The sequence below is a fragment of the Pinus tabuliformis genome, chromosome 2_2 (assembly GCF_031772625.1).
Source record: "Pinus tabuliformis cultivar Carrire ecotype Pingquan chromosome 2_2, CPIR1, whole genome shotgun sequence".
Classification (NCBI taxonomy): domain Eukaryota; kingdom Viridiplantae; phylum Streptophyta; class Pinopsida; order Pinales; family Pinaceae; genus Pinus; species Pinus tabuliformis.
The window spans coordinates 255,068,828-255,140,916 of NC_142300.1; the positions used below are offsets into that span (position 1 = coordinate 255,068,828).

Below are 72,089 nucleotides of genomic sequence, written 5' to 3' on the forward strand. Positions count from 1 at the left end.
TGTGTATCATATCTTTTTCTCGGGCGATAGTAGTTGATATATCTTGCTCAAGTCACTATTGGTGAATGACCCAATGATTGTGTTCCTCATAGTAATTTAATTTATTTCTCCAAAGTTCAAAAGGTAAATAACCCATTTGACCATGTATGTATAGGGAAAAATGTTAGGTCAGGTCGCAATTCTATGCAGGAATGAATTGGTGACATCGCTATATGTAGTTTCAAAAATATGCAGAAAATCCCCTGTTGTGTTTGTTTTCCCATGCCCTTGGGTTCCTCATTTTCAAAGAGCTTGTAAATGGCTTCCAAAGAAGAACTTCTAGCATCAGGGGTGCAGGTTGTATATGAGAATAACATAGGAATTTCAGTAGCCTTATTTGAAGGAGTGACTCGTTGATTTTGAGAAACAAATTTTTTCCTGGGTTTAGCTTCCCTAGACATTTCTATTGAGCTTTCCTTATCAGGACTCCAGAATAAGAGAAAGCATTCTCAACTAAAGAATCTCTTATTGTGAATAACCAATTTCATATCAAATTATGTCTTTAATTAGAAAAATAGTAGAGATATCAATTTGCAATAATGAAATCATTTAAAACTTCGAAATCATAAATTCATTACATTCGACCATTAAATGATAAGTCATTGATTCACATGGATTTCGTAAACATCAGCATATCATAGAATTATATCAAGATAATATTATGGTTGCATCAATGAAACTTGTGATATCATCAATCTTCGATATCCTTTTATAATGTAATGACTAAAACATATAAGAGACAAGAGATATCAGAAGTCCTATATCGGAGGCTTGATATCGGGGATTGGATAGAGTGGCAGCCGATTGGAAGTCTCAATATGAAAGTTGTGATTTGAGTAGGGGAAGTTTTATCAGGGATCGAAGGATTGGTAATATTGGAGATCAACGATATGAGAATATCAGAGTATCAGAGTTGTATGACTATCATGATATCGACAATATTGTATATCAGAGGCTAGGTGAAAAGGGATATTGGAGGATCGGGGGATCGGGATATCAAATATCGTCGATATGTGGTTCACATTGACAACTTCGATATTCAAAAGCTCTAATAATTCTACATGGCATTTTTTTGGGGTCATGTCTTATTATTATATTCACAAAGGAGCACTTTATCACTTTCAAACTTTAAAATATTTGAAAACTGTAATCAGGGATAGTTTTATTGTAAATTTTCTTATGGCGACATGTTAGAATATTTAAAATATTCCAATAAAGTTTTGTCCATAATAGATTTTAAACAAATGTCAATATTTGTGAATATGTCTTATGGGCCTAAGCTCCAATGTGAAGGATTCGATAAGGGAGATGTCTCATTTAGTCATGTTTTTTGGAAAAATAAAATCAATATTGACTTATTTTATTAAAACCAAAGGATTTTTATACTATTTTCAAAAGGGTCACCATTATTTAATAGTTCTACTATTAACATTAATGGGTGGTTGTTCAGCAGTACAATAGGGACCTAGGAAGCTCTTAGGTTGGTCTCAATATTATTTAATGAAGATTATCTGTTATGGATCCCATATAATGATGGTAATCCTCATTATAAGTGAGGCCTTACAAATCAATTTTGAGCCTTAATGCTTGAGTGAAAGACTCCCATGTCACCCCTCTTTCCCTTTGTAGGGTGACATTGGGAACCATGGATATGACATATTGGTATGGAGTCATTTTGGAGTCATGCCCATGGTCTAGGGGCTACATCTTGGAGTATGGATCACTCAATATCCCACATGAAACTTATTTTTGGAGTTTATAACTAACTTGGAGGATGATGTCATGGTTGGGAAGGTCTTTCTCCCACACATGCGGGAATCTATGGCATCTTTGTTATGTTTTTGTGATATGAGGTTTCCTTGTAACATCTATCTTTTATAACACTTAAAGTAAACTTATCATTAGGGATTTTTTTCTCATATTATTGTAGAAATGGTTGGGATGAGTCTTATTTAAATAGGTACTCCTGCCATTTCATTTTATCAACATCATGCATTTGACTTTTTTCCTCTGTAAGCGAATTTGAACTATTCGTTTTCATTAATATGGGCAACATGGGATCTTTATTCATGAAAAATTCTTTCGGATATGATTCCTTTTCATGTAGATATTATTCTAAGATTCAAAGGGGTGCCTTTTGTAAATAATTTTATATGTTTATTGTATTACCATTGATATTTTTCATGTTCAATAATTAAAGCAGAGTTTCTACTATTCCATGAATAAATGCTTAGTTATTGTTGAAATATTGTGTAACAAACCTCATGAAAATTCCATGTAATAAAAGTAATTAAAGGAAAAATACTAACCACAGATGATGGGACACTTATTACAAGATGAATGTTGGGTAGAATCCTAGTTATGGGGGTCACTTGTGATTGTTTATGGCTAAGGAAATTGGCAAAGGCAATGGTTAAGGCTTTGGAAACTCAAAATGGAATTTTTGGCACATTTATTTATGAAAATAATGGAAATTAGGAGAAAATGGAGGTGAAAGGTCACATGTTACATGCAAGGATGAATTGAAGGAAAAGCATGTAAAATAAAGAAACTAGATGCCTCATTCATAAAATGTCTTATGAGGATCAACTGGTAATGTTTTGTCAATTCATTTTTTGAGCTCTCTCATTATTCTTTGTCACTCTCATACTCTTGGAGATGTAGAGTTTTCTTGGAGCATGCTTCGATGTTGTGGCATAATTGTATTTTTGGAGCAATAAGGCCAAGGAAGAGCAGGAAAGCACAAGAGGACATCAAAATTAAGAACTACATCATATTTTCTTGCAGGTTCCGAGTTGCATGTATGTTTCCTTGACTAGTTTTGGAACGCATGGCATATGCATGTCGATTTTTGGTTGTGATCTGTCATTGGCATGGAGGATTGTCAGTATTGGCAGTGGATTTCCTAGTCTTTCCATTTCCTAGATAGGCATGGTGATTATGGGTTTACTTTCATTGTTTTGTTTTGGTTCTTTCTCATGTTTCCTTAGCTTGGGTTGAGTTATTAGTCTTGGAAGCCCTGGTTGGCCAAACACTCTAGAAGCCCTGAAAAATTGGGTTGAGTTACTTGTCCTAGAAACTTTGGTTGGAAAAATGCTTTGGAAGCCCTGAATAAGCTATGGCTTGAGTTACTAGTCCTAGAAGCTTGGGTTGGAGAAACGATCTAGAATCCCCTGAAGGCTTGGATGGAAACCAATCTGATGATGGTTTTGTGGTGTCCAACTGTGAGGTGGAATCACTATTGATGGGTTTAGGTGGATGGCCTCAAAAATTCTTGGATGAGTTTTGATTGATGTGTTCTATGAGATCCCACATTCATGCTTGGAATATTGCACAAGGGTGAATGGCTGAAGAGAGATTTGGCTCAAACATTCTACGGCCAGGTGGAAGATGGAAGTCCCATCTCGGGTTTGGATTTTGAATCATTAATGAAAGGTTATTTCTCCTTGTATTTCTATGAGCATTTTGATGGATTTTATGTGGTCTATATGGTTATACTTTCATGAGTATTTCTGCTGCTATTATCCCGGTTATGTATATGTTTTATGACAACAACCATGTGTCACTCTCATCATGCTTTTACTTGTAATTCAATGATCAATGTATCTATGACCTAATGGGCAGAATGTAAGTATATGTGTTGAGGCATCAATGGTTCTTAGCGATTCTCAACTAAGTATGAGACCCCTATGCTCATAACTGTTAATTACACCTGTAGATTACACATTTGCAATATGTTTGATGAAATGCCTATCATTGCTAGTGGGTGTCCAGTCAAGGTCTTAAACAAGTATTCACTTTGATACTGTTAGTTTCTAGTTATTTTATTGATTTGAAGAGTTGGTTCAATTCTTTGCAGTGACCTGGGCTCTAGGCCTGAAAACATGACTCAAATCCCAGAGTCACTCACATAGCACTAGAAACTTTGGTCTCTGGTCACTCGCAGGCAAGCTTGTGAGAGTGACTTTGCATTTCATGTCACTCCCTTGCCAATAACATTAGAACGAAAGTGGCCTTAGAGATCCAAAACATTAGTGGGACCCAGGGATAGGCTATCTGTGTGGCTGACATGTCTACTGATGGTCTTGTAGCTGATAATTAATCTCTCTATGACGTGTTTCAATCAGCTCCACTTCCTTAACATGACTTAGGAGGCTGAACCATATCATAGTGGCCTCTCATTGCATGTTCACCCCAACTAGACGGTTGCTTGGGTAGATGTGGGAGGAGGGTGTTACAAAGTGGTATCAAAGAATGGTTCACCCCTCAGACTGGATGGGTATGCGTTGGTCATGCATGCATGTCAGTTGCATGTGTGTCTACCACCCTTGCATTCCATGTGCTTGTTGCATTTATGTAATCTTGTTCATGGTTGTAGTGATGTTGTCATGTGAAGTATGAAGTGTTATTGTGGAATGCATCAATGTGAGTGTATGACTGGTTAAATGTTGATTTATGTCACTTACATGTATAGTTGTAGTATGTCTGGTTACATTCTTTCATGTTTGGTTACATTCTTCTATTCTTGGTTGCATGTATCATTCTTGAAGGTTTGATTTGAAGTATTGTTCATTCATGCTTGGCCATATGTGTTTATGCATATGTGTGGATGTTTATCCATAACTTATGCATGTTCATGGTTGCATGTGGTCATGTGCATAGCAACGTAATGATGGTGGTTGTCATGCATGAGGTCATGGTGTGTGTTGTTGTTGAGTTCATGCATTGATGACTGGCCCTAGCTAGAATGATGGCTGCATGGTCGTATGCTTATCTTTTATGTTTCTATATGATGTGATGATTATGTTATTCATGTATCAGGCTGATTTTTTAATATTGCAGAAAAGGTATCCTCCCTGAGCTATACTAAGGTACATTGGTTTATTGTGACTCGGTTTAGCTTACATGATATACCTTGCAGGAAGAAATATCAAATGCCTAGCAAGATGGTTTACTACCAAGAATCTCCCTATGAATTTGAAAAGCATTATGGTGTTCGGAACCCTTCTGATTTGGTAGTTACACTAAGAAGATTAAAGGAAGAAATAAGGAGTTGTAAGGCAGATAATGACAAAATCATATAGGCACTTGAAAAGTTAGTAGAGGTAAATGCAAACATACTTCAGAGCTTGTCTTCTTTGCAGTGACAGAGATCGCTTCGAATCAGCCATGAGCAGGAGGATAGAACTAAAGGGGCATATTGTAATAGATCACATGGTGGTCACTGATCAGATATAGATGACACAATCAGAGATGGAAGACTTTTGGACAGTCCAGATAGAAGAAGGGATAGACATAGATATGATTCTAGTTATGATTCAGATAAGTTCTATGATCATGATGGTATCATTCTTATAGGGGGAGTGATAAGGGGTATTTTCCAGAAGAGTTTAAGAAAGCAAAGCCACCTACTTTTGATTGAGAGGTAAAGAAATCACAAGATGTAGAGGCATGGTTTCTAAGCATGAATAAGTTCTTCATATCGCATGATTATTCAAAGAACATGAAAGCTGAGGTGACTACATTCAGTCTCAAAGGAAAAGCAGACATTTGGTGAGAAGATGTGAAAAATGTTAGAGGTATAAATGAGGAAGATTTGACTTGGAGTGAGTTTAAGTGGATATTAAAGAAGAAGTACTTGTCAGAAAGATACTCTGATGACAAGGAAAAATAATTCGATGATCTAAAGATGGGATCCCATGATAGATGATGAGTACACTAGCAAATTTTTGGAGTTGTTGAGGTATGTGCCTTACCTCAAGGAGGAGAAGGATAAGATTCAAAGATTCATTTATGGATTACTCGTTCCTTTTTAAATATAGGATTGAGTTTGATGAGACTAGATCATTGGCGGAGGCCATCCAAAAATTGAAGCATTGCTATGAACAATCGAAGCACTGAATTGAGACTAAGCTAGACTAGAAAGGTAATGCAGTGAACAAAGGAAAATGGGACAAGAAGAGAGTATGGCCACAAGGCATAGTTGACAAGGAGATTGTTTCACCAGCTAATAAGTTAAATACATTAGATAGAGGACAGGGATTCCAGTTAGGATAACAAAATAAGGAGACAAGTTGGAAGCCTATAGAGTGTTGGACTGGTTGCAAAAATCATCACAGGAGAGACTGGCCACAAAATCAAGGTGGTAGACCTCAGATATACAATGCACAGGAGGCACAGAGTGTTGGGGATGTTGGTTAGATTATTCCACGTATTTATGCAACATTAGATAACAAATAGGCAAATCATTAGGCATCTATCATTGAGATGGATGGTATGCTTTGTGATCAAGTTATTTCTATTTTGATTGACCTTGGATCTAATTATAGGAATGTTAGTCTTGAATTGGTGGATAACTGTGGTTTGAGTAAGGAATTCCATATAGAGTCTTGGTTAGTGCAGTTGGCTACAAGTACAAAGAAATGAGTTCATCATTGGTTAAGAGCTTGTTCATTTGACTTGAATGGTATGCCTACCGTAGCACATTTGAATGTATTATCATTGGTTTCATACAATATGTTGTTGGGCATGGACTGGTTGTATGTTCATAGAACTAAGTAGACTGTTATGACAAAGCCATTGAGTGTGTTGATGACAATGGATAACCAAGAGTCTTACAGGGTAAGAAGAAATCCACATCAGTTAGGATGGTGACAACTATGCAAGCAAAGTGTAGTCACAGGAAAGGGTCCAAGTTTTTTGCAGTGCACATTTCTAGTAATAAGGGTAAGGAGGTTGAGGCTGCAGATGTGTTGAACAGGTACCCAGTTTTAAAACAGTTCAAGGATGTATTTCTTGAGGACAATACATAGTTACCACCTCATATGGAGGTATGAATTTCTATTAAGTTAGTGGTAGGGGTAGCTCCAACATTGAAAGAAGCTTATAGGATGAGCCATCTAAGTTGATTGAGTTAATGCTACAGTTGAAGGAAATTTTGGACAAGGGATACATTAGTCCAAGTGTATCACCATGGGGTGCACAGGTATTGTTTGTAAGAAGAAATATGAAACACTCAAATTATGTATTGACTACAGGAAATTAAACAATGTGACCATTAGGAATAGGTACCCATTGTCGAGGATTGATGACTTGTTCGATCAACTGAAGGGAGTAGTAGTCTTCTCCAAGATCAACTTGAGATTCGGATACCATCAGTTACACATCAGGAGGTATACATATACAAGAATGCCTGATGGACCAAGTATGGGTATTATGAGTTCAGTGTTGTTCCATTTGTCTTGACTAATTATCCAGCTACATTTACGTGTTTCATGAATAGTGTGTTGCATCCATATTTCGATAAGTTTGTTATTGTGTTCATTGATGATATACTGCTATATTCTAAAAATGAGGAAGAACATGTCAAACATTTAACAACAATGTTCAGGTAATTGAGAGAGCATCAGTTATATGTGAAGCTCAATAAGTGTAGTTTCTTTCAGACTAAGGTACACTACTTGGGGCATGTTGTCTCCAAGGAGGGCATTGCAGTACATCCATAAAAGATAAGATCCATCATGGAGTGGGTAGCTCCTAAGAGTGTGGATGAGGTGAGATATGTCATGTGTTTGCATGCTATTTTAGGAGGTTCATCAGCAACTTCTCGCAGATTGCTTATCCTATCACGTCATTACAAAGGAACGTTAAGAAGTTTGAATGGACTGGGCAGTGTGAGGCTAGCTTTGAGAAACCTAAGCAGTTGTTGACACATGCAATAATGCTTCAAATTCCAGATCTGGACAAAGAATTTGTAATGTGAAAAGATGCTTGCAAGAGAGGACTTGGTGGATTCCTTATGAATGATTGATAAATGGTATGTTATGAGTCCTAGAAACTAAACGAGAACGAGTAGAACTATCAGACACATTATCTTGAGTTAGCAACACTCATAAAAGCATTGAAGATGTGGAGACTCTATCTTCTTGGGAGGAGGTTTTGTACTGATGAGTGATCATATTGGGTTGAGATATTTTTTTTACCAACTAAATCGGAATGCTAGGTAGGTTAAATGGTTGGACATGATCAGTTAGTTTGATTTCGATATCGGGTATATAAAAGGTAAATAAAACATGGTGGCAGATGCTCTCAGCATATGGGTATAGGTAAATCACATGGAAACAATGTGATCCTATTGGAAAGATCTACAAGATAAGATCATGAAGGAAGGTTAGCACGATGCCAAGTATATGGATATTGTGCAGAGGTTGGAGCAGGATGTTGGTACTAGTACAGGTGTAGTTATAGGTACTGGTGGTAGTACAGGTACATATACAAGTATAGGTGCACATTGTATGGATTATTGTCTTAGATCAGATGGGTTAGCTAGGTTCAAAGATAGGATATATGTACCAGATAATAGTGACCTCAAGAAGGTGATATTTAGCGAGTTTCACGTGAAACCTTATTCAGGTCACTCAGGTTATCATAGTACATTAACTGTAGTGAATAAATTCTATTATTGGTTGAATTTGAAGAGGAATGTAGCATCATTTGTGGCTAGATGTTTTGATTGTCATCGAATGAAAGAATAATTTAAACATCCAAGTGGACGACTAAAAGAGATTGTGATTGTAGAGTGGAAACAAGAAGTCATTTCCATGGACTTCAGTACAGGTTTTTCGAAGAGAGTGAGACAACATGATTCCATCGTGGTCACCGTGGACATGTTGACAAATGTTACACACTTTATTTTGGTTAAGTCTACATTCTCAGCTAGAGATGTAGCATAGATATTCATCAGAGATGTGGTCAAATTGCATGGTTTTCCAAATAATATTTTGTCATATAGGGATGTGAAGTTCACCTCCAAGTTTTTGAAGGAGTTGTTTGTAGGTTTGGGCACATAGCTGGCCTTCAGCACAACTTATCATCTGCAAATCGATGGACAGACAGAGAGGGTCAGCATGATATTGGAGGACGTGTTGAGAATGTATGTGATGCATCAACAATGGAATTGGGAAGAGTACCTTCCACTAGTTGAGTTCACTTACAACAAACACTATTAGGATTCATTGAGGATGAGTCCTTTTGAGGCATTGAATGGGAGGGGTTATAACACTCCCATCAGTTGGAATGATCCAATTAGCATGGTATTGAATGAACCAGATATGTTGGCAGACATGGAACATGAAATGCACGTGATCAAGAAGAATCTAAAGGAAACATAGGATAGGAAGAAGAGCTATACATATATGAACACATTGTTCAAGGAGTTCCAGGTTGGGGAATAGGTGTACTTGCACATCAAACCAAAGAAGAGCTCCTTTCAGATTGGATCATGTGTTAAGCTGACACCATGGTTTTGTGGATCCTTCAGTATTATTGAGAGGATTAAGATAGTAGCCTATCGACTTGCACTGCCTCCGACAGTTAATGTCCATGATGTTCTCCATGTATCCTTTCTTCAGAAGTATGTTAAGGATGTTGATCATGTGATTGACTAGTCTATATTGCAGGTGGAAGCAGATGGAGAATTCCAATTGAAGCCTCAATGTATATTGCAGAAAAAGTTTCTCATGCTCCCAAACCGATTAATCGAGAAATTTAAGGTTCAATGGAAGCACTTTGGGCCAGATGAAGCTACATGGGATATGGTGGATCAGATTCGGTCTATCTATGCTTCCTTGTTTTCCGATTAGGGCAAAGAAGTTTTGGCATATGCTCTCGTATATGTTTTGGTATATGTTTTGATGATGTTGGTTTATGTACATATGTATATGGATGCAAATTCCGCCACCAAAATTTTTATAAAACTCCACTATTCCTTATGTTGTTATGATGTCATTTATTATTTTGTTATGTTGGTTTTCCTTTAGTAGGATGATCATTATAAATATTGCATTGAGCTAAATTATAAAGATCCATCAAAAGTATATATTTTTATTACAACATTTTTGTGGTTATAGGTGTTGTTGAACACCAAGAAGGGTGTTCCCCTAAGGGGGGTGGTTCTATAACATCCCTGGTGAAAATTCCATGTAATAAAAGTAAATAAAGGAAAAATAATAACCATGAATTATGGGACACTTATTCAGAGCTAAATGTTAGGAATAATCCTAGTGATGGGGATCACTTGTGATTGTTTATGGCTAAGGAAATTTACAAAGGCAAAGGCTAAGGTTTTGGAAAGGTAAAATGGAATTTTTGGCACATTTATTTATGAAAATAATGGAAATTAGGAGAAAAGGGAGGTGAAAGGTCATAGATTGCATGCGAGGAGGAAATTGAAGAAAAATATTGGAAAATGAAGAAAATAGAGTCCTCATTCATAAAACATCTTCTGAGGATCAGTTGGTAACCTTTTCTTAGTTCAGTTTTGGACATCTCTCATTATTCTATCTCTCTCTCATACTCTAGGAGACTTAGAGTTTTCTTGGAGCACTATTGGAGGGTCTGGCATACTTGGATTTTTGGAGCAAGAAGGCAAAGGAAGAGCAGGAGAGCACAAGAGGGCATCAAGATCATCAACTACATCAGATTTTCTTGCAGGTATCGAGTTTCATGTATGTTTCCTTCACTATTTTGGCATGCATGAAATATGCATGTGGATTTTTGGTTATGATCTATCATAGGGATGGAGGATGGCCGAGATTGACAGTGGATTACCTAGCCTTGCCATTTATTGGATCACCATGGTGATTGTGGGTTTAATTTTGTTGGTTCTCATGTTTCCTTAGCTTGGGTTCATTTATTAGTCCTGGAAGCCTTGGTTGGATAAATGCTCTAGAAGTCATGTAACAACTTTGGTTGAGTCACTAGTCCTGGAAGCCTTGGTTGGACAAATGGTTTGGAATGCCTCTTTGGACAAATGCTCTGGAAGCCCTGAATAAGCTATGGGTTGAGTTACTACTCTTGGAAGCCTTGGTTGGAAAAATGCTCTAAAATCCCTTAAAGCCTTGGATGGAGACCAATTTGATGTTGGTTTTGTGATGTGCGACCATGAGGTGGAATCACTATTTGATGGGTTGAGGTGGATGGCCTCTGGAAGCCTTGGATGAGTTTTAATGGATGTGTTCTATTATATCCCACATTCATGACTGGAATATGGCATGGCGGTGAATGGCAGAAGAAAGATTTGGCTAAGCCATTCTATGGTCAGGTGGAACATGGAAGTCCCATCTGGGTTTGGATTTTTCATCATTAATGAAAGGTTATTCTTCTTGTATTTCTATGAGCATTTTGATGGATTGTATGTGGTCTATATGGCTATACTTTCATAGCTATTTCTACTTCTATTATGTTGGTTATGTATGTATTTTATGAAAACATCCATGTGTGGCTATCATCATGTTCTTACTTATAACTGAATGATTATGTATCTATGACCTAATGGATGGAATGGGAGTTGATGTGTTGAGAAATCAATGGTTCTTAGTGATTTTCAGCTAAGTATGAGACCCCTATGCTTAGAAATGTTAATTATGCCTGTAGATTACACGTTTGCAATATGTTTGATGAAATGCCTGTTATGGCTAGTAGGGGTCCAGTCAAGGTCTTAAACAAGTATTTTCTTTAATACTATCATTTCCTAGTTATTTTACTGATTTGAAGATATGGTTAAATTATGGGTAGTGACATCGGCTCTGGGCCTGATAAAGTGGCTCAAATCCTAGAGTCATTGGCATGGGACTGGAAACTTTGGTATCTGGTCACTAGTAGGCCTAAGACATCTAGGGCATTAGTGGGACCCAAGGATAGGCTATCTAAGTGGATTACATGTCTTCTAAGTGTCATGGAGCTGATAATTAATGTATTTATGGTCTTTTTCCATCGTTTCAATCTCTTAATGCGACATAGGAGGTCGAATCATATCATAGTGGCTTCTCGTTGCATGTTTACCCTGGCTGACTAGTTTAGTGGGTAGATGTGGGAAGAGGGTGTTACATATTGCTTAATTATTGCATGTGAAATTGTTCTCTCTAAGATCTATACAACAAATCGTAATGTGGAAACCCTATAGTTAATTTCTTCGCTCAAAAGAAAAATAATTATAGTTTTAAAATTGGATGTCCAAGGCATCGAATTTTACTCCATTAAGGTCATTCCCTTTAAATTTTACCCTAAAGAATCTATTAAACCCTAGTACGATAAGGCACTAATCATTATTTTGTTAATCATCCATAATTCTTTCTAATTTTCATCACCTTCTCCTTTATCTCTCATAGACATCTACGACAGTTTCTACATTCTCTAAGGATGGTTTATGTTGGGCCTCCGTTTCGTCTTATTTTTACTCAAAATCTCTCATGTTGTTGTTTGGTTAAATGATTATTGTCGCAAGTATTTGCTACTTCCCATGTTTTAACATAACTAGAACATTATTAATAAATGTTCGTATGTTGCAGGTTTAAAAATGGTGCGATCATGCTTTTATACAGGCTTTGGTCCTACATTTACCTTCTTGGAAAATGCAGCAGATCCTTGTACCATGCAATAGATTCCTATACCATGGAAAAAAATTCTTGTACCAATTGGGATTCCTCCACCAGTTACAGTGTGCTACCTGCACTCTGGAGTTTCTGGACTACACTCACGTTCCTACACTAGAGTCAAGCAAGGCGTAGACATGTTAATCATTCAAATTTGGGTGCACTGATCTTGTACAACTCTTGTTCCAGTGTTACATGAATTCTTAGTTGGGTTTCATTATCTAGGTGTTCCACGTCAATGACAGAGAAACAGAGGGAAGACTGAATGTTGTGCATACGTTTGAATCAACTACAATATGTGGAATCATCCATTTGATCTTTGGGCCAAATTGTAGAATATCAGACTTGATTTTGTGACATCACATGGGGTGCTAGAGGATCCACTAGAGATGTTGCACTGGACATATCTAACAAGATGCAAAAAATGATTTGTGTAGAGACTATGATGCATGCTAGTAGAGAAAACTGACCATGCTTTGACTACCATTAAAGAAAACAATATTCAAAATGTGTTGTCTCTTCGTGGAAATCCTCCACATGGACAAGACAAGTTTGTCGAAGTTGAGGGTGGATTCGCATGTTCTCTTGATCTGGTTAAGCACATTAGAGTGAAGTATGGTGACTATTTTGGGATTACAGTTGCTAGCTATCCATAGGCCCATCCTGATATGATAAAGAATGACATGGGTGCCACTCACTAAGATCATCAAAAGGAAATTTCCTATTTGAAATCAAAGGTAGATGCACGTGTAGATTTAATAACTACATAATTATTTCATGACACAGAGATCTACATAAAGCTTGTAAATGACTATCAGCAAATCGGTATATTGTCCCATTGGGCCTAGCATCATTCCTATAAACACTTACATAGTATTCATTCAAATGGTTGGATTTTGCAAAACTAGGATTCCTTCTTAAATTACTGTTGCATTGGAACCTATCAAAGACAATGAAGAAGATATAAGGGATTATGGCACTTCACCAACAACATATTTGGATTCATCTTATATTTCGATCTCCTCTTGAAATCACTAAAAAGTGGATGAACTTGTTCATGGCAGTATGGGACAAATGGAATGAAAGTAGTCCCAACATCTGAGGGAGCTTTGTAGAAGACATGTGATAAATTTAGGGCGAGTCGGTAGTGACATAAATTTTTGATTTGGGTATGGGTATCACACCAAATGCATAGTCAAATTATTTAGAATCCATGAGGATTAGTAGTAGTGTGATATTCTCATTGATATGATGTGGATGGACCTTGCAATGGATTACATGCATTTAACTTCCAGGCAAGTTTTTCCGTGAGTAATAAACAACAAAACAACTTTTAGATCTTAAGCTGCTGCACTATGAAAATATTTCTGTCAATTCAAGGAAGAAGTTGGTCCACCCACAACATCATTCTAGGAAAATAGGAATGATTAACCAGAAGCAATTCTTATTTCAAAATTTAGTTACAAACCCAATTTTATTCCTGGAAAATTGTTAAGATTCATAATCTGCTCCTCTTGTATTTCGATTAGATGTTAAAGGGCAAAATTGTAAACCGATGCCTATATGTAAGCTTATAAATTGCCTAGAGCGAAAAGTTAGTGAGTCAATTAATCTATCGATAGCATAAGTACGCACAGGAATAGAAGGAATGCACAAAAGGGAGGAGAAGTTTGTCCCAATGTAGCATCACGCAGATTATAGCTTATGGATTGCTTCCCCTGCTTGTTGGAGTTAAGTGTTTGTCTGCATAATATAAAAACTGATTTTAAATATTAATTGAATCATTTCTTGCCATGTTCTATTTATTTATTTGTTGCATATAATGATATTAATTCCTATGTGAACAAGGTTGCTAATAGAGGGTGCGAGCTGGCTGGTTTGGCCACCAGACCAGCTCGACACCGCTCTGCATCTTTCAAATTAGACATCATTTAAATTATCATTTATTGTGTGAAGTTTATTTGATTATTTGCAATTTCTTTCCTTCTTCAAATTGGTGTTATTTGATTTGCTACATTAAGAATTGTGCTTGCACTCAGAATATTTCCTTATATCGAATAAAGATTGTGTTCCTTCAGATTGTTTGAATTTATAAGATCGGCTGATGGATTGACACTCTACCTTTATGAGTTGTAATGTGAAACTTGAATCTGTTGAGTTGATTCAGATATGTTTAATTTATATTCGAGAACTTCAGATCGACTTGAGTGTTTATGGTTTCAAGGTATTAACTCATTCATTCAATTTATGCTTACAAGAAACCATATATTAATAAAAAGAAGAGATCGCATATATATTTCCATCATTTTAAATAATGATGCTTGCAGAGAAGACATTTATGAAAAGGAAACTGCCTCATGTTTAAAAAACAATAATGTTTGTTTTCAATTGTAGTTGCTTTTAAACTTCTAGACAGTTTTACAAGATTTATTTATAGGGACAAAGAAGGTGATATAATCTATATTGAATCCATTTCTTTAATAAGTTTATTTACACAGTAAACCTTGCCAATGCCTTCAGGTTAATTTTACAAAGAGGTAGATGCAGTAGAATTAGTGCAGGCAAAATGGTTTTTTATTTTCTCTTGAATTTATTCCATCATTTACAGTCTTTTTGATATTGTCTCAGCACTGCTTCATTTCCAGCTTTGATTCCCCTTCTGTTTGCTCATACTTAGAATTTTCTTTCACATTGTTAAATAGTACAAGATTTCCTTTTATTTCTCGCATGATTTTAATTGCTTGGATTGGTGTTTCTCAAATTCTCTTTTAGTGCAAGATTTCATTTATTATCGAGATTAATGTGCAAGATAGACTAGAAGTTGTTTTGCAGGTTATTAGGGGCTCTCTTTGGCATTTTCAATGTTGTGTCTCGAAGTTCACGAACTATCCAGATTGATAATTAAATGTTGTTACATTTATAAGCCCTATATTGCAACCAACATTTTGATGTCATTGTCGGTGAGACGCTTAGGGGATTGACCTTAGTGAACTGTTGCATTTGTTTTCTGTCATTCGCCTAGTTTCTCTTGCAATTTTATGTTTGAATTTATTTCTTTCCTGCACTGTTGCTTTAAGGTTTCTCATTTTATCTGATGTTGTAAGAACTCCCCACCCTACACACACATACACACACACATAGATATATATATACACACACACGCACACTATTCATGTGCTAATGAATGTACCATTTGGCTTGTTAATAACAGGAAAATGAGATTTTGAGGAATCATCCAATGAGAAGTTTTTATGCTTCTACAGAGACATACAATTCATCCAATGAAGAATTAACAAGTGAAAAATTTAATATTTTGATTGAACATAAGAATGATATTATTAAATATTTGATTTCAAAATTGGATGATTTGCAGGAAGAGTAGAAGAAGGATGACAAACCACTGCTTATCTTTTGTGCCAACTATAGAAAGAAACACTTCCTTGGAAAGTGTCCACTTAATAGCCTGAAAGTTTGCAAAATTTGTGAAGAGGACCATTCAACAGAACATTTCCCATCACTACCAGGATTACTAAAGGCACTCAGGAAATCAAGTAAGGAATCAAATCGACTACCAGGTATAACTCAAAACCCATCACCATTTGATACTTGGAATAATGTTTATTATCTTGAGTAGGTTCCTCAACATGTTTATAATCCTACAGTTTCATGGAAAAAATTTAATCCTCCTCCAATTGAACACCCTGCTTCATGGTCGCAGTGGCCCTCTCCTTAGCCCTCATCCTTGAGGCAGATATCTCCATGGCCTCAAGAATCATTTGGATCCTTCTCTCCAGGGAAATATCACATGCAAATTCAATCACTAGAGCATCAACAATGACCACAATTTCTTTCCAATGCACCATCAAGTCATCCTCCTCCATGGTCCCAGCTACATGTGCAACCTTACCTTAATCCTTTCCCTAACCCTCATCCATACCCTCATCAATACCCTAACTCTAGTCCATACCCTAAATCTAACCCTAATCCATACCCTAAACCTAACCCTACTCTTAATCCAAAACCTAGACCTAACCCTACTGCAAAGCCTAATCCAAATCCAAATCCAAATCTTAGTCTAAGCCTTAACCAAGACCTTAGCCCAAACCATATCATAAACCCCAATCCGAACCATCAGGTTGCACAATAGTTTGAAACACCTATTCTTCCCACTATCGAAAAAAATGTCACATCTTCCATGTTGGGAAAGGAAATGAATTTGAAAACTTCCCCCATTACCGCAGAAAATTTACCCAAGGAAGATATAATTCAAAGAGCAGCATAGGAACAATATTTCATTGGAATTTTTTCTCAAATTATTGTTGAAGCTCAAAAACCTAGAATCTCTCTCAACCATTCTTGTCAATCTGAAAAATCAAATATTTGAGTCCAAACTTGAGGGATTTATCTTTTGTCTTTCACCATATTCTTTGTGCCTCCAATAGAGTGATTATCAAACTATGGAAGACTTGCATCAATTGGAGAATCATAAATATGTGGATTCCATTGAATCTTGGTCTCAAGAAGTCATTGGCTCAGTCATCAGTACCATGTCAATTGAAGCAATTGGTTTTTCACGCTTTGGTATGTCTTGAAGTTTATTCTTTAAAACTAAGTGTGAGTATAATCACCATTTTGTTGCACACATGGATTCATTGGAAGTACGCCTACACTTAAAGGTGATACTTCTTTCCTTAAAAATAGGGTAGGGTGACATGAGAATAATGAATAAAGATGTATAACAACACCCTTGAACTTGTGATTCCCTAAAAGAACAATTTCTAACATTTCTATTATTATGCACTATCATGGTAAGACCTGTCAGAAGAACTTCACACTTAATGCCTCATATTTTAAAGTGACTTTGATTATGTATTAATATGTCAGTGAAGGGTATTTTTAAAAGTTGCATGTAATACTTCTCTCCTATTCTAACAAACTATCATCTAGAAAATATTTTCAAGTCCCTCTTCGAAGGGACCGATGAAAAACCTCCTATGGTGAAACATGTCTGCAAAACTCTAATAATATTTCATAAACAATCCTGGCGTGACCAACTCAAGGAACCATTTGAGTCATTATCTCAAATGTTTTTTTAAAATAAGTCTTTAGGGTAGCACGACCAACCAGTAAAGGGTAGTAATTAAAAACTTTTCACACCATCATGTGCTCTTAAGGAGTAGATTTGCTTCCCCACCTATTAAGTAACCTATCTAAGCTTAATCATAACCAAAGTTTCTGTTTTAAACATAAACGAATTAATTGAGCATAGGAGGTCTCATTATGAGCTGACCTACTATGATCATCGGTCCTAGGGAGAATGACATTATTGTTACTAGTAACCAAGCTAGGGTAATGGCTTTCAGTTGAAAAATCTAGAAGACAAGATGTCTCATCACGAGTTGGCTTGATCATTCTTATTAGTTCTTGTGAATGGAATTGTCGTTAGCTGGTTCCCAAGTCAGGACATCGACCTTCAATTAACTTCTAAAAGGAGAAAAAGGTAAATTCTCTTAAATAACTCCGAATCTATCTCTAATATGTGGGACAAAAGAATTTCGTGAGGTTTAAAGGTATCACTGTCCAGGCTATAGACACCTGCTGGCAGCAGGGCCATGCCTATGGTTTTAAATTTAATTCTACACTATAATTTACTTGGTTGGTTTTTCTTTCCCTGAACTCATTATCAATCTCTTTAAGAATGGCTTTAAAATCTTCCTGTTGTTATACCTAGGAGTTCTATCTTTTTGGAATGATTTCTATGGATGTGGGACCCTTAGTGTAGGTAATTCACTATGCCTAGGCAAGAGGAGCTTTGACTATACATTGATAAAGGTAAAATGGTCACTGTGGGAAGGTATTACTATGTCTATTTTTACCACCATGGATTTCAAATCATGCCACTGATATTTACAATGAGGATATTAAATTGAAACTTATTATTTGAGATGCCCCTGAGATATTCTTTTTGGAAATTTTAAAAGTTGGCTTTTTTATTCAAGTAATAACACCATCCTTGCAATTTAGTATTTGTATGGAAGTCTTTGTGTTAGATCTTCTTGAAATCGGCCTAAACAAATAGAGGGTCCAACACACTCTTTGGTTTTAGAGCAAGCTTTATCTAGTGCAAGAAATATGATCACACAGAATTGTAGGGACATCACTATGAATGCCTATAAATGTTTTTCATTTTATTTTTTTGCAAGGGAATGACAGTACTTGATTTCCTTGAATGAGGACGTGCAAGACGGTCAGCATGGGAGCATGTTGGGCCTTCGTTTTATCTTATTTTCACTAAAAATCTCTCATGGTGTTGTTTGGTTAAATGATTATTGTCCCAAGTGTTACACAAAAATAGCGTTACCATGATTATTTTCAGTCAGTATGGGTCTGTCATCACTTGTACTATCCTCCTAAGCAAGTCTCAAACCTCATCTCTTCAAGTCAAGGTTTGAAAATGAGAGAAAGACATTGAAAATCAACAAAGCTTTGGTTCTACACTTTCTCTCACTGTTTCCTACGGTCCTGCACCCCCTGTTCACAGAAACTACAGACCTGCCCGCTCTGTCCCTAAAGGAGTGGGTGCGGACCCCTGTGAAAGTCAAAAAGGCGCAAGTTTATTCTAAAAAACTCACTTTCGGTTAATTCTAGATGATTCTAGAAGGAATTTTGACGTGGATTTGTCGCTCTTAGGTGGTTCATGCATCCCAAAAGAGAAGGATCTAATCCCTTGATGAGAGGAGTTATCCCTTTGAAGGAGGGCTTTATCCCTTTCAAGGAGGACCTAGTAACTTCCCTCCATTGCACTATAAATTAAGGCATTGGGCTGGTTGCTAGGGAGGTTAGAAGCTGAACATTTTTTAGGGTAAATGCTGGTGGAATTGAGACTTCCTAGTTAAGCTTGAGAGGAGAGATCACATACCTTCTTGGCTTCATTGGGAAGAGAGTGAAGCTTGTCAAAGTATAGGAGACTTCTTGTTGGACCTTGGGAGGAGCTTGTACAACATCAAGGCACAGGTTGTAAAGTTCTTCTTTGATTTGAATTAATACAATCAGATTCATTTTTCTCAACAAATTATCTTATGTCATTTGTTTCATGAATTCCTTGATGACAATGTTAAGTATGCTTTATGATATTGGCTTTTCAGGTGCTATTTAATTTTTTTGCTTGTTTGTGTTTGCAAATTTGCAACAAGGGAGCTCATTTGGATCAAAGGAGCGAGGCTCCCACAAACTTGAATTGGACCCAAGGTAGGCCTAAACACTTTTTGGCTTTGGAAGTGCTGCAATCATGTCCAACACAGCGTAAATTACTTTTGTCGGCTACAGGAGCTGTTGACGTTCAAGACTCGAACCTAATAATTTTCGATCTAGAAAATAGTACACCGCGCTTACCTCATCAAATGGCTTTCCAGATCCCATTGATAGTAAAAAACAAGCCTATTCATAGGACTGTGATTGATGAGGGAGCCTCAACGTGTATTATGTCGATACAGTGTTGGAGATTGCTTGGTTCTACTTCACTAAATCAATCCCCGACGATTCTAAAGGCCTTTGATGGCTGTGGGTTTCATCCTTTTGGCATTCTACAGGATTTACCTATAGGGGTTGAAGGAGAAAGTGTTAATCTAGATGTGGAGGTGGTTGATGCCCCTCTAGATTACAACCTTCTCTTGGGTCGTAGTTGGTCTTACGCTATGACAACTGTCATTTCATCGGTCTTTCGGGTTATAAAGTTTCCTCATAATGGAAAGATCGTAACAATAGACCATCTGGCTTACTTTTCGTCCAACCCAGCCTCTTCTGAAAGCATTCAGCATGTCGGTAAAACGACTATCCCGTATAAGGATGTTGGAGTAGGACTAGTTAAATATGCCAGTTTACTGGGAACTTTTCCTTTTCCTCTAATCAACGCATCGTCTTCTTTTGTAACCATTCATATGATTTCGTCAGACACTATTGTTTATGACAATCCTTGGATCGTACCTTCTGAATCTGAGATAGACTCATTTGGTGATGTTATGCCTTTGAGTCCATATGAAATTGTGTATGAGGCCGTGCAATCGTTTACCGACCCATCTTCAACCAAAATTGACTTAATGAATGTGGTCCGTGAGGAATCACTTTTCACATCAAGATCAGATGCAACAACGTTTTCCGAACTTGTTCACTCTGATGAGCAAATTCATGAAATCTTATGTGCAGATGATTTACCATGGGAAGATCTCCATCATAGATCTTCGTTCTTACCTGAGAGTGATCGTTTTGAAAATGATTTTTCATCAATTTTTACGATTGAATATGTCCAGGAACCTCAGAATCCAATGAAAAATCCTGATTCAGAGTTAAATTTGGGAAACATCTCTCGAACTATTCCTATTGACATTTCGGTTAAGCCTGGAATTGTTGAAAACATTCATATAGGTGCCTCGTGTACAGAAGATGAAATTCAAATATATAAGGCCCTATTTCAAGAATTCGGCGACATTCTTGCCTGGTCCTATGAGGAAATGCCAGGAATTGACCCCGCAATTGTTGTTCATGAAATCAAGACTTACCCAGACGCTAAACCCGTCCGGCAACGTTTGCGTCATATTCACCCAAGAAAAGCTGCTGCTATTAAATCAGAAGTTGAAAAATTACTCAAAGCAGGTTTCATTTATCCGATTTCGTTAACGGATTGGGTATCGAATATTGTTCCGGTTAACAAAAAGCAAGGGACAATAAGAATATGTATCGATTATAGGGACATTAATCAAGCCTGTCAAAAGGACAATTACCCAACTCCCTATATCGATCAAATCATTGATGATTGTGCCGACAGCAAAATATTCTCCTTCATGGATGGTTTTTCTGGATACAATCAAATCAATATTTTACCTGCCGATCAACCAAAAACGGCTTTCATTTGTCCATGGGGGACATTTTCTTATTGAAAATTACCCTTTGGGCTCAAGAATGCTGGGGCAACTTTTCAAAGGGCCATGTCTTATGCGTTTCATGACATCAAGCACATTGTGCAACCCTATCTCGATGATTTGCCTGCTCATTCATTACATCGAGCTGATCATCTCATCCATTTACAAGCAATCTTTATGAGGTGTAGGCATTATTAGATTAGGTTGAATCCACACAAGTGTGTTTTCTGTATAGAAACGGGTCGATTGTTGGGGTTTTTTGTTTCGATAGCCGGCATTCGCGCCGATCCCTCGAAGGTTGAAGCTATTGTCAAATTTCCTCCTCCTTCGAGTCTTCGCCAACTCCAAAGTTTTCAAGGGGAAGCAAACTTTTTACGATGATTCATTCCTAACTACGCCGAGGTTACAAAGGGTTTTACCCGGTTGTTGAAACATAATACTCCATTCTATTGGGATGAGATAGCTCAGAAATCTTTTGATGCACTAAAACATGCGTTGACCCATGCACCGTTATTGCATCCTCCCAACTACAACCAGGACTACTTCTTGTATCTCACCGCCTCTCATTCCACCATTGGAATGGTCTTAGTTCAGGAAGATAAATTCAGTACTGAACATGTGATATATTACCTTAGTCGAACTTTAAATCCAACTGAGCTAAAATACTCACATGTGGAGAAATTGGCATTGGCAGCTGTTCAAGTTGTCCAACGTTTTTGTCACTACATTTTACTACGTAAAACTATAGTAATTTCTTATTGCAACCCTATGATCTACATTTTGACCAAGGAAATTGCTAGGGGGAAAGTACTCCAGATGGATTGTGATCTTGTAGGAGTTTGACTTGGAATTTATAAAATCTAAGTCTAAGAAATCTTTAGTTTTTGCGGAGTTAATGTGTGACTTCCCGCGTGTTGACACGGAAACTGTGGCGGAGGAGCCCATTGTGGACGAATGCTTATTTCTAATCAGCACTTTAGATCTGTGGTATGGAGATATCATCATTTATCTTCGGACCCAATCCTTTCAGCCAGAACTTTCAAGGTCAGAACGTCGGAAAATACGATTCCAGTCCCAACAATTCAGGATTATTGGAGATACTCTTTATCATCGTGGGGCGGACTTTGTTTTTCGACGTTGTTTAACTCACGAGGAAGCTGAAAGGGTTCTAAATGACTATCACTCTGGAGCGTGTGGCAATCATATGTCTGGGTATGCCACAACCCAAAAGATATTATGCGCTGGCTACTTTTGGTCGTCTTTGTTTAAAGATTGTATTAACGCGGTCCAAAAATGCCACAACTGCCAAATTTTTGATCAAAAGATGTGCGCTCCACCTGCTCCTCTCCACCCTATAATTGCCATTAGTCCTTTTGCCAAATGGGGTATCAATTTTATTACATGTAACCCTCACTCGGCCGGGGGGCATGCATATATCATCCTTGCGGTAGATTATTTTACCAAGTGCGCCGAGGCGATGCCTACATTTGAGGCAGACGGCAAAATAGCTGCAATTTTCGTGTTCAATCATATAATTGCTAGGTTTGGTGTTCCACAAGCGATTATCACTGATCATGGGCGTCATTTTTGAAACGTTATGATGACCGAACTTACAGGCCAGCTTGGCTTGCGTCACGATAGTTCAACTCCTTATTATCCACAAGCTAATGGTCTGGTTGAATCCATCAACAAAGTTTTAGTCATCATGATCTGACGAATCATTGGGATTCATCGGTCGATTTGGCATAACATGCTATTTTCAGCGCTTTGGGTGTATCGAACCTCAGTAAAAACCTCAATGGGTTTCACTCCTTTCCAACCAGTTTATGGTCTGGAAGCTGTGTTACCCATTGAATGCGAAATCCCATCATTGCAAATGGCCATCAAGTTACTTCCAGCCACTTCCAAAGAGGAAAAACGTTTATTATACTTGGCTCAATTAGATGAGAATTGACGTGATGCTGCATTGGCGATCGGAACTCACGCAAAACGTATGAAAGCTCAGTATGATCGAAATGTGACCCCTCGAAATTTTTCGGAAGGAGATCTAGTCTTATTGTACGATCAAGCTAATGATAAATTAGGCGCTGGAAAATTCGTTCCTATGTGGCATGGTCCCTATGTTGTCAAGCGAAAGCTAGCAAAAGAGGCCTATGAATTGGTAGACTTTGACGGGGACTCTTTAGGTAAACCCAAAAATGGTCTTTACCTGAAGAGGTATTATGCTTAAAGAATGGGTATGGAGATTTTTAGTTAGGATAGTTTTCTTTCTAACTGGTGTGTTTTAGTTTAAAAAGTGTGCTTAGCTTAGAGAGTGTTTTTCGTCATTATTCTTGCTTATCTTGGTTTTACTCTTGATATTGCAGATGTCGAGGCCTCTCCAAACATACATTGGTTTCGCTGATGGTGCTTGTCGTAATACACGGAACATTTCTTCTGCAACTTGGGTTATCAATTCGCCCTCTGACGAGTTGCTATCTATGCATGGGGTAAGCCTCAGTCAAACAACAAACAACATTGCCGAGTATAGTGCAGTGATTGAGTTATTATCTGAATCTATTTCATTTGGGATTTGGAGTTTGATAGTGAGGTTAGATTCTGAACTCGTTGTATTACAACTTAATAGAGTGTATGCCATTATAAATCCAGTGTTATTGAGATTATTTTTGGTTTTGCGTCTCTTGGAACGTGAATTTGATTATATTGAATATCAGCATATTCCAAGATCTTTAAATACATTAGCAGATGCAATTGCTTCTCGAATGTTAAGTAGACATTTGCAATAATCATACATGTAAATTTAAAAGCATTCCATAACATGATTTACGAGATAAGCCGGTAATAGTGATATATATAGGAGTGTGTCAAAATGTACATCGTCCTCGATCATAGGTTGAAAAACACCTTATGATCGGCAAAAATGATAAGTACAAAAAGCAAAAATGTCATATGTGCCTACAATAGGCGATCATCCTATCACTGGTGATGATCTCGATAAGAAACCACTGCACGGGCCACTTTACAAAGGAACCTCCTAAAAGGTCTTGGGACCCCAATCACATAGCGCTGAAGTCGACGAGGAATGTCATCTATGCTGGTCTCTGGAATGTCTCTTGTCAAGCGCTCTAGATGACTCTCCAACTCGACCAAGGTTTTTGCTGATTCGTCCTGCGGGGCTGGCTCCGCTGCAGCTGTTTGTTTCCTCTCGTAAGGCCGGAGAGCAGCTGGTCGCTGTGGACCCACATTTGCATTTGAAACTTTTACTATTAGTTTTGGGACGGAATAAAAACAAAAAAAAAATTAATAGGAAAATGTTGAAAATGATTTTACCTGAGTCATCCCATTGCTCTCCTCGTGGAAGAGCCATGTCTAGGTCACCATGAAAATATACCCCAGCATAAGGGAAGTCCTGAATAGCAAAAACTTGGTTTTCCAACCAATGGAAATACTCAGGTTTGAATCGAACGACCTCTGTCCCCTTGTCCGGATGATAGGCCATAACTGCAACCCATCGCATCAGTTTGGGCTCTCGAGGAAGCACAACTCCAACAGTAAGGTGCTGCGGGACCAACATTGGGACCCTCTCCAGACCAAAACTCACAACCAAAGCCCCATAATCAAAGGTCTTCAGTTGTCCGTTCTTGGCTCTGGTCAGTTGGCCTTTTACATTAGCCAACACAACATCGCACCAGTTGAATGTGGTGCCTCGAAAGCAGTCAACTGCCATCCGCATCTGGGATCCGGTGGCAATATGTAGTGCGGAACTCCTGCAAAGTCTGGTAACGACAAACATGATCACCATGAGTTCAGGACGGGATATGGTTTTAATATCTATCCCTTTGTCTCTAGCTTGGCTGTTGCAGAACTCTAGCCGGAGGCCATCGACAGATTGGCCACCTGGCCTAGTCCCGAATAGAGTCAAGTCTTCACCTCTCTTAGGCAAACCAGTCAAAAAGTATATATCTGCCGGCTCAATTTCGAGCTGGTGGCCACCAATGAAGAAGCACTGGTCCTGTATGCTCCACCTGTCTACCAGCCACTGCATGAAATCTAGCTGGCCCCTCATGCTAGGTATGGCCCAGAATTTGTACAAGCCACATGACTTCAATGCATCGATCAAAGGTTGGTGATTCAACGCGGCAAGATCCACATCCTCATGCTCCCATTCTCGCCAATCAAGCATGATGTACACTCTACATCCAACAAAAAGGAAAATTAGAATGCAAGAAATTAAGTTGTTTCGGTCAATTTTGAAAATTTTTGGGTTAAAAACCCTTGCTACAGGATCTGCACCCTCTCTATTAGAGACAATGCATGGGTCCGCACCTTGCCTTCATGGAAGGTGTGGACCCCTGACTTTTTCCCCATTGAGAAAAAGTCGGGGTCCGCGCACTGCCATTGTTACGCCTGCGGGCCCCCGCGCACGGGATTCTAGCTTAAAAACCCTCTAAAAAATCAAATAAAACCCTAAAACACAAATTGAAACAGTTGATATTGAAGAGTATGATGATGTGGATTACCTGGAGGAGACGGTGTTCGATTCTGACGGATGGATTTTCCACAGTCTTCACCGGAAGTTTCTGAACAAAAGCACTATTTTCTCACCCAAATACTTAAACGGTAAAAATGCATTGACGAAAGCCCTTTTTATAAGTTTTTTGAATAAATAAATTGTAAATTTGTTTATGTTTCACTTTAGAAAGGTAATTTTCACAGCATTTTTATCCATCTCAAACAGGTATGAGTAATGTTTGCAATTTTTGTTCAGGATAATGGATTGTTCAGGCGAAATCGATAATTTTCAACGAAAAAATATTTAGAGTCACCTTTAAGCTCTTTTCCAACTCCTAAAACATGAAAAGATCGCCGAGTTTTTCTTTTTAAACTCGTTAAAACAGAACTAAAAAGACGGTCCACTTACAGCTCCTTTTCTGACCGTAAAAACATGAAAAGATTGCCAGATTTTTGTTGTTTCAAATTCGATATTGGTTATAAAATGACGTGTCATTGATCACTTTTTTACTTTTTCGGATTAGGGGCACTAATTACGAAAAGTACTCCTTGGTCGTAAAGATCAAACGGTTCTCTCAAGTATTATTTTATACTTTTTCTGGCTTGGGAGACACAAATTTACGAAAAAGGTCAACCCTGGAGTCTTCTTAAGTTTTTTCAGACTCTAAAATTGAAAAACGCCGAGTTTCTCCTATACTGGACTCGTTAAAATTCCACAGTAAAGGAGCTATTCAATTACAAACAGGAACGAACCACTCCTTCTTAGGGTTCGAATTTAAACTAAGTTAGACTCATCTGAAGGATGAGCTTATAATCAAGCAAATGTTATCCTCCTCAAGCTTGTCAAAAATAAAGAGGTACTTGCCAGAAATGGTGGGGGAAAAGAGAGAAAAATGAGCCTGTTTGTCATACTTTGTAACCACTCTTGAACACGACACTTTTATTCACCTAGGTTGGGAAATCCTTTGCCTAACAGTTGATCAAACCACATTGAAAGCCTTTAGCCGGTTTTTGGGTATTAACTTTGGGTCAATTGTCACCAAACATCTGTTGTGTCGTTATGTGTTCAAGAGGTCACTGCCAATAAAGCCATTCATCTGCAAAATATCTGTCATCCATCTTGACCATCCCTGAGTCAGTCCTTGCAACTAAATTTCTTCAACTTGATCTATGATTTCGTGTTGTGGGCTTGCCTGTGATGGATCGCTTTCTATCAACTTCAGCTCATTATCTAGAAACATGATCTATAAATCGTCAGTACCTTGGGATCTGCATGCCTCAATGGCTGGTTTCTCGCCTTTGACGACAGGTTGCATCATTGACCTTCGATCAAAGGATTCCGTGACATGTTCGACATCAACACATCTATTCACATCTCATGGATTGTATTGGGTACTTTGAGAGCCATTGACATCACTGGTGGTTTCTCTCACACTTGTTAACAGTTTACATCATTGACTGGTAATCAAGTGGTTTCTACCATGTTCGACTTCAACACATTCATTTGCATGGATAGAATCGTAATATTTCGGGAAGTAGAAATGAAGACCCTGGATCTAGTTTCCGCAATCCAGGCTGCGAGGAATTTTGTATTCATTATATGGTGGACTATTCATAAACAGATGGTTGCATCCATACTATGTCTACATGTGTCTATACTTGTGATGTATTACAAGATCATTCCTATATCAGAGCAGTAGTTAGTTTTCTAAGTCAGTTTTGATCTGAGAATGGGAATGCCTACCTCAGCGATGATATGATCTCATATATATATCTTGCATTGAATGTTTTTACAGGTTCCGACCGGGCTCTCCACAAGATTCTCGAAATGATAAAGTACTTCACTCTTCCTAAATGATAAATGAAATCCTCATCTACTACAGACTTCACACTTTAGGGGGCAATCTGTTACAAAAAAATATCGTCACCATGATTATTTGCAGTCAGTATGGGTCTATCATCACTTGTACTGTCCTCGTAAGCAAGTCTCAGACTTCAGCTCTTCAAGTCAAGCTTTGAAAATGAGAGAAAGACATTGAAAATCAACAAAGCTCTGGTTCCGCACTTTCTCTCACTATTGCCTGCAGTCCCGCACCCCCTGTTCACAAAAACTGCGGACCTGCCCGCTCTGTCCCTAAAGGAGTGGGTGCGGACCCCTGTGAAAGTCAAAAAGGCGCAAGTTTATTCTAAAAAACTCACTTTTGGTTAATTCTAGATGATTCTAGAAGGAATTTTGACGTGGATTGGTCGCTCTTAGGTGGTTCATGCATCCCAAAAGAGAAGGAGCTAATCCCTTGATGAGAGGAGTTATCCCTTTGAAGGAGGGCTTTATCCCTTTGAAGGAGGACCTAGTAACTTCCCTCCATTGCACTATAAATTAAGGCATTGGGCTAGTTGCTAGGGAGGTTAGAAGCTGAACATTTTTGAGGGTAAATGCTGGTGGAATTGAGACTTCCTAGTTAAGCTTGAGAGGAGAGATCACATACCTTTTTGGCTTCATTGGGAAGAGAGTGAAACTTGTCAAAGTAGAGGAGACTTCTTGTTGGACCCTGGGAGGAGCTTGTACAGCATCAAGGCACAGGTTGTAAAGTTCTTCTTTGATTTGAATTAATACAATCATATTCATTTTTCTCAACAAATTGTCTTATGTCATTTGTTTCATGAATTCCTTGATGATCATTTTAAGTATGCTTAATGATATTGGCTTTTCAGGTGCTATTTAATTTGTTTCCTTGTTTGTGTTTGCAGATTCGCAACAAGGGAGCTCATTTGGATCAAAGGAGTGAGGCTTCCACAAACTTGCATTGGACGCAAGGTAGGCCTAAACACTTGATTGCCTTTGTTTATAAATGCATATTTAGAGAAAGATAGTTTTTGATTGGCTTGCTTGTCACTAGATATCGTTAGATTCTAGGAAGGTCTATCTTGTCCGCAAGATCGACTCACTCCATGTGACACCAAGTATTTGTTACTTCCCTTGTTTTAACATGATTAAAACATTATTAATAAATGTTTGTATGTTGAAAGTTTAAAACTAGTTCAATCATGCTTTTATACAAGATTTGGTCCTACATTTACCTTCTTGGACAATGCAACAGATTCTTGTACCATGCAACACATTCCTATACCAATTGGGATCCTTGCACCAGTTACAGTGGGCTTCCTGCACTTTGAAGAGTTTTTGGACTACACTCACATTCTTACAATGTAGTCAAGGAATGCGTAGACATGTTAATCATTCAAATCTAGTGGTGCTGATCTTGTACAATTCCTATTCCAGTGTTACATCAATTCTTAATTGTGTTTCATTATCAGGGTGTTTCATGTCAACGAGAGAGAAACATAAGGAAGAATGAGTGTTGTGCATACGTTTACATCAACTACGATGTGTGGAATCATCCATTCCATATTTGGACCAAATGGTAGAATATCATCCTTCATTTTATGACATCACATGAGGTGCTGGAGGATCCACTCCATATCTCACACAAGACATATCTAACAAGATGTAGAACATGATTTTTGCAGATGTTATGATGCATGCCAGTGGATAAAATTAACCATGCTTTGTGTTAGGTCCCTACAATACTAGCGATTACCCCATTACTATTGTAGTTGTATCCCTTATTAATATTGTTGTGCCCTTATTGTCCCCATATTGTTATTACTGTGCCCCATAGAATCTTTCTATTGTTATTTTTGTGCCTTTATATTATTATTGTTAGGTCGACTGGGTTATATTGTGACTCCTTAGACTCCTATATATAGAAAGGAGGTTTTGTCATTTGAATCATATAAGAATTATTCATTTGTGTAATTTAAAGGAGGTTGCCCTCTTGAAGAGGCTGAATTCTAAGGCATTCATCTATCTTTTTGTGAGTTGGTTTCATAACATTTGGTATCAGAGCTTTGGATTCTAGGGTTTCGCTACTCCAAATAGGTCGTCATTGAATTTCCGCTATAAATTTATTTCTGCAATGCTTCAGAAGATAAAACAAAAATCCATTTGAGAAGAAATCACATTGAACCTCGGATCTGAATTTCAGGGCTTTTCGCACTATATTTGTGGAGATATGATTTGAGGAAGTTAGTCTTTTTGCAGAATCCTGAATTACATTCCAAACAAGTGACCTAGGGAAAATCATCATAAATTTCTCTCTAAGCATCCGATTGAAATTTCATAAGAAGTTACAGAAAGGGGATGGATTTTAGTTTCTTGTATATATTTTTCAGAGCCAAAGGTCGAAACAGGAACACATGGCATGTCATACAAGTTCGCTCTACTGAACTAGTCTATAATTAGGTCATCGTAGGAGATTTGGTATATCTCTTCCTTGGAGAATCTAGTTTGGATCAGACTGGTGGAATAGGAAAGAAGACATAGAGGGCTACTATAGGTCATAATTTCAAAATTGGATGATCTGAAATTATAAAGATACATCAAAGGCAATATCAAGCTCCTACAAAGTGAAAAAAGGTGTGTAGATTTTTTAAAATTTTTGCTTAAACTTGGTTTGAAAAATTATTTTGGAGGAATTCAAAGGGCATAGTAGAGAATTATTATTGGTAACATATGACCCGAGGAAAGAAAATGCAAACACCTAGTAAGCAACCTGAAAGCTCTAGCATGACCCATTAAGAAGAGAAAGAAATACTACATGATATATCAAAATTACAAGACCAAGTTCAACAAATGTCACTCTCACAAAAGCTAACAGAAGCTAAGATAAATGGTGTGGAATCTAGGATAAAGGGCATGGAAGCTAAGATGAATGGCGTGGGAGCTAAGATGGATGATTTGAAGAAATATTTGAAGATAGACATGGCAGATTTGAAGACAGATTTGACAAGTTTTCTACAAGAAATACTTACTAATGGTGAAAGGGTGGTAAAGGAAAATCATGATGTGGATAAAATAAATGTTAATCATGATTTCATAGACTCTAATGTTGGATAGAAGACCCACCATATTCCAAAAATCGATATGAGGAAGTTTGATGGCAAGGATCCCGCAACATGGATATTACAGATGGAGCAATTTTTTGATCTCAATAATGTGCAACACACACAAAAGGTACGCATTGAAACTTTATATTTGGAACCAAATCAGTTTGTATGGTATTAATGTCTTTTCTCTCGTAAACAAATCATCACTTGGGCAATTTTTACAGAACAATTGACAATACATTACGAGGATACAAAAATAAACACTTTTTTTAGCCAATTCATATGTCTCAAACAAAAGGGTTCAAGAATGAAGCACATTGAGGAGTTCCAAAAATTGAACATAAGGGTAAAAAATATTCCAGAGGAGCATAGGATTGATGTGTTCATAGGGACTATAAAGGATAATATCCAACATGATGTTCACCTTTGGGAACCTGATTCATTAGAGAAGGCATTCAGGTTAGCAAGAAAAATGGAAAGCAAAATTATGGCAGCCAGGAAGCATACCACTCACAACTATAAAGATGGAAGTGTTGTTGCCCATAGTCTTCCACAACCTATAAGGTTGACACCACAAAAATTGGAAGAAAAAATAGCAAAAAGGGCTTTGTTACAGTTGTGATAGCAAATACACTAAAGATCATAAGTGTGCTGAGAAGAAATTATTCTACATAGATTGTGAAGAGGAAGAAGAAAAAGAGCAAGAAAGGTTAAAAGAAGAGGATATACTCCAGGAACAAAGCCTAGATAAAGAAGAAATGAATCTGACCATATCTTGTAATGCATTGGTGGGAATTACCACTCCTCAAACCATCAAGATAGAAGGACAAATCAAGAAGAAAAGGTAATATTGTTGATTAATTCAGGAAGTACCGACAATTTTATTCATTGTAAGGTAGCAAAAGAATTGAATTGCTTCCTATATCCATCACCAGAGTGTCAAGTGATGGCTGCAAATGGAGGAATAATAAATTGCTCTGGAAGGTGCCATAATATCAAGCTATCCATGGGAGAATATGTATTGACTAGCCCAATGCTTTCCATTCCAATGTGAGGTGTTGATGTTGTACTAGGAGTCCAAGGGCTGCAATCCTTGGGTACAATACCTTTTAATTTTCAAGAACTTTTCATGAAATTTTCTGTAGAAGGAAAGGAAGTTGAATTAAGGGGTATTACAGGGAAACTAGGAAATATAATCAGCTCTAACAGCATGACAAAGCTTTTAAAAAAGGAACAAAGAGGTGTAATTGCACAATTGTGTTCACTACATGTTTCCACATCGAAATCATTTATTTCTCCAGATCTCCAAAAAGTCTTAGACAATCATTCCAAGGTATTTGAGACTCCCAAAGGTCTCCCACCTATTCGTGATCATGATCATGCTATTCATCTAATTCCAGGAAGTGTAACTCCAAACATCATGCCGTACAGATATCCCTATGCCCAAAAGAGAGAAATTGAATGTATGGTGGCAAAAATGCTAGAGGATGGTATAATTCAACTTAGTCAAAGTTCTTTCTCTGCTCCAGTAGTATTGGTGCACAAGAAGGATGGATCATGGAGCATGTGTCCGGATTATAGGGAGCTCAACAAGCTCACTATTAAAGATAAGTTTCCCATTCCTATCATTGATGAATTGCATGGATCAATTTACTTCACCAAGTTGGATCTTCGTTCAGGATATCATCAAATCAGAATGAAGACGAAGACATTCCGAAAATATCATTTAGAACTCATGAGGGTCATTATGAATTTTTTGTCATGCCTTTTGGCCTTACCAATGCACCTTGTACATTTCAAGGTTTGATGAATTCCATTTTCAAACACTTTCTTAGAAAATTTGTGTTAGTATTTTTTGATGATATACTAATCTACAACAAGTCTTGGAAGGATCATGTTGACAGGGTGCTACAACTCTTGGAGGAGAAACAATTATATGCAAAAAGATCCAAATGTTTCTTTGGCGTACAAGAGTTGGAATATCTGGGTCATATTATATCTCATGAAGGAGTTAAGGTAGACCCTAGCAAAATTAAAGCCATTAAGGAATGGAAAATCCCTACATCCATAAAGCATCTGCGAGGATTTCTCCAATTGACAGGGTATTATCGCAGTTTGTTAAGGATTATGGGAGAATAACAGCACCTCTGAAAACATTATTGAAGAAAGATGCATTTTCATGGACTCTAGAAGCAACAAAGGCCTTCGAACATCTTAAAGAGGCAATGTGCCAAGCACCGGTCTTAGCTGCACTAGACTTCACAAAAACCTTTATTTTGGAATGTGATGCTTCAAGAAATGGAATTGGTGCTGTTCTAATGCAAGATGAAAGACCCATTGCTTTTGAAATTCATCCAATCCAGGGACAGTTTTTACACAAAGCTATTTATGAGAAGGAAATGTTGGCAATACTACATGCACTTAAGAAATGGCGACCCTACCTAATGGGAAGACACTTCAAGGTAAAAATGGATCATGACAGCCTTAAATACTTTTTAGAACAAAGATTATCCTCTAAAGAGCAACAAAAGTGGGTCACAAAGATGTTGGGTTATGACTTTGAAATCATCTAAAAAAAAGGGAAGAAAAATGTGGTGGCAGATGCACTCTCAAGAAAGGATGAGAATGTGGAAGCATTGTTGTGCGCCATTTCTATTATCCAAACGGATTGGATAAACGAAGAAAGGGAGGAATGGAAGAATGTTGAAGAAGTGTGGGCACTTATTTGAAAGTTACAAAATGATTCCAGTACATCTTATCCATTTAGCTGGCAAAATGATTCATTATGGTACAAAGATTTCTTATACCTCTGTAATAATTCCCAACTCAAACAAAAGATTCTTATGGAATTGCACACTTCTCCCTTATGAGGGCACTTAGGATTTTTAAAAACTTACCACAGGGTTAAGAAGGAACTTTTTTGGGATGGCCTTAAATCAGATATTCAAAAGTTTGTGGCAGAATTTTTGGTTTGCGAACAAAATAAAGTTGAAACAATTAAGGCCTCAAGTCTATTACAACCTTTATGCATTCCAAGCCAACGTTGGGAGGAGGTTTCAATGGATTTTATGACAGGTTTACCCAAGTCTGAGGGAAAGAGTGTCATCATGGTGGTAGTTGACAGACTTACCAAGTATGCACACTTTTGTGCATTATCACATCCATTTAAAGCCAGTACAGTTTCTACTACATTTATGGAAACAATTCAAAAGCTACATGGAAATGCAAAGATTATTGTAAGTGACAGAGACCCCATTTTCACTGGAAATTTTTGGACAGAATTATTTTCTTTTCTCAATATTCAATTAGCTCATAGCTCATCTTATCATCCTCAATCTGATGGGAAAACTGAGACAGTAAACAAATGTTTGGAAGGATATCTTTGTTGCTTTGTATCTGATAAACAGGCACAATGGGTCAAATGGTTTCCTTTGGCTGAATGGTGGTACAACACTTCGTTCCATACAGCAACAAAAATGACCCCATGTTATGGCACTTTATGGATATGAGCCACCATCCATCACATCATATTTAAAAGAAAATTCTAAGGTTCAAGCAGTGGAACATCACATCGAGCATCAACAACAAGTCCTCCAACTCTTAAAGGATAACCTCGTGTTGGCACATAATAGAATGAAACAATAGGCAGATCAACATCCCAGTGAAAGAAATTTTGAAGTAGGTGATTGGGTATTCCTATGGCTACAACCATATAAACAAATGTTCCTCAAGCAAGTTAAGAAGGATAATAAATTATCACCAAAGTATTATGGTCCGTACAAGGTGTTGCAAAAGATTGGTACCATGGTATACAAATTGGAGCTTCCTGCAGCTTCTCGATTGCACCCAGTTTTCCATGTTTCATGTCTAAAGAAGGTTATAGGCGACAAGCTCCCAGTTCAAACAATATTGCCAAAACTTGACGAGGAAGGAAAAATTATATTGGAATAGGAAGTAGTCACAGAAACAAGAACTCGACAGCTATGAAATCGATCAATTTCGGCGTATCATATCCACTGAACTTATCGACTGAAGTTTCCACATGGGAGGATGAGAATTTTATACAAAAGCATCCAGAACTACTCAAGCATTGAGGACAACACTTTTTTGAAGGAGAGGGGCATGTTAGGTCCCTACAATACTAGTGATTACCCCATTACTATTGTAGTTGTATCCCTTATTAATATTGTTGTACCCCTATTGTACCTATATTGTTATTACTGTGCCCCATAGAGTCCCTCTATTGTTATTTTTGTGCCTTTGTATTATTATTATTAGGTCGGCTGGGTTATATTGAGACTCCTTAGACTCATATATATAGAAATGAGGTTTTGTCATTTGAATCATCCAAGAATTGTTGATTTGTGTAATGTAAAGGAGGTTGCCCCCTCGAAGAGGCTGAATTCTAAGGCATTCAACTATCTTTTCTATCTTTTTGTGAGTTTGTTTCATAACTCTTTGACTACCATTAAATAAATTGGTATTAAAAATGTGTTGGCTCTTCATGGAAATTCTCCACATGAACAAGAAAAGTTTTTCCAAGGTGAGGTTGGATTCGCATATGCTCTTGTTCTGGTTAAGCAAATTAGATCAAAGTATGGTGACTATTTTGGGATTACAGTTGCTGGCTATCCAAAGCCCCATCCTGATATGATGAATAATGACATGGATGCCACTGACTAAGATTATCAAAAGGACCTTGCCTATTTGAAATTGAAAGTAGATGCAAGTGCAGATTTAATAATTACATAGTTATTTCATGACACAGACATCTACCTAAAGTTTATAAATGACTGTCGACAAATTGCTATAATGTCCCATTGGGCTTCGCATCATGCCTATAAGAACTTACACAAGTTTCATGCGAATGGTTGGATTTTGCAAAACTAAGATTCGTTTTGAAGTTACTGCTGCATTGAAACCTATCAAAGACAATGGAGAAGCTGTAAGGGCTTATGGCACTTCGCCAACAACCTATTTGGATTAATATTAGATTTCGGTCTCCTCTTGACATCACCGAAAAATAGATCATCTCGTTCATGGTGGTATGGCACAGCTGGAATGAAAGAAATCCTAGCATCTCAGCGAGCTTTACAGAAAACATGTGATAAATTTAAGGTGAGTCGGCAGTGAATTAAATTTCCAATCCAGGTATGGGTACCACACCAAACACACAATAAAATTATTTAGAATAAACAAGGATTAATAACAACATGATATTATCATGGATATGATGTGGATGTCTCTTGAAATGGATTGGATGCATTTAATTTCCAGGCGCGTTGTTCTGTGAATACTAAACTGCAAAGGAAATTTCAGATCTTAAGATGCTCCACTATGACAATGGTTTTGGAAATTTGAGGAAGAAGTTTGTCCACCCACCGCATCATTCCAGGAAAAGAGGAACAATTTACCAAAATCAATTCCTATTTCGACATATAGGTACAAACCCAATTTTATTCCTGGGAAATTGTTAAGATTCATAATCTGCTCCTCGTGTATTTTGATTGGTTGTTGAAAGCCCCAAATTGTAATCTGATGCCTATATGCAAGCTTATAAATTGAATAAAACGAAAAGTTAGTGAGTCAATTCATCCATCAATAACATAAGCACACACAACCACATAAGGAACATGCAAAAGGGACGAGAAGTTGGTCCCAATGTAGCATCATGAGGATTATAGATTATGGATCACTTCCCCTTCTTGCTATAGTTAAGTGTTTGTCTGCATAATGTAAAAACTGATTTTAAATATTAATTGAAGTGATTCTTGCCATGCTCTATTTATTTATTTGTTGCATCTAACGATATTAATTCATGTGTGAATCAGGTTACGAATAGAGGGTGTGAGCTGGCTGGGATGGCTGCCAGACCAACTCGACACCACTCTACATCTATCAAATTAGAAAACATTTAAATTATCATTTACTATGTGAAGTTTATTTGGTTATTTATAGTTTCTTTCCTTCTTCAAATTGGTGTTATTTGATTTGCTGCATTAAGAATTGTGCTTTCACTCAGAATATTTCCTTCTATCGAATAAAGATTGTCTCCCTTCAGATTGTCTGAATTTACAAGATCGTCTTATGCATTAACACTCTGCCTTTATGAGTTGTAATGTGAAACTTGAATCTATTCAATTGATTCAAATCCATTTAATTTATATTCCAAAACTTGAGATCGACTTGAGTGTTTATGGTTTCAAGGTATTAACGCATTCATTAAATCTATGCTTACAAGAAACCATATATTACTCAGAAGCATAGATCACATATATATTTCCATCATTTTAAATCATGATGCTTATAGAGCGGACATTTATGAAAAGGAAACTGCGACATGTTTAAAAAACAATAATGTTTATTTTCCATTGTAGTTTCCTTTAAACGTTTGGACAATTTTACAAGATTTATTTCTAGGGACAAGGAAGGTGAGAGAATCTATATTGAATCCATTTCTTTCATATGTTTATTTACATAGTAAACCTTGCTAATTCTTTTAGGTTATTTTTGCAGAGAGGGAGATGCAGTAGAATTAGTGCAGGAAAAATGGTTTTTGATTTGCTCTTGAATTTATTCAAGCATTTATAGTCTTTTTGATATTGTGTCGGCACTACTTGGTTTCCAATTCCGATTCCCCTTCTGTTTGCTCGTACTTACAATTTCCTTTTGCATTGTTAAATATCATAGGATTTCCTTTTATTTCCTGCATGATTTTAATTATTTGGATTAGTGTTTATTGAATTCTCTTTTAGTGCAGTATTTCATTTATTGTCGAGATTAACGCGCAAGACAGACTAGAATTTTTTTTGCTAGTTGTAAGGGCTCTCTCTGGGATTTCCAGTGCTATGTTCAAGTTCACAAACTATCCTAATTGAAATAAATGTTGGTACATTTGTAAGCTCTATATTGCACCCAATAGTTTATTCATTAAATAATTTTTTTGTAGACGAATGTGGTTCTTAAATTAGGATTTTCATATACAAATTGTTTAAAGGAAAAATCTATCATAGGGCATGTTCAAATACTCCTAATTGGTAATGACATCACATTCTTTCTTTTTTCTTATGCATACCTAACAACTCTATAAATAAAATTCATAGCGTAATCCTAACTTCTATTTGAAGATAATTAACCCTTTGTTGTTGGATACCATTTTAAGATATAGGAAATTGAACCCTCTATCATTACATGTAATATAAAAATTACCTTATAGTAGCCTTACTCTTGTTCTAAGAATACACTACTTGAACCCTAGTATTGAAGATCTAGGACATCCTAGGCCTTGCTAGTACTCTATCCAACATAATATATCTTTATTCTACACCTTAATAACATCATTTAGGTGATTTGAGGAAGCCTGAATTTTGGATAAATTTCACTAAATAGAAGGAGAAAGGTTTTTGAGGTGATAGTGACAACCCTTTCTCTTATTTTGGTAAGCTCTGGCCCCACCCAGTGAGGTTTGCATTAGGCCTATTAGATTTTGTAGCACCATTTTTCGCTTCATTGTAGGCTAGGATTCGAGTCCACCTCCTCATGATATTATGCCTAAGTTACTTCCCATTTAGTTCTCTTGATTGATATTATACTAAATACAAAGGTGAATCTATTCATCTAGGAAATCCATTGGAAGAGTGAATCCCTATTTACTCATTAAGTTACAAACTTCCCATGCTTAAAAAGTGAATCAAGAATCTTTCAAGACATTTTGGATTCACCATGGTGACTCTATATTTTGATTTTGATGCAATATTGAAGACAATGGATCTGTAGTATTTGCATGAAATATATCCTCATCTAGATATTAAGAACATTCTTGGATTTCCTAATCATTTTGGTACAAACTGTTTAACAAATGTTTCAGTGTTTGATGGCGATTATTCTTAAATAGGTGGCCATGTGGTAAAATTAATCAAGTATGATTTAGATATAAATGTGGTTTAACAAGGCACTCTGATGTGATTATTCATAATTCTCTCGGGAAATATAAAAATGGGTTAAATATTATTTTGAAACTAAAAGATCCCTTCTATTAAGGTATTCATTGAAAATTTTCTTGAGTATTGGGGTCCAATGCTTTAGAGCTGTGAAGACAACCTTCAAGATTGTTGGGACTCAGAATTGACCTATTTTTGACCTTATCTTTTTGCCGTATTATTATCCTTTTGCAGTCATAGGTTGAAAGCTTTTATTTTATAATGACATAATTACCCCAAGGTACGAAGTAACCTCCCGCATATCTATGTTTAATTGTTCATTGCATATTCGTGAATATCTTTATATTTATCCTTGGAAACGCTGACTAAACTGTCAAGTAATTGCCTTAAGCTTGCAGGAATTATAATGTATAGTTGCTGTAACAACAGAAATAGCAACTACGCAGTTGCTGTAACACCAGAAACAACAACTACGCAGTTGCTGCAACACCAGAAGCAGCAACTCCGTAGTTGCTACAGTCAGCAATAGCAATCACCTAAAGCAAGCTATTTTGTAACAGCTGCGAATAACAGATGGCAACTATTTAAAGAACCCTGACGTGGCATAATCAAGCGGAGGTCTAAAGCAAGAAGAACACAGTCAGCATGGCCTAAATCAGGAACAACATGGGGAAACGGCAAAGGAATGTGAAGATCCTGAGGAGACAGTCGAAGTCAATTACCAGCTGTGTAACAGCCAGAACCCAAGAAAGAACATATTATCATACTATTGTAACAACGTTCTGAAACGCTTAGTTTTGATAGAATGGGTTAACTGAATGGGCTGTAATACTTTATTGTAATAGATGTCTCCTCTATAAAGAGGAGACATCTACATGAAAAGGGGATTAGTCAGTATCTATGGTCAGTCTGTGAGAAGAGACCTTGAGAACATCAGCAAGTCTGAACTTTATTGTATTCAAATGTTTTTGGCAGATGAATATAAAACTGTTTTGAGCACTTAATCCAGTCTTCGTTTTCCTGGGGAATCTTGTGAGAGGGACTGGGCCCACCTTCCTCACAAGATTCACCCATTTACTTCCTTGTCAAGTGTGTAAGTGTGCAATAGTTTCTTTCTGGTACTCTGTTTGGATTTCATAGCATTACCTCTGGTATTTTCTGTTTTGCTAGTACTCTGTTTCATTAATCACTTGAGTTTGTTTCTCACTGGTGAATGAGAGTGCAGTGTGCATTAGTAATCTGATTACAGGGGCATGTGCTGAACGTCCCCACCTGGAGGATAGGGTCCTGATCCTCTGCCAACAGAGCATCCATCACTTTGCTTTCCAGATTTGTAGCTTTAATTAATTGCTTTTATTTTAACAAGTACAGTAATGACATAGCGTAAGAATCACGTATACTACAGCTTTTCAATGCTTTTAGAATTTAAGTACATACAGTACATAGTAGCCTTTGGAATAAAAAGACTTTCCCTGGTTGACAATTAATGTGGTACTTGAATGTTTAATTCATAAACAATTCAACTAGCCAACATTTTGGCACCGTTGCCGGGGAAGGCAACTAAAGATTTCTAAAAGCATTAATGGTTTCTTTGTGAAAATAACAGGTGTATGAGAGGACGCAAGAAACCTAATTTTGCAGGCGGCAAAGGAGGAAGGAAGACTTACATCGATGAAATCATCTCTAAGGCCGAAACATCACAGAGGACGAGTTCCCGGAGACCTCATATCCAATACTCCTCACAAACAGACCAATAGACGGAGGAAGTAATAGGACCTGAAAGGAAGCTGGAAGCACCAGAATACACTGAGGAACCGGTAGAAGAACCTGAAGAAACAAAAGACACAGAAGATAAAGCAAGTGATTCAGGAAAAAGACCAATGGAGGATAACAGAACAGAAGGAAGAGGGGAAAACTCGCTCTCTACCCTGGAATTCCCTATTGGGGAGCTCCCGAGAGGAACAACCCCCATGAAAAACATCCCACTCTTGGCATTACCCAATTTTCAAGGGTTATCCTCCGAAGACCCGGACGAATTCCTCTTTGAATTCGACATACTATGTAGAAGTTATGATTACATAAGTCCTAATCAGAAGCTGAAATTGTTTCCATCAACACTAAAAGGGAATGCGTTGAGGTGGTTTATGAGCTTAGGAGCTCATGCAATCACCACCTGGGACCAGATGAAAGAGGGATTTCTGGCCAAGTATCAAGACTACTGCCGGATAAGAGAAAGGAAGGAAGAATTGTTTAAAATGGTCCAGAAAGAGGACGAGAATTTGGAAGACTTCGTGGAAAGATTACAGTATAATCTGCAGCGGTCTGATCATCCTAATATGAGTAAAGATATTTTGAAGACCATACTGCTGAAAGGGGTAAGAGGTGACTTCCTGGACATGTTGAACATGCTTGGGAAAGGGGACATTTCCAAAGAACCCTTTGATGAAATTATTAAGCTCTGCATGAGGTGTTCAAGGGGAGCAGCAGGTAGATCAAAAAGCAGAGATAATGTGTATTCAAGAGTTCAGAAGTCAGCTAGTGGAGGAGCAACAAGAGCTGAGATAGGTAACTTATTAGAAGAATTTAAAACTGAAATGCTAAGTTCTTTTGCTTCACAAATTGATGCTCTGCAGGTTAAGAAGAAACAGGCAGAAGCAGAAGCTGCTCTGGCAATTTTCTGTTCAAAATTCAGAGAAAAACATCCACTCAGAGAATGCCCACTGGATAAGATACCTATATGCACAATCTGCGAGAAGGACCATGAAACACAGCAATGCCCCTCTCTGCCTGGAATCAAAGCAACACTGCAGACAACTGAAGAAGAGGCTGAAGCAGTGTATCTGATGACACAGAGGAGGCAATGGCCGCAAAGACAAGGTATGAGCTCTAATACAACATTCAATCGTTGGAATAATAATCCCCCTTTTTACCCACCCATGAATCAAATGCAATACCCACCCTTCAATGCAATGAATTTTCCACTTATGCAGCAACCAAATCTTCCTTTTCCTGACCCTACTATATGGAATCCTTGGGCTCCCCAGCAACCATACTTTAATCAATGGAATCCAAACTGGGCAGCCCAACAGATACCATTTCCTCAACAACAACAGTCTCTTTCCTTACCATCTAATAATCCTCCGAATAACCAGGCAATGAGGCCACAGCTGCCTGTACAACCTAACCCCAACCCAAATAATAATAAAGCCCTGCAAGTTATTGACATTCAAAATCAGCCTATCTCTCCCCTGCAATGTAATGATATTCACCTTCGCTCAGGGAGAATAATCGAACCCATTATAGATGATATTACTGAATCTGACAAAGAAGAGGCTAGAAAAGAGAAACCAGCTAACCATAGTGCTGAAGCAGCAGAATCAGCACCTAACAATAATGATCAAACAATAGATCCGCCATTCCCTGAAAGGCTGACTCTCACTAAAACACCTCAACAACCTACCTTTAACCTTTTAGGAGAGCTACAGAACTTGTATGTCAAAATCCCATTATTGAAAGCATTAAGGGATGTTCCTATATATGCTAGAACTATTAGAGACATTTGTATAAAAAACCCTGGAAGAAAGGCTAAAGATCCCCTCACAGTTCATGTGATGGGGGAATTAACTGCCTTAATAACTGAAAAAGATTATCCTGTGAAGTATGGTGACCCTGGTCACCCTACAGTAACAGTCCAGGTTGGAAAAACCTTTATCTCTAAAGTCTTAGTAGATTTTGGAGCTGCAATAAATATTATGACACTCGAAACAGCGCAATTGCTCCAGCTAAAAAGCTTTATCAGGGAAACTCCAACTATCTTAGAATTAGCTGACCGTTCTACGATTAAACCTGAAGGGGTCATTGAAGACCTTATAATCTCTGTAGAATCCTGGAATTACCCGGTTGACTTTGTGGTGTTACAAACTAAAACAAAGTTGGGGGGTCATCCGTTGATTCTAGGGAGACCTTGGCTGGCTACAGCAAATGCTTTCATCAGCTGTAGATCTGGATCAATGACCATCTCCAATGGACAGGAAACTAAACAGCTGACCCTCTATCCTCATGCCACACCCATGATTAATAGTGACAATTCTGTATGGGTAGACGATGAGGATGAGGAAACCCAACCGATATTAACTATTGGACAAGCTTTGACTTTTAAAGACTCCACCGAAGATGAACTGATTAGCAGCTTTATTTCTGAACCCTCTTCGGTTAATCCAGAAACATTTAACCACTTCGCTGCAATCTTAGAACCTGAATCCCAGCAGAATATGAAAGATGAAAACTTATGCCAGACAGCATTAGGCAACCCTTCCAAGAGCACAACAATTGAAATTGAACCTGGTAAAACACTAAATATAAATCCTGATTTGACTGATGATGAAAAACAGAGATTAATAAAGTTACTCCAAGCAAATAAAGAGGCATTTGCATGGGACTACACAGATATGAAAGGGATCTCCCCTGAATTATGTACTCATCGTATTTATATTAAGGAGGGATCCCGGCCAGTCTGTCAACCTCAGCGAAGAATGAACCCTAACCTTAGAGAAATTGTGAAGGAGGAACTCCAAAAACTTTTAAATGCAGGATTTATATATCCAATATCTGATAGTGAGTGGGTTTCCCCACTCGTAATTGTACCAAAGAAGAATGGGAAATGGCGAGTATGTGTAGACTATAGATCATTAAATAAAGCAACCCAGAAAGATCATTTCCCTTTACCTTTTATTGATCAAGTATTGGATAATTTAGCAGGTAAGAAATTCTTCTCATTCTTGGATGGGTTTAGTGGATACAACCAAATTAGGATTGCACCCCAGGACCAGGACAAAACCACATTTACTAGCCCATGGGGAACCTTTGCTTATAGAGTACTCCCATTTGGGCTATGCAACGCTCCAACAACATTCCAAAGAGCGGTGATAGGAATCTTTTCTGATATGTTAAATGATTCATTAGAGATATTCATGGACGACTTTACTCCTTATGGAGTGACCTTTGAAGATGCTCTGCAAAACCTTGAAAAATTACTTAAGCGGTGCATAGAAGCACACCTTGCTTTAAGCACTGAAAAGTGCCATATGATGATGAATCAGGGTATTGTATTAGGTCATTTCATTTCATTTTTAGGAATTCAAGTCGACCCAGCTAAGATTCAGGTGATTCAGAACCTTCCTATCCCCAAAACACAAACTGAGGTGAGAAGTTTTCTAGGACATGCCGGATATTACAGAAGATTCATTATGGATTTTTCTAAAATAGCTTCTCCTCTGTTTGTATTATTAATGAAAAATGCTGAATTCAAGTGGACTGATGACTGTGAGAATGCATTCAATAAACTTAAGCATCAGTTGTCTGCAGCCCCTATTTTGAGAGGACCTGATTGGGCATTACCCTTTCATATTTCCTCTGATGCCTCAGATACGGCAATTGGAGCTGTCCTGGGTCAGGAAGAAAACAATCTCCCCTATGCTATCTATTTCATCAGCAAAAACATGACACCAGCTGAGCTAAATTATACAGTAATTGAGAAAGAATTTTTAGCAGTTATTTATGCTATTAATAAATTTCGGCATTATATTACTGGCTATACTACCTTTGTGCATACTGACCACTCGGCCATCAAGTATTTAATGAATAAATCAATTACAAATGCTCGAGTCACCAGGTGGTTATTACTATTACAGGAATTTGATATCACAATTGTAGATAGGCCAGGAAAAGAAAATGTAGTTGCTGATTTTCTTTCTCGTTTAAAAACTGATGAAAATGTTCCAGTAGATGATTCTTTTCCTGATGAGTATCTATTTGCAGTATCTGCTCACTCACCCTGGTATGCAGACATTGCCAATTATCTAGTTGCAGGAAAATTACCATCACACCTATCACACAGGGAAAGAAGGAAGATCATCCAGCAAAGTGCTAGGTACAACTGGATAAGCGGGTGTCTGTTCCACACAGGAATAGATCAAGAAATCCGGAGGTGCGTTGGGGAAGATGAGATTTATGATATATTGAAAGCTTGTCATGATGGTCCTTGTGGAGGACATTTTGCAGATAAAAGAACAGCTCACAAGGTACTTAGAATGGGTTATTACTGGCCATCACTTTTTAAAGATGCTAGAAAATATGTGAAGGCTTGTGACAGCTGTCAAAGAATGGGCCAGCCCAACCATAGGGATGAAATGCCACTTAATCCCCAGGTAACTCTCGAACCCTTTGAGAAATGGGCATTAGATTTCGTAGGTCCCATTAATCCTCCATCTAATCAAAGAGTTTATATTTTAGTATGCACAGATTACATGACTAAATGGGTAGAGGCCAAAGCACTCATTAAAGCTAATGAAGAAGCAGTACTAACATTCTTATTTGAGGAAATCTTTGTTAGATATGGACTACCCAGAGAATTAGTCATTGATGGAGGACCTCCTTTCAATTCTCATGGTTTCAAAGATATGCTCCAAAAATATCATATCAAGCATAAGATGACCACACCATACCACCCCCAAGCAAATGGGCAGGTGGAAAGCACCAACAAGGTCATAGAAGCTATCTTAACAAAAATGATAAAGGAGAATAGAAGGGACTGGTTTCAGCGCTTGCCCGAGGCTCTTTGGGCCTACAGAACCACTTGGAGAAACACAACAGGATTTTCACCCTATGAATTAGTTTTTGGAAAGAATGCTATTTTTCCTGTAGAGTTTGAAATTAAAACCTTAAGAACTGCCTTAGCTGTTAACCTTGATTTAACTGATGCACAGACAGCCAGGTTGCAGCAGTTGCAGGAATTGGATGAGAAAAGACTGGATGCCGTCCATCAAACAACTATGATACAGCAACAAAGAAGCAGATGGCATGACAGAACCATCAAGCAAAAGCAGTTCCAGAAAGGTAACTGGGCTTTACTTTATGATTCACGTTTCGAGAATTTTCAAGGGAAACTGAGAACAAGATGGTTAGGGCCGTACGAGGTGGATACTGTTTTCCCAAATGGAACAGTTAGACTTGTAACAATTGATGGAAGCAGAACACCACTGTTAGTGAATGGCTACCGACTTCGGTTATATCAGCGGCCGGTTTCCAAAGAGGACTTTAAAGCCACTTGCATGGCAATAAAACAGTATTCTTTTCCAGGGGAACTTGCTGTCCCTCAAAGCACTTGAGTTTCTATTATTTATGTAATTTTTAGGATTAGACATTCTTTTTTTTAGAAACTAATAAATCCTGCCAAGGATTGCGATATTACATTTCAATATTTTGCAGGTGTTAGCATTGGGAAGTAGCTGAGAACAAAAGTCTCAAAAGGAATTACTGTGTGGACTCCGAATTCCTGTTGCTACAACACCATTTCCTGTTGCTGCAACACCATTTCCTGTTGCTGCAACACCATTTCCTGTTGCTGCAACACCATTTCCTGTTGCTGCAACACCATTTCCTGTTGCTGTAACACCACTTCCCGTTGTTGCAACACCACTTCCCGTTGCTGCAACACCACTCCCCGTTGCTGCAACACCATCCCTGTTGCTGCAACACCATCCCTGTCGCTGCACCACCATTTCCCTGTTGTTGCAACACTAGTTCCATTACTCCGGCACATTCCCCGTTTTCACAAACGTCTTTTTCCCAATCCCCGTTGCCCCAATGGTAATTTTCCGTTACTGCAACACCAATCCCGGTGCTACGATATTGCTTCCCGATCACGAAACATCCTTCCCAGCAAAATTCCCTCACGAACAAATCCTGATAAAATATACCACCTCTCGTGATGATTACAGCACCTTACTATCACTTCCCGTCATTATCATTACAAATCACCCATATTCCCGTGCTTTCAGATCCACGGTAATTATTATAATTTGACAGAAGACAAGAAAAGACTTTTTGATGCAGCGATCAAAAAGGTAAAATACGAAGGTACGCACGTTTATGAATGAGCATTAAATAATAGATAATGCGGAAAAGTTGATAGGTCCATCAAATGATTGCATTCCCAATCATATCATTTACACGTAGGAAGGGGGGGGGATTACCAAAGCAATTCTCATAATGACAAACCACGCCAACCACCGCCACCCTTAATTCTCCCGGTCGTATGTAAAAGCCACGTCATGTTACCAGTTGCGATGTATACTCTGAGTTGAAATTGGTAGCTCGGCTCTGAATTCTGAAGATTCACTGAGACAACAGCCATGGGAGGAACCCTCATTACTCATGAACCTGGCACGACAGCAGTCCTGGAACTCTTTCCGGAAATTTACCAAATTTTCTTGCAAGCTGGATGGATAGAGTATTTCAGGAGACTTCCGGACTTTGACGAGCAGCAAGTCCTGGAATTCGCATGCAATTTGACAGAAGGATTCTCTATCGTCCAAGGAATTCAAGTTCCAGTCACGGAAGAAATCATAGCTGAAGTCACCGGACTACCAGCCAATGGCACACGGTGGTTCAGCAGAAAGCACATGATTCTGAATGCACAGCAAGACTTTCTCCGACCAGGCGAGGAAGTAGAAACCAAGGGCAGAGGTGTAGCACTACGATCGTTACCTCAACCATGGCCAAAAGTCGCTGAATTCGTCAAGCAATATCTGACGTGCGAAGGTCGTTACCAGGTAATTTACCAGCACGACTTCGTCCTGTTAAATCACTTAAGAAATGGTCAATTATTGAACATGCCATATTATTTGCTGGGTTGTCTCAAAAATATGTCACGATATGCTATGAAAGCGAAGCATCGAGTCCTCTCCCTAAAACATCATCGCTTAGCCCAATTGCTGATTAACAGAGCCCTCGCTCTAAACAACCTTCCACCCCCCATTAATCCCCATCCAGAGGAAGGAATTCCACAGCCAGAGCATGAAGGTCCTCATCAAGAAGAGGAAACTCTTTGTCAAGCTGAGGACACACCTCAGCAAGACCAAGAGCTTCCTCAGCAAATGGACGACATGCCTGAACAAATCCCTTTGGAAAGCCCTCAGCAAACAGAGCATATTCCCGAACAACCCCAGCAAACACCCCTGCACGTTACTGAGAATGAACAAGCGGCAGCGGAATTAACCACATCTCCCAAAAGGACCAATCCTTCCGCTCCCATACTCAGTATTTCTACTGATGATTCCAACGATAATATCCCAATTACTCAGCTTAAACGAAAAATGCAGCAGGAAAAGAAAACCCCAGTAAAAAGAAGAAGAACTAGGGTTTCAACCAAAGCACCTACTACCCCAACTACTGTCCCTACCTTAAAGGCCAGCAGGAAGAGAAAAACGCCTCAATTCCCTGCTTCTCTACCAAAATGAAAATCGGTAGTAGTTGAATCCCCTAATTCCTCCAGTTCACCACCCATCGCTTTAAGAAACCGCACTCCAACCACTCCTCGAAACTCCTCTCCCTCACCCACAGAGGTTGAGATGCAGAGCGTTCATAGCTTCGTGACATCATATCTTAAGACAACTGATACACAAGAACTAGCTGCCGACACCCAGAGTGATAGTGACCAAGTGGCTGCAACACAAGAAACAACCACTACCCCAGGTGATACACAAGAACCACCTGTGGGGAATACTGATCAAATTGACGAAGCACAACCTCTACCTCCACTGGAATCTACTGTCCCACAGGATCAGCCTACTATACCTGCCCTACAGGAAGAAATTGAGTTTCTAAAATCTCAGATTCAGGACTATCAGGAAGAGATAATAAGGGTCAGGGAAGCATATCAGAAAGAATTCAGCCTGCATGTTTTAGCAAGAGTAGCGTCTGCAGCAGAGAAAAGTAAAGATAACGAATACATGTGTACAAATTGTGGTGAAATATATACTCAGGCAGGATATAAGGTAGTACAAGAACCAATGAAGGAAGCCTCCGCTGCTGTAGATGAAACAAAGGAGCCTGCTGATGTAGAAATAGAAATCCCACAATCCTCTGTTGAGATAGAAAAACCTGTTGACACACAAGAACCAACAGGTTCTTTAGAAGAAATGCAGGCAGAAAAACCTGTTGACACACAAGAACCAACAGGTCCTTCAGAAGAAGTGCAGTCAGAAAAACCTGTTGACACACAAGAACCAACAGGTCCTTCAGAAGAAGTGCAGTCAGAGAAACCTGCTGTTACACAAGAACCAACAGGATCTTCACAAGAAGTGCAAACAGACAGACCTGTTGCTACACAAGAACCAACAGGATCTTCAGAAGAAGTGCAGTCAGAGAGATCTGTTGCTACACAAGAACCAACAGGCTCTCCAGAGAAGATGCAGGACCAAGATGAAGGACTTACTGACACACAAGAACCAGTAAGTTCACCTGAAACTGCACAAGATCAAGGACTTACTGACACACAAGAACCAGTAAGTTCACCTGAAACTGCACAAGACCAAGAGCTTACTGACACACAAGAACCAGTAAGTTCTTCAGAGACTGCACAGGAACAAACAGAGGAGCTTGCTGACACTATGAAGGGAGAAAAGAAAGAGGAGAACAAGGATTCACCCCGGCCTACCCAATCTGCTATGGAAGAAGAAGCTACACAAGAACCAGGAAATGAAGAAGGAAACACTGAAAGTGTTATGGAGCGAGAAGAAGACATAGAAGAAAATGAGGAAAAAGGTACAGACTCACCCCGACTTACCCAGAGTATTATGGAGGAAGAAGAAATAGTTTCAGGAGAAAATAAAGGAAAACTGGACTCACCTAGCCCTATTCAAGTTGCCAAGCAGCTAGAAGAAGAAGAAAAAGATACAGACTCATCACGACCTACCCGGATTATTATGGAGGAAGAACAAATAGTTTCAGAAGGGAATAAAGAAGAATTGAATTCGCCCAGCCTCAGTCAAACTGCCAAGGAGCAAGGAGAAGTCGAAGAAAAAAGGACAGATTCACCCTGGCCCACCAAAATCACCTTGGAGCAAAATGGATTAGCACAACAGGAGGAAGAAACTCTAGTCAGAGATGAAGAGAGGGATGCTGGATCATCCCAGCCCACTCCAATAGAGCAGATGACCCTGGTTGATGCCTGTATACAAACAGAGCTCCCCACTGTTAGTGATGCATGTATAGAAACAGAGAGTTTTCAGGAATTAAAAGGTAAGTGGTGGAGAGAATATCAGCTGTCTCAAGGCAAAGCATTCGAACAACAAAAGGGGACCTGGTTTGATCATGCTTATAAGAACTGGGAAGCACTGGAACAGTGTAGGGCCCAGTATAAAGAAATCAAGGAACTGAAAGACAGAATGTCCCAGATGTTTGAGTTATGTCAAAGAATGCTTGCCACAAGGAAACCCTCTTTTAACTATGCTACATTTTTTAGGGAAAGACTTGCATTTATACAGCTGAAGGCTGTCAAAGAGGGGAGGCCTCATCAAGTGGTCACAGCAGAGCAGTTTATGCAGACCTTTGCAGAGGCATCCAAAAACGATCAAAACCTGCTATGTGAACTATACCTCCATAATGAGGTCGTGTCTGAAGAAAGGAACATGAACATGATACCTGTAGTTGGTGACATACAGCTGAGAGCCTTCATCTCCTTTTTGGCTAATCAACTTACCTGGCAGAATGCCTTTGTCTCAGCCCACCATAACGAACAGAATTGTCTTCTGTGGATTCGAGCTGAACCACAGAACGTTGCCACTTTCATTTCACAACACCTAAAAATGGTAAGCGACCCTGATATGAAGGATCATGTCATGAAACTGCAAACAGAGGTCCTAACAGACTGTCAGCGTTATGTAAAGACCAAAGCATCCTTGGCTGTTAAAGCAAATAAACTGTTTTGGGAAAACTGCCCCACAGAGAGGCAGGAATATCACCCGTATAACCCATCAAATCTGCAGGTAGCACTTTCAAGGGTACCTCAGTATGTTGAATGCATGCAGCATTGTGTTGAAAATTGGATGGGTTATAAATTTAAATTTCCACTTTTATGGTTGTCTGGTGATCAGTATAAGGGCCAGTTTGGACTATCTAATAGGGAAGAAGTGGCAGCATGGAAGCATATACAAACTGTTTGTGGTTTCAGAAAGAAGTTTGATGCTACTCCCTACAGCTATTGTCTTAGTAATCTGCATTGTTCGTCCCAGTTCTCCGACTCAGACTCAGAGTAGCCATTGCATGGGGACATGCAATCTCTTCAGTTGGGGGGGATGTTGGGACTCAGAATTGACCTATTTTTGACCTTATCTTTTTGCCGTATTATTATCCTTTTGCAGTCATAGGTTGAAAGCTTTTATTTTATAATGACATAATTACCCCAAGGTACGAAGTAACCTCCTGCATATCTATGTTTAATTGTTCATTGCATATTCGTGAATATCTTTATATTTATCCTTGGAAACGCTGACTAAACTGTCAAGTAATTGCCTTAAGCTTGTAGGAATTATAATGTATAGTTGCTGTAACACCAGAAACAGCAACTACAAAGTTGCTGTAACACCAGAAACAACAACTACGCAGTTGCTGCAACACCAGAAGCAGCAACTCCGTAGTTGCTACAGTCAGCAACAACAATCACCTAAAGCAAGCTATTTTGTAACAGCCGCGAATAACAGATGGCAATTATTTAAAGAACCTTGACGTGGCATAATCAAGCGGAGGTCTAAAGCAAGAAGAACACAGTCAGCATGGCCTAAATCAGGAACAGCATGGGGAAACGGCAAAGGAATGTGAACATCCCAAGGAGACGGTCGAAGTCAGTTACCAGCTGTGTAACAGCCAGAACCCAAGAAATAACATATTATCATACTGTTGTAACAGCGTTCTGAAACGCTTATTTTTGATAGAATGGGTTAACTGAATGGGCTGTAATACTTTATTGTAATAGATGTCTCCTCTATAAAGAGGAGACATCTACATGAAAAGGGGATTAGTCAGTATCTATGGTCAGTCTGTGAGAAGAGATCTTGAGAACATCAGCAAGTCTGAACTTTATTGTATTCAAATCTTTTTGGCAGATGAATATAAAACTGTTTTGAGCACTTAATCCAGTCTTCGTTTTCCTGGGGAATTTTGTGAGAGGGACTGGGCCCACCTTCCTCACAAGATTCACCCATTTACTTCCTTGTCAAGTGTGTAAGTGTGCAATAGTTTCTTTCTGGTACTCTATTTGGATTTCATAGCATTACCTCTGGTATTTTCTGTTTTGCTAGTACTCTGTTTCATTAATCACTTGAGTTTGTTTCTCACCGGTGAATGAGAGTGCAGTGTGCATTAGTAATCTGATTACAGGGGCAGGTGCTGAACGTCCCCACCTGGAGGATAGGGTCCTGATCCTCTGCCAACAGAGCATCCATCACTTTGCTTTCCAGATTTGTAGCTTTAATTAATTGTTTTTATTTTAACAAGTACAGTAATGACATAGCGTAAGAATCACGTATACTACAGCTTTTTAATGCTTTTAGAATTTAAGTACATACAGTACGCAGTAGCCTTTGGAATAAAAAGACTTTCCCTGGTTGACAATTAATGTGGTACTTGAATGTTTAATTCATAAACAATTCAACTAGCCAACAAAGATGTGGTTGTAGCCCTTTGGAGGGAGTATGTTTTTGATACTCCTCATGATGTTGAATAGGACGCTAAGGAATAAGTTCCCTATGGTCAAGAAATAAAGACCATCCCTGATTATCAAGTGGAGCATATTGAAGAGAATTGAAAGGAAAATCATGATCTACCATTTTCAAAAAACCAAGAGTTCCTAGCACAATGAAGTCTTCTTAAGGATCAACCAATGATCATGATGAATTTGATTCAATTAAGGGTTCTAGTCACATTAGTTCAAGAAAGGAAGATGTTTTCATATAAAAGTTAAATATGAAATGTAGGGAAGAGGTGGAGGATGAAGTGGCTAAATTTTTCTTTTCTAATGAAATATCATTTACTTCCACCCATTATCCACTCTTGAAAGAGATGATAAGGAAATTCATCGTTACTGTCCCATCTTTTCACCTAGCTAGTTGCAATAAAATGAGGAAAACCTTTCTAGAGATATGGGTCTCAAAGATTCAAGGGTTTATGTTATTCCTTATAAAATCATAGGTTTATTATAGGTGTTCAATAGTGATGGATGGTTAAAACCATATTCAACTAAGATCTTTGATGAGCATTGCTTTGTTTTCTCAAAGTTTCCCCTATTTCTTAAGAACAATTGATTGTACAAGAAAGATGAAGGATGCAAGTTACCAATTTGAGGTATTGAATGATGCAATTGAAGATATTGGTCAAATACATGTAGTGCAAGTTATGATGGATGATATACTAGTTTGGAAGTTTGTAGGGTTAATGATTCAAAGTAGGTATAATCATGTATTTTAGACTCCTTGTTGTGTGCATGTTTTTGAATAATGTCGTGAATTAATCATATTATTTTAGGTGTAAGAGAGGGACATATGTTCATTTTCAACCACCATGCTTCTCTAGTTATTTACAAGATTTATGCAAGAAATCAATTATTGAGCCAATAGATACAAGGTATGCCACCTATTTTATTCTTCTTGAATGTTTCCTAGATGTCAAACAAGACTTGAATTTTACTATTTTTAGTGTACATGGGGTGAATAAGAGCATGTCGAGAAAAAAGGTAAGGAAGATGTTATTGAATGATTATTGTTGGGTTTATGTCAAATACATTATCTCTTCGACCTCTTCAATAGTGGAGGTACTCAAGTATGTATATTCAAATTCCTCTAACCTTAAGGAAATATATGAGTCAATTGGTAGCACGACCAAGAATATTAAGTGCATCATGCATCAGAGTGACCCCTTTGAACAAATTTTTAATGAAATTCAAAAGTTTATAGAAAAGAGATGGAACAAATTAAACACACAATTTCATATGGTTTCTTATGCACTTAATCAAAAGTGCTATGTAGAGAGAGAAGGAAAAGTTACAGCAAAAAATAATCTTAAGGTGAACAAGGGATTATTAATGTTATACAAAAGATGTATACACTAGAGAGAGAAACTATAATTTGAGAAAAAATCACAACTTTGCAATGTTTAGTAGCCCTAGTTTCTCTAACATTGTAAAGAAAGATTCATTTTGTATGGCAAAGAAATGTCTTAGTGAATGGTCGAGGATATATGGGGAAAGAACTCAAGAAATCATAAACTCATGTTGTAGCCATGCATTTATTCTCTCCGCTTTCTAGTTACTCAATTATAGAAAAGAATTAGTTCACATATAGTTTAATTTATTATGTTAAGAGGAATAGGCTTACCTCTATGAGAGTAGAAAAACTAGTATATGTACATAGCGATATTCTCCTTCTTATAATGAAGGCACCTAAGAATATATAGCGATGAGTAGCATAGTGGGATGTATATTAGAATGATGCTCCCTAGATCAATAATTAGGTGGATGGTCCATCTCTTAAGAAAGGATTGGTAAATGTGCCATTAGATGACAATGGGTTTGAGTTACAAGGAATTGATAATGATGTGGGATAAGGAAGTGAGGCTCAGGCATTTTTATATAGTCATAATGCAGAATCTCTAAGCTTTTTATTATATTCAACCTTAATGTTGGTATGGACAGGGAGTCAAAGACTCCCTTTTCTTTTATTTTGAGGCATTTCTGTATTCGACACCCACACTATGTACTAATTTTAGCATTGTACAATTTTGGATGATCATGCATGTTTTTCTTCACTTTGTATATATAGTCTCCTAAATCATGTTGTAGAGAGGTGCTCTTTATCCCAGTATGAGGTGATGTCGTAAGATTGTAAATTCTTCGAAAGGTTTAACATTTATATGTCGACTCAATTAAAAAACAATAAAATATTAAAAGTAATATAGAGCTCAGTATAGGGGAGATGCTATAATGTCTGTAAATGAGTGTAAACATTTAAATGTTGATTCAATCAATAATAAACTGTTAAAAGTAATAAAAATAATAGAATTCAACTTGTTATATTGTAAGTTTGTTTTACAGGGTACCATAGTCCCTCCAACTCAATTTAGAAATTATTCATTGGGAAAATTTTCGTAAATAATTATAAATTACATTGGTCAATAATAAATTAATTTTGGTAGATAGGAAAATCATTTTACTTTGAATTGGATAAGTAGGAAGAAGAACTTGCATAAATTTTGGTCGGTAGTAACCACTAGTAATGCCGCACATTTACAACTTTACTCCTACTTAAGTGCTAAGGAAAATCTAAATAATGCTGGGAAGTAACCAGTGGTAAGTATATTTATTTACATTTTATTCCTATCCATTTTTATGCAAATAATTGCTTGAATTATGGTAGGAATTAATTGATGGTAAATATGTTATTTACCTTAGTATGAGTTATTTTCAAGGATTTTATTTTTGGATGGTTTTCTTAAGAGGCGTAAGAATAAAAAATCAGTAGAAAAATATATAAAAGTCATGCCTGGATATTGCAACCATTTCTATACAGTATGGCATAAAATATATAAGACATTTATCCACATGGCATTATATTATGCAAAGATTCCAATAATACCTTCAAGTTATGGTCCAATCAAATGGTTTTTTAATAATATTGAAAAATAGATATTTACTTTTCAAATTTAAACATTATAATTTGTGTTGGTCAATGCTAAAATAATAATGATCAATAGAAAAATCGATTGCTAGAGTCGTACCTTCACAGGAACTAATAATGAGTTTTTAACCATATTTAAATTTAATTAAGAAGCACATAAAAAATTTATACGTAAAATAAACTTACAATATAACAATATTCTTAACCATGGATATTCACCACCATTTTACCATGGATATTATTAACTTGTTAATAGGTTTTATTGCAACACCATGGCTGATCAATCATACATACCCAATAACCATAACTCATTTCACAATAAAAAATTAAAATGTAAAATATATTAGCCATTACATATATTATTGATTACACAAAGTGAAAATTCTTAATCATATGGGGGGCGGGGGGGGCGCGAGATAGAGAAGGAGAGAGGGAGTGAGATAGTGATAGATCTGAAGGGAAAAGAGATAGAGATGGGGTGGAGAGATAAAGGGACGTGGGAGAAAAAGGGAGAGAAGGAAGGAAGAAAGAGAGGAATGTTGAGAGATATAAAGAAGAAGGGGGAGATAGGGGCGGAAGAAGGAAGTAATAAAGAGAGAAAGGTTCAGAGAGAGAGATAATGACAAGGGAGAGATGTAGAGAGAGTGAGTGAGAGAGGATAAGAGTGATGAAAGAAAGAGGGAGAGAAGGGGGTGAGAGAGTGAGGGAGACATAGATATGGAAGGGAGGGAGATAGTGACATAGTTCGAGAGAGAGAGAGAGAGAGAGAGAGAGAGAACAGGGGGAGGGAGATAGAAAAAGATGGAGATGAGAGAAAGAGGGGATAAGAAAGACATACGTAGATACAAATACATATTATATAGTATATATAATAGTGAGCATTGTTAACCATAGAAGAGGAAGTAAGGTTTTTACCAAAGGTAAAAGAATTTGGATTTAGAAAGCCATGCATATTTTGGTCTTCCACTAAAATAGTTGCATTGATTTCAGTGTAGATGTTTATTCCTGATCCTATTTGATTGATTTCACTAGATGATTGACTTTATTCTATATGTTGGTTTCTAATCCTGTTTGATAGCATGCACTAGATGCATTGATTTCAATGTAGATGTTGATTCCTGATTTGATGTAACAAGATGAATGATGTATATTAATTTCAAAGTAACTAAATTAATATTATGCATCAATTTTAGTGTAAGCACAAAAACATTATTGACAACGTGTACTAATTTATGTGTTATAGTAATTCAACCATAAATAAAATAATTGAATTTTCATATTAAATAAAATCTTTACTTACCTAAAAGGTTTTCTTCCTGAAACTATAAAATATTTATAATTTGAATACATTCTTCTTATTCAAATTTTCCATCACTCAACATTGCTAGTCACTTTGCATTGAAAAACGCTAATAGAAAAAAATACTATTGAAGCTTACTTGGGGTTTAACACTCTATAAGTCATAGTGATTGACATAGGATAAATTTACTATTAGTATTAGAGAGAAAAAGAAACAATTTACGATGTTCACTATAATAGATCAAATTAATATTTGAATGGCCTATGATTTAAACTGCCTTTTTAATATGATCGATATGAAAAGATGGTGAAACGAATAGGCGTGACATTAAGAACAATAGAAGAAAATATTTTGAGAATGATCACAATGAAGACTATTTGTAATTGAATACATTCTTTCTATTCATAGTTTCTATCATTCAAGACTGGTACATTCTCACATTCAAAAATTCTATTTCATCATCACGTTATTAGCACTCTCTATATACCAAATAACTAAGGTAGTTGAGTAAATTTAGAATTAGAATGACGAGATTAATATTAGATACATTTAGCATATTTCAAATGATCAAAATAATTAGATGTTAACAAACTTTGTATTGATGCACACAAATGAAACAACCTAGAACCATATTACTCGTAGATCTATCGAACACCAAAAGAGATCAAATCTCTTGAGGTGCAAACATTTCCTCAAGTCTTGCACTCAAATTTCCTCAAGTCTTGCACTCAAAAAAAAGTTTCTACCTAAAAAACTTTATTCACTCTTGATACTTGATAGATCCAGGGTTAACATGGTTCTAGTTAATCAAACTTTCCTTATTATTGAATTCATATTCCTAATCCCTTACTATTATAGATTCATATCATCATAAATTTATAATTTATATGTGATTGTTATAAGTTTATTTTAATAAGTTGGATCTACTATTTAAACTTTGATACGACCATGTATACAAAAACCTTTACGTTTTCTAATTGTAAATATTTTTTATTTAATATATTGAAATCTTCATTTTTCAAATTCTCATCATTATCATTTTGATTCGTGCTCAAAATTTAAAATTACATATTTTTGACTTTAAATTTTTGTCATTTACTAGGGATGGAAAACTTGTTTAGGGACTAGTTGGAAAAATGAAAATGTCTAGTACAAGATCATTCCAAAATTGGTTGTGCAAAATGTGTAGCCATTGTTTTAGATGAAATTGCCAAAATCATATCTTGATGTATTGGGTGATAATGGATTTTGCATTAAGTCATGCATTTGTTCACATGAACAAAGAGCTGACATTATTTAGGCTATTGGTAACTTTGGAATCTTATTTAGTATTATTTTTACTTTTAAATTTTAAACTTAATTTGAAACTAAACTTGAGAATTGTATTTAGTAATATTTTTACTTTTTATCAATTTAGAGTTTAAAGTTTAAACATCAAACTAAAATAATAATTTATACGACTAAATGAGTTTAATCATTTGAAGCTTTGGACCTTAATTCATTTAAAGATTTGGACCTTCGGAATATATGTAGACTTGATAATGATCAAATACCAAATTTTCAAATTACAAGGACAATTATTAATTAAACCATATTTATAACATTTTGTGAAAAAGGATTGGTTCAAAGGTTCAACTTAAATTTCAGGTTGTATATTTATTTTTGTAATTATTAATAGAAATTCCATATTTTTTTAATATTTTATTGTAATAATTTATTTATTATTCATAGTTTATAATAAATTTTAAAATAACAATACTAGCACAATCATATTTATATTAATTTAAATATGGTTGATAAATGTAAATATGCATATATCAACCAATAGCAATATTATAAGTAATATAATATAATATTAATAATATTATATAATAATAAATAAACATAAATTAATCAATAACAATTTAAAATAATTTTAGAAATAAATAATTCCACAAATAAGGAAACACTATAAAAAATAAATAAACACAAGTCAATTTACTAAATAAAGAGTAAAAAAAAATAAATAAAAATGATTTAAATATGATGAAATAAACAATCAAATTAAGTGAAAGAGATTAATAAAAAACAATAACCTAAATATATAACATTACTCATATTAGAAAAATATGATAATATAAACAAGCAAATAAAGTGAAAAATATTAATTAAAGTTAATAACCTAGATATATAACATTATTCACCATATAAATATAATAATAATGTTAACAAAAAATATTAATAAACAAAAATAGAAATATATTAATAATCTTAATTGAAATATATTAATAAAAGTAAAGGTAGAAATTAACTAAAAATAGAAAATAGAAAGAATTAGTAAAATAAATTAAGGATATTAATAATATTTCTCTTTATCAATAATAATAAAGAAAAATATTAATAATAATAATAATCAAGGAGGCTGGAGCGGGAAGGGTAATCATCAACCTCAAAGAAAAAACAAAAGTAAAGTATGCATGGGGTCTTGACATCACGATCAATACTAAGGCGGAAGTCCTTTCATTCCGGAAAGGATTGAAAATAAGTTTGGATAATGGTATCAAATAGTTGTATATATTTGGCGATTCCATGATGATCATCCAAAAATGTATTAAGCTTCTCAAGACTGTCACTCTCCTAGAAGATGAAACCTCCTCAATCATGGTGAGGATTATATCTTTGTTAAAAAAAAATGGAAAAGTTCAATTGTTCCACGTGTTGCATGCTAATAACCATTTGGAGGATGGTCAGGCCTATGTGGGGGTGTTATTTGAACATGGTCGAATTTGCATTAGCCATCATAATTCTTTATGTCACATCCCATGAATGAATGCATCAGGATGACATTGTATTGTGGTGGTATGGGTCGTTAGAATAGTGATATGCCAGTTAAGAAGGTCAGCTCCCCGAGGTGCCTTCACAAGAGGTTAGTTTAAAAGGCCATCTCTCTAAGGTACCTTCGTAGTGTCTTGGTTGTAGGGTAAACATGTGATCAATTAAAGCACATGTGTGGTGCCACTAGAAGGAAAATCATGTACGCAGACATGTGGGTGTTGAGGCAAAGGTTACTCGCCGAAATTTCTAATATAACTACTTCCTTTGGGGATGAAGGAACCATCGTATTATGATTCTGGTTTCTAGTGGTAGAAAATATGGAAGGAATAGGCATTGATAAGACCCTGCATTTTCATGCATTAATGAAGGAAAAGACTGGTAGGAATGTTGGGATTGATCAAGCTGTTATACATATCAGCTAGTTTTGGATAGTTAATTAAAATATTTTCACTGTTAAGAGATATATACCTCCGAAGATGTCCTCTGCACGAAATTGCAATGGGGCAGTTTCAGGGCTTGGCAGGTCAGGGGTTGGCCATGGCGCATGCTATGGAGGTGTCGAGAATTTGGTGGAGAGTTATTGTAAACAAGTAGTTAAGGATATTGTTAAGGATATTGTTAAGGAATTGAATGAAAACATGGCTGTTATTTACGCCCAATTATCTAGTTTGTACAAAGACCTAGAATTAATGGAGAAGACCATGGAAGGCCTCGACATAGACATTTTCAGTGTTCAACAAAAGGCTGACAACATTGAAATTAAGGTGAAAACAAGAACGGTAGGGGTCTTAAAGGAAGTTTTCAGGGTTGGGTGAAGAAGTTGAACCTGGTAGAAGCTAATTGAGTTTGTCTTAATTTACATATATCCAATATCCATGTATAGAATACAATGGTGTTTTTTAGGGAATATATAGTTATATTTTTTCCATACAAATATATGTAAATAATAGCGGTAGAAAGAAGGTCTCTATCCAATGTAATTTGATGAAAGTTGTAGAAAGAACAAATCTGAATGTTGTAGGGGACTTGACACATTTCCAATCAATATAATGAAAATGCGACCCGTTTTTCTAAAAAATAAATAATAATAATAATAATATGAATAATAATAAATGATTAATAATAATAATAATAATAATAATAATAATAATATTTTATTAACATCAATAATAATATAATACTAATGATAAAAAGAAAACAATGTCAAATGTTACTAATTAAGACTGTAAATTAAAAAATATATATATTATTATGATTAACAATTCACGCTATTAATAATAATACTATTTGTGAATATGGAAAACATTATTATTCAGAATATTATTAATATAATAATACAAGAGTATTAATACTTAAAGAAAAACAATATAAATATAAAAATTAAAATTTTAATATAATTATGGGAAAAATGGTCTTACAAAAATAAAAATAAAACAATATAAATACAAATATTAAAGAGTAAGTATAATACGCATTTATGAGAACATAAATTTTCCTTTGATCGACAACCGTTCTGAGTCGTTAAGAATCATTGACGATGGTTAACAAAGGAAAACTCTAGCAATATCGATCACAATGCAACAAAAAAAATGAAAACAATTTTAAAACATTACAGGACCAATGACAAGAACGTGAAATTTACTAACACTTAAAGAAATAAAAAACATATTTTTAATGAGGTATATTTATTTATAACAATAACACATTCCACAAGAAAATCAAACTTTGAACACTCGACCAAAACAAAACTATTTGATACCAGCCTCTTCCAAAGCACACTCAGAGAGGTGGCAAAAGAAACACCAATTCAAATCAATAGGATAATGATCATGATACTTCACGCTTTCAAGGAAGTCCCTTTTGATTTTCCTCCCTGATTCTTTTTGGTGAAAATGGTATAAAGTTTCAACATCTAATTTCATTCCATTGAACACACGAATATGCTCATCAAAAAAATAAGGATGGAAGCCATGTCTTCTAGGAAACCTTGCGCGAATAAAGATAAAAAAACTAATGGTTTCCACAATAGATTTAATATCTTTGATGTAATGCAGATAATCATTGTTCTCCATATCTACGAATCATTTACAAAAAGATACGATTAAAATCGTTACATTCAAACAAAATAAATAAACATAAATGAAACTGTTGATTTATGATCTTGCTTCTTTCTTATTCAAACATAAATGTAACAGGATTCTAAATAAGAAGTGAAAAGGCGAAAAGAGGTAAAATTCAACCAATGAAACAACAACAACACAAAAAAAATTATTAGCACATGAAATTGCTCCCAAATAGCCAATTTACTTACTTGACCAATCAACAAATCTATTGAAATCAGTAACAAGCATACCAAATAATTTATCAAGGTGAATACAAATAATTGCAAAAATTAACAATAGTTAGAGAGAAGTAATCTTTTTTCTTCTTAAAGACATTCATACAAATAATTGCAAGCAACAACACCAAATACAAAAAACGAATTCATGAATAGTAAATTGTATTCAAGATAAATACCCCAAAAATGATATTGACTTTAAGAATTCCTCCTCTTTCTTTCTAAGTGTAAAATATGCATTGTCTGCATTTTTTCATAACATTGAAAAGAAAAAAGGTGGTGAAATCTGAAAACCATATATTAATTTCACTCTTGATATAGATGTAAAATGTTGGAGTCTGCCTCTCTTTGTCTCCAATATCTATAGTGGCTCATTGCAAAGTCATCCCCTGTGATTGTTGTATTGTCAACACCCATGCATTTTCAAAGGACTCTGTCCCATATTCCCCCTAACAATAGGAGGAATTTGTACAAGAATTGGATAGTCCCTATCAAATAGAACACCACAATACTCTTGAAACATAATTGTAACAAATTGTGGAAGTTGTGGTGGCTTTGAACCAGGCACAAATAAAATATTTTCAATATATCCAAGTACATCATTAACAATGATAGCTTCAACCCACAAATTACACATTAACATCATGATCTCTCCATGACATAGCATTACTTCATGCTCCAACACATCATCATCACTATCAATTAGTTATGTTCTTCTGTTGCATTCTACAACACATCTCACAATAGGATAATTTAACTATTTAAGCATTTTTTGATTGTGCAAATTGACAAGATTATTCATTGGAAAAAAATGAAGAGAAGAATAAAACAAATTTCTTTCCTGTCGATCCAAGAAACTATCAACCCGTGTCATAAGAAGATCCCAATCAGAAATAAAAGGCTCCATATTTCTAATATTGATTAAAATATTGTGAAAATATGCTTATTTCAGATCATCTGCTTATTGCCTATAGTTTTTTTCCAGAGCCCCAAAAATATTGTAGATTTCCCACAAAAAACATTGAGTTGTTCTACCTACATAGAAGGGTTTATCCCTAACAGGAGGCAGGTGGGCAAAGTTTCCCACAATAATGATGGACCTACCATGAAAAGGACAATTCGTGTTTTCAGGAAAGGCTTCTCGTAAATAAGAATCTATTTGTATGAATAGCATTGGACCTATAAAGCTCATCTCATCAAACAATATCTATCAAATGTGCCTCATTTCTTCTTGAAACACTACCACAACCTACCCACAAAGTGGATTTACATGTTTTATATGAATTTTTAAAGACAAATATATTGTTTTTCGATGTAGGGTAAAAGAAACAATACCAGTTGGAGAAACAATTAACAAAGGACTTTTGCCACTGATTTTTGAAATAGAAGAAGCATGAGAAATATAACCAATGCAAGAAGAATTCCATGTTCCAGTAGTAGCTGGAACAATAATTTTCAAATAACCATCATTTCATCCATTAACAAAGTGTCAAAAAATGATTTCAAAAATAACTAATTGTTTTTCTGATAGAGAAGAAGGTGAAAAATGTGTCCATAACAAATACACAGGTGAGAACACCTGAAGAATAAAAATCTTTTAAAAAATTAATCCCTTATTATAAAATATCATTTTAGACCATTATTTCCTTCTAATTATAATCAATATCAAATTCCCTTCTACCAAGATTATTAAGGTCTAAAATTTTTACATAGCTTGGAGAAACTAACCACGAAAAAACCTACCACTCTTTGAAATCTCGATCAACATTTTCTTCATGTATAAGAGGCTCCACATCCTCTTCATAACCTTTATTTGGAAAAGGGCCTTGATTAACTTGCCAAGTATGATATCTCCAATTACTCCAATTCTCAATAATACTTTTAGTAGACAACCTGATATCTAAACCAATGTCATGAAACGGCTTGTATAAAAGCAACTCACTCCAACAAAATGTTTCAAACTCTTATGAACCCTCATTAGGAACAACATAAAACAATGGCCAAATATGAAAAATAGCATGTTTATATCATGGCCTCTGTCACTTATGCTTACTCTTCACCTCAAAACTCCACGATCTTGTTGTTTCCATCAATCACAAATGTTCCAAAATAATGGGTCAACTTTGATAAACTTGAATGAAATTGCTTCTGCACAAAACTTCATCGGAATGCCATGAAAGCATTTGGTACACTTTCTTCCCAACATTCAACGAGAATAAGTTGTGACTATAGACAACAAGAAGCATATTTAACAACAAATGACATGTTTCTTGAGCTCCATTGTCATGCTCAATAAGAATTTCAGCAAGGTACCTTCTATACACAGATAATGCACGAGCCTGAAACCCACTCCCACCAGCAACTCTGGTCAACATTTCGTGGTAACTTTTGAATCTTCTCTACATATTTGAAGCTTGTTTAGGAATATACTTCAAAACTTGATGTCGCGAAAGAATTGGCTGACAATCAACATTTTCTCGCCACATTGTTAAAACATCAACATTGTGAACATTTAAACGGTGATCATTTCGTGTCAGTCCATAATATTTTTCCCTTTTTTTCCCTTTTTCCCATTTTTACATAAACAAGAATCAATGCTGCATTTCATACTCCTTTGGACATATTTCACTAAATGCTCATAATCTTCTTTTGGATTGCAAGAAAATTTTTGTTGAGTATTCAAGGGACACAGATGATCATTTACAGTTTGAGAGATCCTAACATTTAGAAGATGTATGTCACACAGATTATAGGCTATAACATATTTTTCAAAGTAATGATTTGTTGCACTGATAACAGTGGCATTGGACCAATCCAATGCTTCCATATCTGGTGCTTCAACAACCACCAGAAACCATGGATGTGAGACGAACCTCTATACTACTAGTCATACCTAACAACATCCAAAACATGCAGTTAACATATAATAACCAACCATAAGAACATACCTTTTCCTTCAAATCATTATAAAATTGTAAAAAAGGAACGACAACAAACAAATACCAAAATTATCTAGCACCAAGATATCTCTGCAAAACTATGTCATAGATGATATTTAGTCTTTGGTGAATTTACATAGAGACTATATGTGGGTATTGAATAACATTTGAATTTTTTTTGCATGCTCTCTTTGTTAATGATAATATCTATTTGAAGGCATAACATTATGCAAATCATGCCACTTTGTGTCAGTTTCACTGAAATTAAAAAAGAAAGTAGGGAAGCCCAATTGGTTAATCATGTTAGTGAATTCAGAATGACATCTTATACAATAAACTCTCATACCCCTAATATAATATCCAAAATGCATTAATTTCATAGCCAACTTATTATTTGGCAAATCAAAAAGATGCTAATGTAGCTCCCGAACAATTGCAGGCGCATTTTCAATAATATTTTTCTTCAAAAAGAAAGATGTTTGTCCCTATCCATGATGTCACATAATCATATTCATCAAGAGATATGCAAACCAATGATGACTTGCAAATATTTGGTCATAAAATTTCAATAGATGCAAACCATATTTATGCATCTCACATTGCAAATATGAGGACGCAACTAATCAGCATCACTTGTAGGTAATAAAGTGGGGAACGCTATATATAACAGTCCTTCAATGTTATATTCATTAATGGGAGATGTAGCAATATTTGGCCATTCTATTGGTTCAATGAATGTGATATTTGCATTCTCAATAAATATTCTCATTTGATCAACTTCCCTAGGTTCGTTAGGCAAGTGAGAAAGAAAGGATGGTGGGTGAAAGTGAAAATAATTAGCCCCGGCTATTTCAATCTCTGTATCCATCCTAGCTATTTCATGAAGATCATAATCAACATATTGTAACATGCTAGAAACATCAGTAGGTCTTTCTGGGAGAGAAACAACTGAATCCATGAAATTTCCACATTCCTATAGTACTTTTCATTTTCAATTTTATAACCCAATGCATCGATCACTTGTTGTCTCTTGACATAGCATTCATAGTATTCAGATTGAACACCTCACATTATTACAATAAAAAAATCTAGTTCTTCAACACGTCATGGAAGCTTCTTCAAAATTGAGGAAATATCTTGTGGAAAACTGATCGTGTGGCTGCTATATTTATATTGACCACCACGAGCATGTGTCACTTGAAAGATTTCATTTACCGATGCTATTAGAATCTCTTCAACTTGTGTCAAAACTCTTAGAACCTCAGGCTGCTCACTTGGATCCATGTTATTAAAGTGACAAAAGTGATGAGCACCTTTCTCGCACTTACATATTTTACAAATGAGTCCTGTGTCCAATTTGAAAACTTGTATACTAGGATAACATTCATTGCACACATGGCACATATGCATACAAACTATCATTCATCGATTGAAAGTTTTTATGGATATCAACCATGTCTCCGCTAAAATGATAGGGAGCATTTTTCATTTTCTCTATGAGACACCATTCTAGCTTAGAGATGATGTGAAACAACTTATGAAACTAAAGAAACCATTTACCTCCATAAAATAATGGCAAATTATTCTTCTACATTCATTAAAATTGAGCAAACTTTGGTTGGAAGAAACAAAATAACCTTTGTAAGAACGAAATAACTAAAAAACAAGTTAAATTTTTTAATAAAACCAAAACAATTTACATTTTCTTCATTTTTGCATCGTCCATGTGCAAGAAGGGTAACTGATATTTCTTACATTGGTTGCAGATTTGTTTCTTGACAGCTATTGACTTGAGCAATATTCTTCCAGAAAACATCAAAAAACAAATGTGTAAAACAATATAAATTTAACATTCACAAGATTTTTTTTTTTTAAATATTTGCATTAAGAACCTATGTTGCACCAAGAGGAAAGGTTTCCTAACATTCTTTGGCATCAATAATATTCTCTCTAGAGCTATGTCAACAAATAATGGTTACAATATTTCTAATAGACTGGCCCAAATTATCAACCATTCTAGCAAGCCTATTTCTATCACTAAAAAATAATATGCAACAAATTGTTCAATGGAATCAATTACCTATGTTCCATTATAACATTTCTTCCACCGTTTCCATGACCCCCAAGGTTCTCAATTCTATCATGCATAGCTATGTAAACATAGTGTTCCAAAAAGTACAACATTTGAGAAAATATATGGAATAGCAACAAAATTTGGAGACAATCAACAACAAAGTAAACAAACATGCCAACAAAATGTTGTCCTACCTAAAGACGAAATTTTCTAAGCTTAAGGTTACTCAGTTCATACATTTCATCATTTTGTGAAGTTAGACAAGTTGGTCATTGAATCTTGCATTCAGGAACAAATAAAGGTTGCACTAGTTCTTATTCTATTTTCTGGTTAGTAATCATTTCGACACTATTCTGAAGAAAAAAATATGGGAAAAATATAGAATAGTAAAAACTTCCTTTGAAGAAGAAAAGAAAGAATGCAAAATAAAAAACTTGAATTGCCTACATTATTTCAACAAACATATTACATACAGATTCGATAGGGGTAACTATATTAACAATATAGTTCTACTAGGAAAGGCATGACCCTGTTCATCAACACAGTCTCCAAATTTTCAATCATTTTAGGAAATTGTTCATTTCTATCATTGCCACCAACTCCTAAAATTACTTTTCTTTCATCGTTTTCACACAAAATACCATCGTCGTTCATATGAAGACTCTCTTTAGAAACACAATGTACCCAAAGAAGATGAAAGTTAGTAAAGCTTCTAAAAATATAAGTTCTTTCACATCATAAACGTCCATGAAAATGACCATCAAAACAAAATCTTCACTGCAAAAAACCACTCTCTTTTCATATTTACAATTTACAGTTCCACCTTCTTCATAATTTGCTAAAGCTCTTTTTTTTCATTGATATGTGTCTCTTCTTTGTGCTTTAATGACTTCCTTATTTTGTTGATACCACTCCCATTGGTATTCATTTGATCGTTGTCATGTAGCAGCGGAGCGAGGTCTTTTCGCACACTCTCACTTCTTGTTTAACATAGCATTTCTATGATAAAGTTAAATTCAGTTCAAAAGCCATTTTACAATTCTCTTGGAGGCTAATACCTACTCTTCAATCTTGAAAAAACTAAAAACTAACAAAACCACACACAAGAAATATTTGGAAAATTATGTTTCCCACCACAAACTTCGAACAAATGGAAAAATGATCCCCTTACAGATAATTGATACAATAAGAAGTTCCACCAATTATGGATTCATAGCAACAAAACCTTTCTTCCTAATAAGTAGGAAAACCTTTCGTTTTTTACAAATTGCAAAAAACAAAGAAATACGAACCACATTCCAAATTTAGCATACATATGTCCTCAATATAACTTCAAAATGTGAATTACAATGATCTTAAAAAAACATTAAACATACATAGGGTCTTCAACATTATGAAAAAACAAACATGTTCAAGCCTCAAAGGCTAATTCAATACATCCACAAGTAGTGGAGGTATGTCAACAATAGAATCTACATTTGGAATAAGCAAAAAAACATTTCCATTTTGAATCACATCATCAAAATATTCAACCGTTTGTAGAGAGAAGCATGAGGCTAGAACCCACATTCCAAATTTAGCGTAGCTATGTCCTCAATATAACTTCAAAATGTGAATTACAATGATCTTCAGAAAAATATTTAAAAACATTAAACATACATAGGGTCATCAAAAAAAAAAAAAAAAAAAACATGTTGAAACCTCGAAGGCTAAATCAATACATCCACAAGTAGTGGAGGTATGTCAGCAATAGAATATGCATTTCGCATAAGTGAAAAAGCATTTCATTTTCAATCACATCATCAAAATATTCAACCATTTGTAGGTAGAAGCATGAGGCTTCAAGCACGGAAAATCCATCAACAATTTTTGTTTTTCACAATTTAGTCACTAAATCATACACATTTAACTGCACTTCAGAGCAACCCAACATAAGGATTTTTTCTTAAACTATGTGTAAAGGTAGGTAACCTGAACATTTACTCTTTATATCCACATAGATAGATTCAAGCAATGACCATTTGTAACCCCATTGATATTCAAAATATTCTAGACTTCGCTGTTTCTAGAGTTGAACGAATTCAAAATTCTCTATCTCTTTAAGTGACCAAATGGATATGGAACCATTATTACCAACGCAAACAAGTTGATTCTTGTATAACCCTAATGACATACATTGTATGTCAATAATAAGAACAAACAAATAACCCCAATTGTTTCTATTCAATTCCAACCAGTAGATAATGTAACCATAAGTAGGCTAATATTCATAATCTTTGTCATGACATGCCCAATAAAACTTTCAGTTAATGAAGATAGCCTCCTTTAGTAGCGATACACCACCATATGGAAGCTCTGTCCTCTTCCAAACATTATCAACACTACTGCAAATGAGAAAATGTGAATCTATGTTTTTAGAAACATGTTTCAAAAACACCCATTCGTATTTTCATGGATTGCATTTTTGCAACAAAGAGAATAAGCCTCACTCCCCAAGACAAAGCACTCCAACGTTTCTAAACTTTCTCATAAAATGGTTGACAATGAAATAATTTTTTGTATGAAAATAAGTTCTAGGCATGTTGAACAAAATCATTGATCCCATTATACATTCAACATTGTATGAAAAATGAAGAAAAGGAAAAACCATGGTAGAAAAGAGACCACTATTGTTAAGGTATAATTCTATTAAGTGATCATCAACAAATGAGTGGGGAAAGAAATAAATCCTAACTCTTTCTCACGACATCAATCACAACTCGCGAGGAAAAGAGAGTTTTCCAAAACAATACACCATTGTCTACAAACCAACTTAAATTTCATTAAGACTAATAAACAAAGTTGTTAAACATACATTGCATCATAACTGCAGGTGAATTTCTTCCATGCTCAAATTTGAACCACTCGTTGTGGCCTCTCTATGCATGTCAGTTCATCATTCCTACTAGAAGAATTGCATTATTGTGTGCATGCCTAGTTCATGCTACGCACTGTCCGGCTGAACTCTGTCAGCTAGATTCGTGTTGGGTTCTCTATCCATTATCTCAAATATAAAAAAACACCCACACTCCTTCCTCCATGGACTCTACACCTGAGTGCTCTGCCAAAGGTATTTTTTGTTTAGTCGTAACTCCTTTGCTTTTGTTATGCTATTGTTGGAGCTCTACTAGCCCCTCCAAATCGTTCCTCCTTATTCGCTCTCACACCAATACATGAAATTTACTCTTCCTCCACGCCAGTGTTTCCCGTCGCATCATTTTCAAGATTTTTATACCTACCCAACTAGTTGTTTACATAATGCTCTATGTGTTCACTGCATTATTCTATGGCCTTGCATTTTGTGGATTGAGCGTTAAATTGCATGGTTTTGGGAAAATCAGTTCGGGTTTCATGTGGGGTAAAGACCTTATGAAGCATGCAACCAAATTGTTATTTCGTGATGAGTAGCAAAAGTTGCATTGTATGGTGATTTGTCTCCAGCTGAAAGAATTCTCTATTGTGGAAAGCATCTGAGTGTCATTTTGGAGATGGGTATTATAATCGTGGTGGAATGTAATAAAAAAATGTTTTACAACTGTTGAGTTTGAATCCACATACCTTCATGCCCACACATTTCATTCCCAATAGCCTTCTTCATGAGGCCTCATCTATTCAAGAGACGACATTAAAATGATGGTGTGTATGTTGCGTTGAACTCCAATCTTTGCAAACTCTAAAATGTATGCCCTTCTTTCTTCTCACTTTCCATAGATAGAACAGATGGTTTCTATTATTTGTGTTGTGGATCTGATGGCAAGAGCGCCTCGAACACTACTTGACTCTATGGTTGTTACCATTGTGTTTTTGAGTGAAATTTGATTCATCCAAAACCTTTCATAGCTCAGAGCATTGAAAGTAGACCCAATGAATAAATCCATGCCAATTAGCATTTTCAGAAAGAAATAGAAACTACATTAGAGCTTAACTTTGGCTCAACATGGTGATTGTCTCTCTACCAGTTTTCTAATCTTATGATCCTTCAGCTCTCATATATCATCGTAACATCCTCTTGTAAAAGTCATCAGAACAATTGTTTGAGGAAGTAAATCTCTATCATTGAGCATAGTAATGCTACTTTTCCAGCTTACCACCATTCACGCTTGCTGCATACTACATACCACCTATCATAGCACACTAGTTCATATATAACTCTTGCATTGACAACGTATACTCCTCCATGTGCCTCAACTCCTTGAATCCGTTGTTGCATACATCACCCCTCGACTTCGCTCTTACCACCCATCGTGGCTCTCACATCGCACATCTTCGTTGTGTTGTATAACATCGACTCGTGACATGATTACATTGTTTGAATAGTATGTAATACTGCCATACAACTTCCATACCACAACATTGAATACCTCTATACCATATGCCCATACTCCCATAGCACTGTTACCATACCGCCATACTTCTATCATAATAATGATATATCAAGGTATTATGTTATTACCACTGTAATACCTAATTACGTTGAATCTGACCCTATTTAATGCTATCAAACCTGACTCTTGAATGTCAGTTATATACCTACTTTGTCTATAATTACTATCCATACATTCTGATTACACTATTCATATGTTGGTCGCTCATATAACTGCATTTTTCCCTGCACGATAATTCAATAAATTTGGAGGAGATGTGGAACTTGTTATTTTGTGGAGATTAGTGTTGGCGGTATCTCCCCCTTTGTTCATCGCATTTAAACTAAAGTGTAGTATTGGGTCATTATATTGAAAGAGAACATTTGTAGCTAGAATGTAATGAAGGAGTAGCCTCATGTTCCACCATCCAACATAGCACTGACTGTAATGTGGATGTCTTGTTGGGTTTCAAAAACAACTGCCTTTTTTATTATAGTACAACAAAATGACATAATTTGAGTGTCTGCCTACGACATGAAATTACAAGAACAGACTTGCATTACTCATCCTTTACCAATCTCTCAACACAATTCCAAAAGTAGTCAGAAGTTTCATGAAGGACTAGATCTCCAATGATTGTCCCATTTATATGAGTTTTGAGAGGAGATTGCTTTCTTTGAATAAAATGCCAAGTTGAGAGAATAGTGGTTTGTACCCTAGTTAAAAAATTTAAATATATGAGAATTCAAGTCCTGCCCATGACATGGTGTGAAAGATGTAGAATTTTTGATAACCATCATTTCTACTTTGAAAGTGCATATGCTGAAGGATTTTTGGGAATGACAGAGTTAAGTGTTCATAAGCATTGGGGATTATTTATAAAGTTGTGGCTATTTGGCACTGTGTGAGATATCCGTGGAACATTGTTA

The 72,089-nt window shown here is 36.4% G+C and overlaps 2 pseudogenes; both read left to right on the forward strand.

Moving 5' to 3' along the window:
- Window positions 1-12,822: 12,822 nt before the first annotated feature.
- Window positions 12,823-13,499, forward strand: LOC149192256 (methylenetetrahydrofolate reductase (NADH) 1 pseudogene; annotated as a pseudogene).
- Window positions 13,500-29,115: 15,616 nt separating this feature from the next.
- Window positions 29,116-35,831, forward strand: LOC149192257 (methylenetetrahydrofolate reductase (NADH) 1 pseudogene; annotated as a pseudogene).
- Window positions 35,832-72,089: the final 36,258 nt, after the last annotated feature.